Here is a 72089-nt window from a genome sequence, read left to right as displayed (position 1 = left end):
TTTACCACTTTGATCCAGGTATCCTTTACTAGTAACATTAATTTGGAAAGTTGATGTGCAAATGGACTGCTTTGTTGTATTTTGATTTATAAAAACTTTATTCATTTGTATCTAATTCAGTACAAGTTATATGGATCCCTTTGTTAGTGACATCTTGACTCTGGGTTGAAATTATTTGAAAGATCATTTTTCTTTTACTAACTATGAGAAGGTATTAGTGAGTCTACTTCATTCTTACCACACGTATGAGAAGTAAAACCACCTTTCTTCTAAAGTTACAGATCCAAAGATTAATTATCTGTTTTATGGTATTAGAGATTCTCAGAGCAAAACCAGAAAAGTTTGCTTACTGCATGCTTGATAACAGAATTTCAGTAATTCCTTTCTGGTTTAAAACATTTTAACCACCAAATGGGAGGAAAAAAGCAATTAGTATTAATGTTATCTTTTGCATTACTGCAAAAATAATAAATGTTGAATGATATGTCAAGACTTCTGCATATACATGCATATGTGTATATATTTTTAGAAGCACCCTTATTTGTAATAATTTTAATGAAAGGAGTATTTAGCAACAAAATGTTCTATTTGGAGGCATACTTTAATTTTTTTTTTCAAATTTCTTGTCCACAGTTGTCTTTCACCACTACTAAATAGTTTGTATTATTAGAGCAATACATTAAGAAACACAATATATCTTTTTGTTATTGAAAACATTTAATAGTCAAGTTGAAGTTCATAAAATATTTTTGTGATAAACGTTGGGGGAAAAAAGATACAAAGAAACATACACAACTAAAATATAAATTGAATGAATATTCTGTTATCATCTTCCAGAGGGAATAAACCCTTACATATTTATTTTCTTTTTTAAAGTGTACCTAGTAACTGTATATCTTTTCCCTCCTCACTTCTATTTGGTTCTTTGATCAATTAATTCATGGTTTTACCTAAGTAGAGGACCATGCAAACATACTAGTATTTTGCTAAGTTGCAAACAGCAACATTAGAAAGAAATAGTAATTGATCTGCCAGTTGCTGGATATCTGGCTGTTGATCTCAGTCATACACAGGGATTCTCAGTCATACCCAGGAAACAAAAGATCCAGAACAGTAGGGCTTTCTTTTGAAAGTAGCTGTATGCTGGCTATTAAATGTTAAGGCTGGTTCTATGCGTGGAAAGTTTTATTTGCTCCTCCAAGAAAATACCTTATGTTGGTAGGACTCCCACACTGAGAAAAGCATTCTAGTGCTTTTTGAAATAATCATATGTTTCTCAGAGCTTGGTTATGACTTCCTAGTAAACCAAACTATACATAATGTTGGTGGGGATGGTCTGGATGTGATCAACCTTGTGATAATGCACAATAATGTTTAAACCATGTGAATGCCCAGCCATAATAGCAAGGATGGGAGACACCATTTACTAAAGACCTGCATATATGGCTGGCACTGCGTATATAGCAGATACTGCAAATATGCTACATGAATTTCCATACCACAACCACCTCACAAGATAGTTATCATCATCATTATTATATTACATTATTATGCTTCCCATTTTATAGATGAGCAAACTGAGGGGCAGAGGTAGTAACTTGACAAAATTTTTAGAATTAAGAACCTAACATAAATCTGATAAACTTTCCAATCAATATCTAAAAATGAAAGCTGCAGTTAGGTGAAAAACTCCACAGAGCATTTTCATCCAGGACAGTTCAACAAAATACTTTAACCAAAGAATTTTCCAGTTTAAATTAACCACTTGTTGAAAACATGGAATGATTCCTGACTTTGCCTAACGCGTTAATAATAGAGTGATCACCGTGTGTTTTTAGCTGCTACATCAGGTAAATGGAAGGCTACTCACCACTTACCGTGTATGTCAATCTATTATTCTTCCACTGTGGAGTTTTTATTGTGATGCTTCTAAAACTGTATTTCAGAGTGTAAGCAATATAAAAATATAAAAATATGAAAATACAATGGTGTTTTAAGAAACACCCTATTTGTTAAAATGTCTTTTTTTTCCTTCATGAATAACAAATGTGGCATATTTTGCTAAATCTTTAAGAAATATTCAGGTACTGGATTACTTATACATTGAGATTCGTTCTATACAAGCATATATTTCTTATGTGAATCACCAATCAATAAAAAAAAAAAAGACTTTGTCTCCTACATATACAAATCTTCTGGTATACAATTCATGATAATCATTATCTATTCTTCTCAGATTTTATTTTTTTTCCCTCCTGTTAAATCAAAGTGCATAGAAGATTGAGAGAGGATTGCAATAGCCCAAACAAATACATTATATAATTTGGCAATGGGAACAAACTGTATTAAAAATGACATCATAAAAAAAATCAAGATGCCTGGAGGCAGATAAAACTCAGACTGGGTTTAGTCAAGCAAATTACATGTATTATTTTTGTCATAGTTCTTTTTTTTTTAAGGTTTTTCTACCCTTTGTCTGCCCATAAGACTTTCCTGTGCCTTAAAGAGACGTTATTATTACTATTATTATTGAGTCTAATTGACACTGGTTATTTTTTTAAAAAAAAATAATGAGATGGACAAGTTGGTCTCTGACTTTTGGAGAAAAATATTCATAAGTCATTTGAAGCTAATAGACTCGAAATAACTTGTGACCCATATAGATGACAAAATGTCTTGAAGGGAGATATAATTATTGACTCCATTTTACGGATGATGAAACCGGGGATTTGGGAAATTAGGTCACTTGTTCAGTGTTGTAATGGAAAGTTATTAAACTGAGATTTAAGCCCAGATTGGTTTGACTCCAAAATTTGCCAATCTAACCTGTAACACAGTCCTGCCTCCTACATTCAGAATCCAAAAACATTCACACTGAGTGCCAGGTCTGAGATTGTAGACCAGCCCCTTTCTTTTACAGATGAGGAGACTGAAGTTTTGAAAGGAACTATGGCTTGCCCATCATTGTAACAGATTAGTGACTGAGCAGGACTAGAACTCAGGTTTCCTGCCTTCAAGTCGAGACGGCACACTATTCTGTCATTCAATGAAATTTGCATGACCCAGGAGACTGGAAGACTAGCTTTGCAGTTTAACACACCATATAAAAAACCAAAGAGCTAAATTTGGGTTGCTTCTGTGTTTTCTAACTTGCAGCTGCTTCATTGCAGGATCATACAACACATGATGCTACAGGGACTTAGAGCCACACATAAAACATATTAAATGTAGTCGGCAGTGATGAGATTTGGTACCAAATAAGAAGCTTTAATTAATTTTAAATGGTGCTTTTCATAGTGTCAAAAGCTCAGTCCACTGAAGTGGAAAAGGGGGTTGGAATGGTGAGATCCTAGCAACCCGGCTAATCTGGGCCCTTCTGAGCAAGCTCATTTAGAATTCTTACATCAGTGCATCGGCACGCTGAGGTGGGGCTCATGGGGACAAACAAAATAGCAACCCCAACTCCAGCACCACTCAGAATCCCGCATCCCGGGGAGGCCTGAGAGCTCAGCTGTATTAAGGGGCCGTTGGAGTTTCCCTGTTATTTGTCTACTTTTTGAGGATTAGAACTTCCGCTGGGCTGTGTTCATCTGTGCTGAGAATTTAAACTCAGTGCATGCAACAACAGGAACAGTGAGATCTGCTAGAAATGTTCAAAAAGAAGTCTGTTTGGACTTTTCAAAGCTTTAGATGCACAAAGAGAAGTAAATTGAGGGGTTTCCGGTTTCTTCTGGGAGTCTACATTGGGTGGTGTTTTCTTTTTTTTCTATTTCCTTTTCTTCTCTCATGAACTTTTATTTTAAAAACTGTGATTATGCAGATATTCACCATATAGACCCATTTGTGTGGCGTCATGTTAGAAAGGCTGAGATATTCCTGTGGTTCTTTTTTTTTTTTTTTTTTTTTTTTTTTTTATTCCTGTGGTTCTTAAACATACACACAAGCTCATGAACCTTCTTTTCCTCTTTGTGACATATAAATGTGAACTATCATTATGAAAGCCCTTCCTCATAGAGACCACAGAACCACATAGCCAAAGGCAAATATTAAGGACTATTTGAAGTTTTTCTATGATAGTTCCCTGGCTTCCCAGCCAAGGAAACTGAGGCTCAGGTTGCTGTGACAAGGTTAAGGACACATCTCCAGGTTTCTCCATTTCCCTGTTCTTTCCTAATTATACATCTCATCATTTATAGGCATTGTTTATAAGAGTAGTGCACAAATAAGAGGCAGGTGCCACTTGCGAGTGTGACATGTTCACTATTTTTAATGCAACAATGTTATGTGTATATGCTGATGATAATATTAATATGTCATGATTAGTTCTTAACAAACGAAGCACTCATTTGGGTCAGTAATCATAAATCCAAGATATTTTATTTCTCCCTGTTCTTTCATCTTACATAAATGCATACCTTGTCACCATGAAATAACTAACAGTAAAATAATTCTAAGTTTCTAATGGCTATCCATTTATTCACAAGATCCATAAGCCTTTATTTTTCCAAACTCAGACGTGATTTTGTTTTGTCTCTTACAGAGAAAAAGAGTGAGACAACATCCATTCTCTATTCATGATCTCTGTTCCTTTCGTATGTACAAGGGTCTCGAGAATGAGAGGGCAGTTTGCAGCCTAGGTGAGTTGCTAACAGTGGTGGGAATTACAGGCAAAATGATTTAGGCAAGCATCCAAAAATAAATGCCTAGCCAGTGGTCTACTCTCTGAAAAGGAACTAGAAATGATCAGGTTTCCATCACAGGATTTTTAGAAACTTGATATTTGCAAGATTGAAAATATTTTAAGGAAATCCTTTCTTAAGGTGTTCTTGTTTTTTACAATTTATTAGTTCAGATTCAATTAGCATGAGGAAGTAGAGGGAAGAGCAAACAGAATAACAATTGTCCTTTACATTAAATTAAGGAAAGACTATGACACTGATTTTCTAATATTTTAAATATTTTATTGATGGAAAGTCACAGAAGCTCAGGTCAACTCTCTATTGGGGGTTTTAGCTTTTTTTTTTTTTTTTTTTAAGGATATTTGAGATACTCCTCACAGTTATCTAAGCTAGTCCAGTCATCACACTCACCCTTCCTTGAGTATCCAAACATTCCTCCACCCTCAGCAACCAATTAGATTTCTTTTCCACTTGACCCTCTACCTCCTTAAACACAGCCCAAATATGAGATGCTGGCATTAGGGTGGTTATACCGAATTTTTATGTCGAATATATCTTTATATTGAATTTTATCATCATGTTCTGATCTCGCAATCTTTCAATACAGAAGGAAAAAACAAAATTTAAAAGAGCCTGCTTATCTTGTTTTATTAGCTCTTACCATCAAAATATTTTATATGGTATTCATTCAATATCCATATTCCAGCAGCTATTGAATAAACAAAAATCAGAATGTTCTTGGCATATATGAAATATAATACTACCAAATATTAGAATAACTGAATCAATGGAATTTATAAATAGATATCTGTTTTGCCCATCTGCACAGCTAAAATGCAAATAATGTATTAATTACAACTTTGAACAGAAGAGAAATGAAGCTTAGACACTAATCTAAAAACATTCTTTCTTCACGTGTACAAGTATACAGTATGTAGGCATCTGCCTCAATCGCCTAATAGCAGAGTAAGTAATACCATAGCAGGTAGTAGTAGATCCTGTGAGTGTAGGAAATGGAGGGAGGTGTGAGGGTGAGTGCATGGGGAGGAATCCAAAAACTGTCACTGGAAAAAATAGTAACTTTGTACACATTTTTAATCATTGCTGAGGGAAGGGTAAAGAACTTTTGTTAGCTTTATATAAGTTCAACAACAAGAGAGTAAAGGTTAAGAATCCTACTTTCGTTTCTAGTGTGGAATTAGAAGTCCATTCTCCCATCAATACACAGGGGATTTGCACACGAGGATGAGAGTTACATGAGCAAATCCTTCAGGGATCTGTGAGAAAATAAACTCTAACAAGGATATTTGAACTACATTTTACAATAGACTGATCATCAAAAAAGACACACATGTGGAAATTTTAATATTTCAAGAGGAACCTACAAATACATGTCTACGGGTATAGACATGTATTCATATACGTTCATAAACCATATACATAGATACTTGAAATCCTTGTGGGTCGCTATGGTTATGCACTAACTCCTAGCCAGTAAAACGAAGTAACTCATTAAGCACTCCAACTAGTTTTTGTTACTGTGCCCTTTTGAGGAAATGATCGCAACATACACAATTTCACTCAAATAATTGAAATGATATCATGGCAAAACTCCAATGGCACATCATATGAATTTTGCTTTTACAGTCTTCCTTTTTTTAGTCACCTCACCCATAAAACACCCATACATGTGATCATCGCAATTTTTTTCACTTGAGCCTTTTCAGACAATAGATAGAAGCATCTCTATTTTCCTTGGAAAAGACCAGAAGGGACAAATTCCCCATCTTCTTTTGCAGTAACTGCTGTGGATGTTAGCATGCGGATTTTAGCATAAAACATCTCTCCGTCGTGGGAAAAGCAGCGCGCTACAGTAAAATGAAGAGAGACAATTCTTACGCTAACGTGTAACGTTGTAATATCAAAACCTGTGAGGACATGGCTAAGAGGCCCGTGTTTATGCGATTATTTCCGTTCTTCGCAATCTGTTTGCTTCCCCCTATGGCAACTTGTTGATAAGAGGAAGTCTTTTGTGAGAGAAGGCGTGAAAAACAATGAAAAGCATCAGATTTAATAAAGTATCTAAGGAAAGTCTTGAAATGACACCCATACTAGGAAGGGAAAGCCAAATTTGCTTTTTCTGAGGGGGATTTGTGTTCGTCAGGAAGGGTTCCTGGAGGCTTTGTTTGGAGGCCTTGATGTGTGACCAGTGCGCTATAGGCCGCCCCTCACCCTTGCCCTCCTTCTACCACCGCTCTGCCCACCCATACTGACACCGCAGGGGGAAGGGTTTCAGAGGAGAAAGAATCAGAAGCTGAGGGACGGGGGAAAAAAAAGTGCTTTTCAGGGTCTGATGTGTGGGAATCAAATGAGAGGCCTAGCTCAAATCCGGTCGCCAGGCAACCAAAGTGATATGCTGAGGGAATATCATGAAAGTTGGAAAGTAAGCAGTCTCTCTGAATTAGTAAACCAACCGCAGGATGGACGAGGCCCCCGGGCTCTCTCAGGGCTGGAGAGCCATTTCTCCAAGGAGGACAAGCAGGGCCTTTGCTAAGTTAAAGGGGCAACGGAGAGGGAGAGGGAGAGAGAGAACGCAGCTGATTTGTAGAGTTTTTTCATTAAAAAAAAAAGACAATGGCTGTCCAGACATGGAGTTGGTGGTAAAATACGGTGGCTGCCACGGCTGCAGCTGGCTCTCTGACACAAGATTAATAAGTTGCTGTTTCCTAGCCGACCAGAACCTAGTGGGAACTATCCAGCATTTTATCTTGAATTGTGGGTAACAGCCTTACTGCAAGCTGGCCTAGTTTACTGCTCTGTTTTTTCCAGATCTCCCGAAGTGCAGCAAACATCTGTGACTCTAATGAGGTCATCATTGAGGGTGTCCAGAGAGCCGGGCCCTGAGAACTGACCTCACCTCTGCCTGAACATAAAGTACAAGTGCTGTGGGGAAGCAGGACAAATTAAATGGGGGAGCTGGCACTTGGCTGTAAGTTAAGCCCTTAAGAAACTTTTTGCTGTGATTAAAAAAGAGAGAGAGAGAGAGGGGGAGAGAGAGAGAAGAGATTGAGGTTCAGAAATGACAGTACAACAAAGCAGTAGCAAGCCTACAGAATTAGATTTAGGCCTCACTGATGAATATTATCACTGACATGAACAAGCAAAGCTTATCTGGGCCTTCCTTCTTGAAAGGCTGAATAAAATTGAATTGCCAACTTCTGCATTTTACCACACTTTGGTGGAAATGGCTCAGAGACCTACATGATTTAAAATGAAGCCTGAGTGAATTCAACCACAAAGCATTGTGTGTGTGTGTGTGTGTGTGTGTGTGTGTGTGTGTGTGTGTGTTTCTGACAGCAAAATCTCACACATCATGTGACTTGGCATATCATTTATAACTAATTTGATTAAAGACACAGAAAACAATTCAAACTTTTCCAGATAGGTCTTCCTCTCCCCCGACCAGTTATTCCAACAGAATCATAGTTTTTATAAATAATACCACCAAACAAATATGCGAGCACAACCCAAAACTGTATTGAAATCAGTGAAATATGATAATTATTTACTCATCTGAGGCAAGAATATCTACGCAATGTCTCTATCTAATGCTTCCTTTGAAAACTCCATCTTATGGGATGATAAATGTTAGCTTTAGAAAAAAAGGAACATGTCTTAAATTTGGAGGGGAAAAAAAACAGGTTTCTGAAAACTGTCCCTATCATTAAAAGTGCACTGGCCATGTGTTGATTAGTATTGTCTATTTCAGCCACACCTGCCCACAGAGAACAAACAACTCTGGTGTCATCTTTGATGCCTAAGGAAGTGGCCATGTAGATAAAGTCCAGGAGGAGAAAAAAAAAAGATCAAGTTCATCTTCAAAACTCATCTAGGAACCATAATTAATATGTATCAACTCGCTGCATGCAGATATATTTATCCCTGCGATAAAGTCAATGAGATCCAGAGTGTCATGTTCTGGTATTTTTACAGAGTTTGATTTTGGGAAAAAAATGAGAATATTATGATCGGATTGAAAAAGAAAATGAAAATTTTCAAGTTTGTATTTTATTATTCTCACATTCGTACTTTTTAGACTATATCAAACGCAAGGGCTACAGAAGGCAAATAATGGAGCAACCACTTTCTTCAAAACCAGTAAATGTTGCGCGATACTCTCACATGACCACATGTACCTGTGACGTGGGGACGAGAAGGCAGTAGCAGATGGGCTAGCCAGGAGAAACTGTTGACCATTTCTGATTGACACTGAGCCTCCCCACTATGATAGCAAAAAGGATGTTGAGGTGCTGTCCTAGGCTTAATTTACGAATGATGAACATTATGGATTGGGGATATTATGAACGTGTGCTTAAGATGCAGGCCATCCGAGATGAAAAGTTTAAAAATAACTCTGCAGAGAAGTTCTAGTACTACCTACAAGTCCTTCAGTGAAGACAGTTTCACCTTAGAAGAAAAAAGGCTGCAGTTCATTGTTCAAGGTCTTGAGCTAGATTTTAATGGAAAGAGAGACTTATAAAACAAACAAACAAAAAAACCTCTGCTTACAAGCAAACTGGGGAGAGGAACAGTTGGGGAACAGAGAGCTATACCATTACACTCTCAATTTTCAGGAAGGGCTTGGCTAATGCCCATTTCAAGGCTGAGTTTATTTTTTAAATGCAAATGAAGGAAGTGTTGCGTTCAGCTTTGCAAACAGTTTTCAGAAATCCTGTTGGCCTACATTTAGCTTGGAAGCTGCACCCTGTACCAAGTGTAGGGGCTCAAACAATCAAGCAGTTGTTTGCCTCACTCACATTCCTGAGGCAATCTGGTTCCAGCTGAACTCCTTGGGAACAGTCTGGGCTATGTACCTCTGGGGCATCTGCTCCAATTAGCACTGACCCTTGGGGGCCTCCTTGCTGGCCCTAGGTCACTCCCAACCTCTTGGACTCTGGGTAAACCAGATTGTTTTAGGAGTCTCTAAGCTTGCCATGGCCCCAAGACAAACTGGACATCCAGGCTCACCAAGAGAAATTCAGTCACCCTGGAAAACCGACACCAACATGGCCTCCTTTGAGTTCTCGGGGCCAGAGAGGAGACACATACGGTAAGATCTTTGCCATGATTGAGGAACAATAGAAAAGATGAACAAGAGAGTGCTTGGCCAGGCTGAACTCTATTGCCTGAAACAAGTACAAGCTGTAAGGTCTCATAGAACTGAAGTTGGCTCTTGGATCTTCTCTACCTACTGGATGGCCTTGCACAAGTCACTAAATGCTACAATTTCAATTTTCTCATGTGTAAAATGGGGACAAAGATTCCCGCCCTACAGTGTTTTCATGAAAATCCTGTAGCTTAATGTATGTAACATGTTCCCTAAAATGCCTCGCTCATAGAAGGTCCTCAGAAAATGCGAACTTCTTGCAAAAACTGAAACCCATCATAGTTGATGAGGACAGTACCACTTCTGGGAAAATCAGAGGCCACATAATTCTTTAAGCCCCTCTGTTCTGTTGTGGTTCATGACCAGTATATGGCCTAGCCCTTCCTTTCTAAGGAAGCAAACAACTCAACTGCTTTTCGTGCCACTCTCCATCCAGCACTTCTAGGCACTGAGGGGATGACAGAAGGAATGTATGACATGATCTCCAGCCTTGAGAATCTAACTGCAAGAGCAGCACTGAGTATGAAGCAACTTAATAATAATTTAGGCACAAACTGCACAGTCCTGATTAGTACATGCAATGGGAGCTGAACGAAGGGAGGAATTGACACTGGCTGCCATGGTCAGAAAAAGCTCCATGGAATTGTTGGGCTCAGCCAGTATTTACTGAGTGTCTATTATGAGCCAGATACTGAGGCAGAGCCAAATACAGTATGACCTGTGCTCTAAGATGCTTGGGACCTAGACTGGAGAAAGACACATTAATACACCATTTGAAAACAGTGCAGTGAGTGTTAAGAATGAGTATTTGGGGGAGGAGTGTGCTGAAAGAGCATGGAAGAAATATGTTTAAGTTGACTTAGAAGGACAAATTGGGTCTAAGTAAACCCTTGCAGTTAGACCAGCATGAACAAAGATGTAACAATCAAGGTACTAGTGTGTGTGTGTGCGCTCGCGCGCACGTGCACGCCTGTGCAAGGGAGCAGGACAGAGAGAGAAATAGAGTATATAAGTGGAAGAAAAAATAGAACTTCTAAAATTAGATCCAAGATTTAAAGAAGAGCCTATTTTAAATGGCTATCTCTATTTCTTTTTACAGATGAAGCAGATGCTCATGCTAAGAGGCTCTCGTGGTTCATGACTCGTAGGTTATGAAGTCAAAAGATTCTTGGCTATGGCTTTAGTGAGTGACCTGGTGGGATAGAGGGCAGCCATGAGTTTTTTCACAGAGGAATCCAACTCCTATCTCCTATCATAGAAAAATTAAAAAAAAAAAAAGAAAAAAGAAAAATTTTACAGGCTTGTGGGATCAACCAGAGTGGGACTAGAACCAGAGATGGTTTTGTGAGCTGGTTTTCTGATCAAGGCCTTTTCTTGGGAATTAGCCAATTAAGAAGAGATCTGGGCCAAGGCATCCCAGGAGAATCAGCTGGGCAGGGTAGAAGTGAAGGGACTACGAGAATGGTGATGAAGACTGTATTTCTGGAGTTGGCTGACAAAAAGGAACTAGAACTAGACACAACTTTGGGACTCTCTGAAGTCCCCTGTATCACAACCCAATTCCCAAAAAAATCCTCCCTACTTCTTTGTCTTGAGTTACCTATTGTCCTGGCCTATTGTCCTGCTGTGTTGGCTGTCTGCCCTGTATGCTGGTGCCAAGATAGCAAAGGTTTTAGGTACTGAGTCATTTTTAGATGGGTCATTCATGGCTCTATCTCATGGAATTATCCATACTTTTAAAATGATAATCTGAGCCACAGTAACCCAGGAGATCTCTAGTGCTAGAATGAATGTTCGTTTGAGAAGTGTGAGCAATCATAGGATTCAAGCATCCCATGGAGCAGCAAGAGACCTGGAGGTATTTACTTGCCTCCACCATGGGGATTGTACATAACCAAGCAATAGTTCTGTTGTGTGATTATTTAAGCAGCATTGGGAAGATCAAGCTGCTGAAATATAACCACTCCATACAGCCTAAGAGTCATTTGGGGCTTTCCCTTTTCCTTTCATTCAACAAGCATTTATTAAGCACCTGCTATGAGCTAGACACTGTGTTAGGCACAATTTCTGTCCTCAAAAGGTCATGGTCAAGTGGAGGAGACTAAAGGAGTGAGAAGTATACATACACATAAGCACAGGACATTGAGGAAACCCAAAGGAGTGGCCTTTGGGATCAGAAAAGGTTTCAGGGAGAGGAGACAAAACAACATGGAATAGTTGACCTGGTTGTATGCAGAGGCAAGTGGGGATGGAGAGAGCTGAAGCAGGATGGGCAGGCAGGTGTCAGGGTCTTACAGGGCAGGCTAAAAAGTAAGAGTATTACCATAATGTAGATAAAATTCTGTTGAAGGTCATAACCAAGAAAGTGGCACCATCAGTGTTGTTTTTATAGCAATCTTCTAGCAGCTGAGAGATAGAACACCTTCAGAGGTAGAGATGGGGCAGGAGGATACCACCAATCTGAGTGAACATGTGGAAAAAACATGAAATTATTAGTTACCTTTCTACAGGAGAAAGAATTGAGATTCCAGTTAGTTTACTTGATCAAATTTTCATGGCTCCCCATTGGAGTTACTTGAGGACAGGGACCCAGGTTTCTTATGTTGGCATTCTTTCTTTGTCTAGGCAATCCCCAGGTCCATAGGAAGCACTCAAAAACTGTCTGCTGAGTCCATGGAAATGGAGGACAAGCAACCGGATTTCAGTGCTCTGATCTGGAGCTTCTTCTACAACCACAGGCGGCTTCCCTGAAGGAGTTTAATCTTGGAAATGATTAAAGGCTGGGGCAGCAGTTATGTGTAGTACATCCCAGCACTAGCAGGCCCTTTGAGAACCCTGAGCTGAGCAGGCTGGTCTTGGTAGAAGGGAGTTCTGAGGAGGCGAAAGGAAGCATCACATTCAATCTCCAAGGGGATTGTTAGAGTGTGAGGTACTGGGCAAGGGTTGCAGGCATTAGGTTGTCAAAGAGGAGCAATTGAGTCAGAAAGAGGTCACTAAGCTTTGGAGTGGGGGAGGGAGAGACAGGCAGAGAAATTTCTAAGCGGTAGGAGAGACTCAGGAAGGAGATGAGACGAGTCCCACTTTGACACTGGTTTTCGCTCTGCCTCTTCCCCACTCCTCCACCCCAAAGACTAAGTGAGGAACTTTTTATCTCTTTCCTTCATCGGGTCAGTTCAATTTGTTACCAGGCATGTAACACATACTGCCTATTCCGAGAGTAAAAGTGAGTGTGAGTGTTGACTGCACAGCACACTAGAGTCTGAGCTCCGGGAACTTTTGGCCTCAGTTTCCTATCTGTAAAATGGAAATAATAGTACCTACTTCATAAAATCACTTCGAGGATTTAACAGATGATGTTTTATAAAGATATTAGCATAGTGTGTGACCCAAAGTAAGTATGGAAAACAAGATTAGCCTTGATTATTTTCAGGTGCAAGGGAGGTAAGAGGGTCATGGAACCAATAATTGAATTGGTTCAACTACAACAACTACATTAAACGAATTGGCCACTGGATGGCTCTTGAAAAACATCTTTTCTGTCCATCTCTGCTTCTCATGAGCCTGAGGGATCTGGTCCCAGGGTGACTTGTACAGAAACCCAAGGGAAGGCCCTGGCGACCAGCCAGTGTGTGGGGCCACCAAGAGGTGGCTCACGGAGCCCTGAGGTAGCCAACTATGAAAGCAAGAACCAGCAGCTTGAGGACATACTTAGAAATTAGTCTACATAATCATTTTTTGAAAAATACCAGACTAGCTAAGATTGAGAAGAACAAGAAATATAGTCATTTCTTTAAATGCAGCTGATCAAGACCACCAACCCTGATTTGGACCCACGAATATCTGAGGAGTTGAAATACAAAGGGGGGCTATATTTCCACTAATCTTATTTGTTTTCATGGGCATAATGTAAAAAGATAAATAAAGCATTAGGAAAAACAAGCCAACCCTTAATAGCCCAAAGAATCTTATTCAAAAGAAAACAAATATAGCATTTGATTTCACCAGAAAAACTTCTGATTGAAACATCTGCTCTTAGCATTTTCACCGATACATTTTCCCAATTATTATAACCTTGGTATTTCTCATAGACACTAAATCAGCATAGAGACTAGTAGAGAGCATATATAATGAAGTGTGAAATAGTGTTTAAGTCAAACTTAAATTGAAACAGAGCTAAAAATTCCTATCGTCTTCAAAAATAAAAACGTTATTTCCACTTTTAGAAATCTGGCCTACACCAATAGACAAAAATTAAGCCAATGAATTATGCACAAAGATATTTATTACAGAATTTTATAATGGGCAGGAATTGAAAACTAAATGCCTGTTCCATAACAGGGGATCTGTTAAATCCATACACTGGAATATTATGCAGTTATTAGAAATGACACACATTAGGGGCGCCTGGGTGGCCGAGTCAGTTAAGCATCTGTCTTGGGCTCAGGTCATGATCCCAGGTCCTGAGATGGAGCCCCGTGTGGGGCTCCCTGCTCAGTGGGGAGCCTGCTTCTCCTTCTCCCTCTTCTGTTCCCCCTGTTTGCATTGTCTCTCTCAAATAAATATATAAAACTTTTAAAAAAGAAATGGTATACATTAATAATTTTAAAGATGTGAGGAACATGCCCAAGATCTACTATTAAATACAAAAGCATAGAGAACCACAAATGAAGTGTGATATTAAATATATTTAATAAGAATATAAGGAAAGTAATAAAATATTAATAGTGATTATCTTCGGGTGGTAAGATTATGGGTTATTTTCCTTCCCTATTGTAATGTTTTCTAACTTTATAAACCATGTGCATGTAGGATTTTTATAATTGGTTTTAAAAACACAATAAAATTATCTTGCACAGTTATAGTGTTTTAGACCTTTAAAAGGAATGAACTATTTCTTTTTTTAAAATTTTATATATTGTTTTTTGTTTAAGATTTTTATTTATTTATTCATGAGAGACACAGAGAGAGAGGCAGAGACACAGGCAGAGAGAGAAGCCGGCTCCATGCAGGGAGCCCAATACGGGACTCGATCCCAGGACTCCAGGATCACGCCCTGGGCCAAAGGCAGGCACTAAACTGCTGAGCCACCCAGGGATCCCCAGGAATGAATTATTTCTGCCCATAACAAATTCCACTTAAGTCTACGATGGGAAGATTGAAAACCAGTTCTGAATCATGAGTTCCAAACACTTTCCCCTCCTAGTCCCAGACCTCCTACACTCAGACCATTTTTCAGTCAGAGTTTCTGATTTTTTTTTTTCTTAAGATTTTATTTATTTATTTATTTATTTATTTATTTGAGAGAGAGAGCGCGCGAGCAGGGAGAGGAGCAGAGGGAGAGGGACAAGCAGACTCTGCACTGAACTTGGAGTGTGATGTGGGGCTGCACCTTATAACCAAGATCATAACCTGAGCTGAAATCAAGAGTCAGATTCTTTTTTTTAAGAGTCAGATTCTTAACCAACTGGGTCACCCAGGCACCCCCAGAGTTTCTGATTTCTGAGTCTATTCACAGATTGTACTTCCCACTTGTTCCCCTTCTTCATCTTCATGAGATAGCTGAATGCCTATCGCATACCAGTCTCTCCTGTCTCTTACTCTTACTCTGTCTTCTCTCATATTAACTAGTGGAAAAGGTATGAAGATAACAAATAGTTGCACTGGGCAAGAAGGTAGATGTTTGACTTGTTTTGAGAAAAAACAGCATTTAAAAACATAAAAAACAAAGTGACCTTGCATTAGAATAATTCACACTAATAAACTCACCTTTAGGATGTACTGTAGTGCATTTGAAATTCAATTTGATTGTTAAAAGTATGAGTTTTCCTTAACTTCTTAGGATCTGTCTAGTGGTTCTCCATCTCACTTCTGTCTTCAAGTTCTTCTTCAGTCGATTACCTACCCTGAGGTATAGAAGCCCAGGCAAGGTGTCAGGGAAGCAGCATGGATGGCCTTGCTCTTTAGGCTAGGATTAGCTTAAGGCAAGTGAGATACTAGCTCCTGGCACAGAATTTAAGGCAGTATGGAATGTGAACTTGTAATTGAGATAAATACTATCCTAATGCAATATTTTTTGAAATCAAAATTAATGCAAAAAATTCATGATGAAAAAATATCAAAATTTTGAATAAAGGGCAGTACCATGCCAAGCCATATTGGATGGAATCTGAGGTAAAAGGGAAAAAAGGTGCACCCTTTTAAATATGTTCTTATGTATATTTTAATGCTTTGTTTTTCCCAGAACATTAAAATTATTTAAGAATATTGAAATATTGAGGGGCACCTGAGTGGCTCAGTCAGTTGAATGACGACTCTTGGTTTCATCTCTGGTCATGATCTTGGTGTCCTGGGATGAGCCCTGACTTGGGTTCCATGCCAGTGGGGAGTCTGCTTGGGGACTTTCTCTGTCCCTCTCCCTCTGCCCTTCAACCCCCTCTAAAATGAATCAATCTTAACAAAAAAGAAGAATATTGAAACATGGAGGGGCACTTGGGTGATACAGTCAATTAAGCGACTGGCTCTTCATTTTGGCTCAGGTCATTATCTCAGGGTCTTGGGATCCAGCCCTGCGTCCATCCCTGCATGAAGCCCCATGTAGGGCTCCAAGCTCAGCATGCACTTTGCTTAAGACTCTCGCACCCTCTGCCCCTTTCCTGCACTCATTTGCTCTCTCTCTCTTGAAAATAAATAAATAAATATTTAAAAAATTTAAAAAGAATATTGAAACATTGAAAAATTGGTGTATTTTCATTCTTCAGGAATGAAAGAATCACTCTTCAAATTCTGTCATTTCCCCAAAACCATGATGAAAAGACCCAATACTCTGGGTTAAACATTGAACAAGTACGGCATCTGAGATCAACTTAACTGTGAATTAAAATTCCTATCCCTGGATTAGACACTGAGGGCATAGCTTCTGCGACTGGACCTCTTACACCTATACCATTCGGTCACACGTAGGTGTTGAGCACCCACTGCATGCAACTCATTTCCTAGGCACTGACGCTACACTAGTGCATAAGACAGACCAGAGCCTGGTATCTTGGAACTCCAATTTTACTGAGCCCTTGACTAACAGGTTTTGCTGGTTTATTTATTTATTTATTTATTTATTTATTTATTTATTTATTTATTTATTTTGCTTTTAATGGATATTTATTTCTCACTAACCTTTTCTTTTTTGAGCTGCTGTAATTTACTCTCTGTTCATCTATATCATTCTTTGGATTACTGAAATGGACTGTCTTGTTCTAACTCTTGCATTTTGCACCAGACCTTTATAGTTCTGTGGATGTTTTGTTTTCCACATATAAAAGCGTCCCCTTCCACACTGCCTTTGCTTTTTCTCTTTCCTACTTTGCCTTTGCATATAGATGTTCACCAAATATTTGAGGATCACTTGATTGTTGAATGAAAGCATCAGTAGGAGAAACAACAAAAGAAGGAACCAATGAATGAATGTACCGGGTCCCTGGAGAGGTGCGAGGGAGGAAGAGAGGCAGGATTATCATGTATCACCTTGCTGTCTTCATATGTTTGATACATGGATATGTGATCATGGTCTGTGTTGTTTGTACATGTTAAGGAGTATGCACAGATAGGATAGGAGCAACAGGATAAGTCCCTCATGGTTGTGACATTTCAGAAAAAACACTGGCCTGAGAGATGTGTGTTACGTTGAGTAAGTCATTCTTCAGGGAGTAAGTCTCTGCTTTCTCATCTGTAGAATAGAGCTGAATCTAGAAGTGAAATGTGTCTTTCCATCTCTGACACAGGTTAGATTCACAGCCTAATGCTGCAGGGTGCTAATGAGGAATGCCTTGAATTCATTGTGCTTTTGGTGTTCATAAAAATGGAGTGCTTTGTAATTCTACAATATAAACACCAGTCAGGAGAAGGAGAGCAATTGTATTTTTTCTTGATGAGGATTAGAAGAAATAACTGTATGATTCCAAGGTGCCCCTTTGGTATTCAGTTAATGTTAAAATGAAGAAAGCACAAAACAAATGAGCAAACAGACAAACCTTGGGTCCCTTCCGGGACAAAATATCTCTGGTGTAGCCTGCTCTGCTTTGAGAAATTTTGTACTAATGTATGGTGTGTATGTGTATGTTGGGGGGAGGAGGACGTTATTTTGTATTAATTTAACCCTTGAGAGAATTGGTAAATCAAATGCTAGCTCCTGGATACTATTAACAGTATCTAATATTTGTAGAATGTTTTACAGATTACAAGGAAATTTTCACATTTGTACTCCCATTTAATCTTCATGACAGTCCTGTGGTATGGGAATTTCTTATTATAATCCTTTTTCATATGTGAGAAAATGAGCTGAGCCTGTGATGCCCATCTTTGGACACCAAACCTCTAGGTCTTTTCAGACACAGATTTTTTGAATCTTTTTCAAGGAGGAAGGGCCCCAAGTGGAACAGGCATCCAGCAGAGGCTGTGCCATTGTCTCTCAGAGATTAAGGGAAAGCTTCCTGCTTTGGAGGACAGAGTGGAATAAATCAGTAGTCCCCCCAAACCTGGTTTCAACATAGACTTGTGGAATCAGAATCTCCAGAGAGTAATTTAAATTTCAGTCATGGAGAAACTTTAGAATTTTATAATTTTTTTTTGTATTAAAAATCTTTTATATGAAATTTTAGTAAGCATTCAGTAACTATCATGTAGAAAACTTGCATTATATTTGGTCCCTCCCATCTTGTTTGTGCGTATGTGTGTGCACATCTGGGGATCTATGGATTCTCAGAACTTTTTTCTACTATGAAATTCAAATATCTAAAACACAATGGTGTACACTCATCATATTTATCATATTCTTTCCTCCATAGAAATCTCAATGGTCCTTCATTACTAATTCAATATGTGAATTCCTCTAAGTTTAACTTTGATTACAAACTGTCTGTTTGATCTCAGCCGCTTTAGGTTTTCATTTTTAAGCTGTAAAATTAGGTTGTTTGATGAAATAGTCTCTAAAACACTTCACTTAAATTCTATGGATTTATAAGTTAAAGGAGTACTGTGTCATTCAAACAGCAATAGGCCAACTGTTCCCGGGAAATCTCCGGAAGACAGAGCAATCTGGTTGGGGAAACCCCCACCTTTCCTGAGTGGTGTTGGCCCAGTGAGGGTGGTCTGGGTGTCAACTCTCAGAAGCAAGAGCTTCACTCATTTCCAGGAAGGTAGCTAAAGCAGGCATTCTTCCACTGAATTAAACCCTAATACATGTTTATCAAAATATCATAATTAAGTAGAAAGTAATGAAGTAAAAGGTAATCACTCAATATGAACTGTCCAGATGACAATTCAATGTTAACTTTCCCTAGTATATTCCATTTAGGTCTTTTAAGATTTTTGTTTTATCTAGTGTTAAGAACCCATCTCACTTTTTGAGTGAACTAATTGATTTCTCTTTCTTCTCTCCTTCCTTCCTTCTTTCTTCTTTCCTTTTTTTTTTCCTTCTTATTCCATTGGCACTTTAACAGAAAATGAACATCTTCATGACTCATTTTAATCCAGATCTCATCACATGCATGGAAAGAGGTAAATCAGAACAATGAATGTGTGCTGTGAAAATGGAAAATACAGTGGTGATAGATAACTATTATTGTGGTTGTTATGATATTGTCAAATTAAATTCATGTACAATATGTCCATTCAGAAATCCAGCAAAACACAAAAACATTTTTTTCTTGCCTTTTTTTAAAAGCTTTGTTTTAAAAAGACACCTTCCTGTCACTGGTGCTTGTAAGTGAATAAAATGAAATTGATGCCTAGCAGGGGGAAAAAAAGGAAAATACTTCTTTACTTTGTGTTAAGAATACGTGACATCTTTGCTGTCAGTGATAGCAAAGTGAAATACATACCAAATATGTCTTGACATAACTTGACAGGAATGTATGTCTTCTTTTCTCTCATTTATTTTTGTGATAAGAATATGTGATTTTGCTGCCAAGGAAGCTTGTAATGTTGTAGAGAAATGGAAATGAAATTGTGTTGGGTATGTCCAATTTCCCCTGACAGAGTGGCATAAGCTATAGCATGCATGCAGTCTTGGGAAGTTAACAACAGGCCTCAGCCAGCAAGACCCAGGCGTTGACATTTGTCAAAACAACTTTCCTCAACACATCAAAATGTTCCTTTCTCTTTTGTGTTATTCAGATGTGTTCGGGTGACTACATTTTAGAAAACGGTGTCTGTCAGAGAATCATTGCCATCCACATGTGAGCGATATCAAGAGAAATATCTTATCTTTCTGACTCAAGCTTACGCCTATTCTGTTTTGATTGTTCTTAATCTACAAGTGTCCTTGAAAACCAATCAAAATCTCATATAACTAAAAAGCGTTGTCTTTTTGTTTTGTGTTTTTTTCCCTCCATAACCTGACAAAAGTAAATGACACAAATCGGCTCTTTCTTTCTTCTTTTCAAACTATCACATGGGTGGATGTTGTGTGTTGGTGTGAGTTTGGTCTATTGTTCTTGAGTTCATTGCTTTTTACAATTGTTACCTTTCTGAGAAGAACCCAAATCTTTTGGTTTCCACTGCCTCTTTAGAAAGTATCCCACTCTTAATATCTTACTCTATTGCTTTGAGCAGTGGATATTAGGCAAGGTGGATATTAAACAAAACAAAATAGTATTTTAGGTGAACCTCTAATTCTATCTTTTGGGGACTCTTTTAAGGACACACGCACAATTTCTAGAACCCTCACAACAATTTCTACAATAAATGGTGTTTGAAGCAAGAATCTCTTACCTAGGGCAGACAGAAAGAGAATCAGCCCAGCAGTGTAATCATTGCTCTGCTGTTTGAAGGAATATTGAGCTTAGATGCCTCCAGAAAGCCCACCAGGCCCAGAGGCACTGGACAATAAAAGGAGAAAAATAATAGACGCCAATGCTTTATTAAGTATATTCTTTTCTCACTTAGGTGCCCATTCCCTGGCCAGACAATTAGTTAAGGTTCTTTCCAGAGAAAGTGTTACCCACCAAGAAAAACTCTTTTAACCTTTCAAAATAACAAATATCTTTAATGACTTTTATCCCCTTTCCATTGACATCACAGATACAATGTGGCCTGTCTTGAAGTCAAGCCCAAATTGAAATCACTGCTGGCAGGGACAGGAAAAATAGAACATTTGACAATAAGAGTGACAGATGAAGCTTTGGGGACCTTGAAAGGGAGAATACTCAAGCTATGACCTGGGATAGAAATACCGCACCTTAGTAAAATACCTGCCCAATCTGGAAGTTAATAGGCAGGTACATTTGCACATGATAACGGGCTAAATCCAATGCTTGATAGAAGTTGGTATTATTTTCCATGTACATGTTTAAAAGGAAAGCTGGACATGCTTTCTAGCAAGAACCTTTTGATTATAGACCAACTGTTCATCACCACACTCCCAGGGGAAAACATTTTTATTTGGTTGTGTCAAAGGATAACATTTACTAGAAATACTTTTGAAGACAAGACTTCCTAAATTTGCTTGATCCAGCTATGCATGGTTATTAAGCATTTAATCATGGAAAAAATATGTTTCTATATTAAAATGTGCTGTCATTATATATATTTCTTCCAAAGATAAAGGCAAATTTTTCTAATATCCCTTGATTTATCTGTAGGAAAGGAAAATTTTTGTATCTCCTGACTTAGGAAATCTGTTAGTTGCATCTCAACTTTCGTTTTATTCTATTTTTTATTGTATTCATTTCTAAAGGATTACTTGAACTAGAGGGAATAAAATCAGGAGGATCTACTAATTTCTAGTGATTTCTCTTATCGATTCCTAATTACCTATGCTTTCTTTTCTCTTCAACTTATATTCCTTTAAAGCACAATTTGCTTAAGGCTTACTCACTGTTGGTTGGTTTGGTAATTAGTAGTAAAGTTGTTCTGGTATCACTCACTGCAGTGAGAAATCTCCTCAATGATGGTCATTGTAGGTCTTTTACGTCATGTGTATTTTACTTGTAGAGCTGTTAGAGAAGAATTTAATTCTTATAATTAGCTATTTCAGATAAATTTACCAAGGAATCCCCAGCTTAGACTTTAGAAGCACTGCCTTCTATTTAAACAATATGAAACCTTTTAGGACATAAGAATAATTAAGTTTGCATCATTGTGAAATAAACACATAAGCCTACATTTCCATTGAAATTTGTAAGTCCATGGTTGAGAAGCAAATATGTGTTTCTCTCTGTGGACAATAATGGCAGAAAGTTACAACGTTTATTTTGCCTTTAAATTTAAATCAAATAAGGATGGTTCAGGTTGACACAGGGAAAATCTGGTTACTTCCCTGGGTCCATCAGCACGTTTAGTCACTTTTCAAATGTTTGGGGGCATTGCAAAGCCTGAAACATATTTTACCATTCCTCTCTTTTTTTTCCCCTTATTTTATAAACCAAAATAATTTTAAAGAAAAACTTAATCCATATGTTTCTGATTAATCTTTACTAAACTCATCAAAATGGTGTTTTGTAATAGTGATTTGGTGTCCAAGAAGTCTTTTGAATCTCTATGTAATAGGCCTTCTTAATGCCATTTCTCTTTGAAGCAGGAAGTTATGTTTTGCCAACAGTAAAGAAATTCAAACCCCCAAAGGGTTGAGATCAGTTTAAAACTTCAAGCCTGAGGGCTCTGTGGGGTTCTACACTTGGCAATAGGCTACTTTCCTTCTGACTTTGAAATACCTTATTTTCCTCCCACAAGAAAAGCTCTATTTATTGTTTTGCTAACATATATGATTTAAAATATCTTCAGATCTTTGATACATAAAAGTGTGGAAACTACAGAGCAGAACCTAATGTTTCATTTACTCTAAAGAAATTTCATTTGATTGTCCATTTGGATCTTTCTTTAATTCCCCCATTTCCTGACCTTTCCACATACCTTTGTAATTTGGGTTTACCCAAAGATTTGCCAGAAAAGGGAACAATGAAGATCTTACAAGTTGGAAATAAGTTCTTAGCAACAATCCCCCCCTCCAAGTTGCCCAATAAAGACATATTCTTGATATACTAAACTAACATCTCATGCTATATCTTGTAGTCTTATATAGGTTGACAACCAAAACTTCAGTGCAGATTTCCAAGATGTGCTCTATGTCACAAGATGAACCATAATTCACAGTTGCAGACGTTAGCTAGCTTTTCAATATAGTTCATTTCTATTTATATGTTTAAAGGAAGACCTGTATAATTTCACTATATTCTTTACACAATGGGTGAGAAAGAGGAGAGAGAGTGAGAAAGAAAACAAAATAGTAGGTACAGGAGTTAAGCATCCAGACCACTATGGTCCTTTGTCCTTACTGCCTCCTGGCCATGAAGTGGGAGTGCCCTCTAGTGAAACTTTAAAATCATTGGAAGATATTGGGGATACTGCGGTTAAGATTTCCTCCTAAACTCTTGTTTTGGAAATCTGTGGACATTAACAATTTGCATAAGTTTTGAATGAGATTTAGAGAAAAACTCAAAATATTATCAAGTAAAACTATTTCTTTAGGAAACAAGAAGGAATGAATATGTTACTGTCAATACCAGAAGGTCTATTATCTATATATCTCTTTTTGACATCTGTGTATCTATGTATCTATCTGTAGAGAAATCCCAAGGGCACAAAAGTAACAGATAACTAAAAGCTATAGTTGTCTAAGTTAAAACATATAAAACATAATTACGTGCCTCCCAAGAAGATGGATAATAAATATAGCACTTTGAAATGTAAAGTGAAGCAGCAGTAACAACATACACAAACAAACAAGAACTGAAAACTACATTTTGTCATCTATTCTATTCCAAAGCTCTAAGTGGAAAGTAGCGTATGCTTCCTGTGATGAAATCTGATGTGTTCTGGAAAAAGTACAAGATTGGGAGTCCGTGTTCTTGTCCTGGACTTCATTTTCCAGCTGTGTGAACTTGGGCAAAGCACTTAACCTTTCTGAGCCTCAGGGTCTTTATCTGCAAAATGGGCTTAGGAACACTTGCTCTGTCACCTGGTAGTGTAGTATTGGATGAGATTAAGTATGGGAAGGAGCTTCGAAGGTAAAGAACTATATTGTGACTATATTATTACTTTTCTAACTTTTCCCTTCTTCCTTCCTACTTCCAAAGTCACCTTTTAGGATGAAGAAGGAAAGAAAGGAGACCCTCCTAAAATCCCATGGTATTCAGAGTCATTGACAAAGTGGGTTTTCTTCCCAAAAAAGAAAGGTCACAGAGAAAGAAATAGGTAGCACTGAGGAAGGATCAGAGTCAGACTTTGTAACCGTGGATGCACTGGCTGTCCTGGGCTAGGCTGAGCTTGTGTAGGCAGCTGGTGCAGGAGCAGGCTGGGCAGTAGCTGTGGAGTATCATGAAATGGGTCTTCCTGTGTTTGCATCAGCAAGTGTCAGCAAGTCTACTCTCCACCTTGCACAGTGAGGATCCCAACAGCAGACGCTCTGTGCTTCTGTGTTTTTAATCCCCATGTTGATTACCATCCACACAACACAGTTCCCAGCTTTTGTTGTCTCTTTAAAATTGAAAATATTTTAGCTTTATTTATACCAACAGTAATAAACTCTTCATTGGAGCAAACAATCTGGTTCTTCCTCCTTTTAGTTGTAGCTGGTTTAATTTTAGGTTCATGCTTTTAAAATTCTTTGCTCTTCTCTACATAAGGCTTGTTTTTAGTGGAACATGGTTTCTCACTAGTTATATTTGCTTTAAGGAAAGCTATATTTTTTTCTAAGTGAACTTTGTCTAGGCACTTTCAATCCATTTATTTCAAATTCCAGATCTCTCAGTGCTTCCTTTCCTTCTTACCAGCACAGGTATCTTCTATGTACTTACGGATTGAATTTTCACCATTTGTCTTCTGGATATATGTCCTCTTTCTTTTGTCCAGAGTGAGAAACTGTTTCTAGTTTCTTTACTCAGAGGTACTTCACGTTGTCAGATATGCACGATCAATCTTGTACTTAAACCTTTGTGAGGAAACACAACAGATGGATAATGGGAACATGGTTGCCATTTGGGCTCCGGTTGATTCACGAGCTGCCTCCACAGCCATGACTCTGGTAGTAAAGGAGGAAAACCATAAAGTTAATCTGTAAGGCTATCCGACGGGCTCCATGCCTGCTGTTTATGTCTTCCCTCCCCATTGGGCCTAAGCAGTTGGCATGGGGATGGAAGGGTGTTACTTCACCCTTAGAATAAAATTAAACGAGACTCTCAGTGGGTCTTCAACTGCTCAGGGATTTATCCAAATTAAGTGACCAGTTCCAGCTGAATAACTGGAGCTTCCATGTCACAAAACAACTCTTGGCTAAACCTAGAGTTCACTTTGTCTAGTCTACATGCTCATGTATTAATAGAATACCACAACTCCTCATTGAAACTTTGGGTTCCTTCTGTTTTAGAACCTTTTCTGACCTTTGCTGAACACCACAAAGAAACCAAACGCTAACCTCTGTTTGTCTCAAATTTTCCTCTATTAATGCTTGGTCCAAGTCTACATTTCCAGCCAGTCTTTCATTTAAAAACACAATCTCATTCAAAACCTGCCTTGTAACTTTATCACTGGGGTAACTGTTACCTATGATGCAGGGCTGACCTGGGTCCTTGTAGCACTTGACATCATCTTTTGGACGGGTTACAGAGCCTTTTGAGGGAGTTGTTAGAAGCAGGCTCACCCTGCAATGCAGAACCGGTCACAGAAGAAAATTAGTGCATTTATCTGTCAGCATTAGACTAGATTTTCAATCCAGTTCACTAGTCACAGGGTCTGGTTTTCTCTTCCTCTGGGAGATGAAACTGATATGCTGGTAGGTAGTAAAGGTGTCAGTTATAAATTGGACCGTTGGAGCACGCACACACGAAAAATAGACGAGAAGACTTTAAGGCCATAAATTTAGTTCAAGGCAAAGAATTTCCCTAAAAATAGTCCAGCTTGTTAGAACACTATAGGAAGAATGTGTGTCAGGTAGCCGTTGGCGTTATTAGAACCAGTTCACATATTCTTTTATAGGAAACAGTGTTGGCAATTCTCTCTCCAATGTGTTATTCATTTTAACTGCTTAAGGGAAAAAGGATCTTGCTGCCTCTAGTAGTAAATAAATAAACAAATAACCTGATTGGTTCCCTCTCCACTGTCTCACACACGTGTGAAGTTGCAACAAATCTGAGTTGCAAACAGAAGGGGCAGGTTTGGCAGATACCATCAAGCTTTTTCTTATGTTCCACTTATTGTTTATCTACCACTTAACTAAATGGGGCTCCAATCTTGACTCAAAAGAAGCATGTGACCTTCTCAATTCAGTGAGTGATCCTGTTCTAACCCGGCTGTTTCTTAACCTCAACTCTAATAAAATATTCCTAGTGGAAATCCTAATGACCAACCGAATGATAATGACTCTTTACTGAAACATAACACAAACTGGAAGTTAAAGTAAAAATATGCATCGTGTCCCAAAGCTCCCATCTATACTGGTACTTTCTACCAATAAGGCCCATGTGTCCACTCTGTTCTGTAACTCTGGAGTATCTACTGACCCTGAAGCACTGCGCTGAACTGTGAGAGTCTACAGATCCAATCCCTGACTCAGCTTACAATTTGGTTTGAGAGATGTTATCCAACAACCTACTATAAAATAAACCAAAGCCAAATAATTAGATGGGAACTAGCATCAGTACCATAATATGCCATATGAGTAGTATTTTAATTCACTTACTACCTAAACCTTTATATATGCCATCTACTATGTGCCATATACAGTGCCAGACATTGGAAACTTTTTAAAATCCTGCCTTTAAGAAACTATATTCCCTCTAGGGTAGCAGAATATAGTCCATTTTATATCCAACCTCTCCTCTTATCATGTAATAGGGTCTTCTCAGAGAATGACCTCATTTTATTCAACTTTGAATCTTTCTGTCCCTAAAAGTGCACCTGGAACAGAGCAGGTGCTCAATACATGTATTTTATGGAGAAGGATGAATGTTAAAATGTGATTAAATGTGTGATACCTTTTCAAAAAGGGCTTCATTTTTCATAGGTGATGGGGAAAGAGTGTTAAAACTTGAGATGTGGAAAATGACTCCTAAGTTTTTAACTGGCCACATGTAAAGAGGGATCCCATAAACAGAGAGAACACAGAGAACTGTGCTGGGGAAAGCGAAAGCTGCTGGTGCTAAGCTGGATTTGATACAAGTTGCATTGGAGGCACCCGTTGCAGGACATGCAATTGGAAATGAACTAGTGGGCAAGTTAAAGAATTGGTTAGTAGCTCAAAAGAGAACTTAGAGCTAATTGATCAGAATCTTGAGAACATGTGGATTATGAAGAGTATTATAAGGAATGAATTTGATTTAATATGAATTTATTGAGCGCCTACTATATTTGAAGTACTATGAGGATTACACATTGAATTAAGGATATTCTCCTTAGACTTAAAATATTTAAAATCTTGTAGAAGGCCTGGATCTATAAACACTTAAGTACGTTGGAGATGAGTATTTAATGACTGGTTGGAGAATAAAAAACCAACATGAAGCAGTGGCATAGCAAAGCAGCTCTGGACTGACTATCTGGGCTTGAATCCTGGATCTGTCACTTATGATCTGTGTGGCCTTGGATAAATTGTTTAATTTCTATAGATTATCTGTTAAATACAGAATAATAATATGCCCTCTTAGTATTCCTATGAGGATTAAATAAAATAATGTAACATATAAAAAGGAGTTACTTAGTAGAGATTAAGTGCTCAACTATTAGTTATGAGGGAAGAAACATTATGAAGTAGAGAATAAGTTTTTCGATTTTTCAGTTTTACATCTACTTGGCTAAGATTAAGACTTGCTGTCCATATTATTCAGAGAGAAAAGGGTTAGTGATGTCATAACTGAAGAAATAAGGAATACCAAGACAGGTCAGAGAAATTTATGCTACAGTCTAATTTCTCTAAATTGGTTCTGAGTTCTGATTAAATTTAGTAACTAAAACATTCAGTGCAATTCAAAAGTTGGTATAAAAGCACTGTTTCCCAAACCATTGGCAATTGGATAAAAGGAGAAGAAAAACATAAGGCCTCCCTATAACTGCAGTACTATTGCCACTTTGTGTTTTGTATCACTCTCTGCTGGAATTATTGTCTATCTCTTCTGAACCTCATCCCCCTATTATGTATAAACTCAATATTTATTAAAGCAAACCAGACAACAAGAGGGGAGTCAATAGCAAAATTTCCTTGGGAACTATTTTCCCTGCTTGGTTGTGGGCAGGCAGGGGAGAATTGAAAGGTCTTCAGCACAGAAGACAATGATGGGAATGTTTGTAGGTGCATGTGCATGTGCAAAATGATGAGCTTGGCCAAAGCATCTTCATTTCAGTGGGTGTATACATATTTGTTCACAAGTACATTCTCTCTTGTTACAGAGAGTTTTTAAAACAATATCAAGATCTAGTAGAAGACCATCTAGTTCTGATGGGTTCTTTCTGCGAAATCTAGTTCCACGCCAAATGATGCTTCAACAATCCCACCTCTCCCTAGGAGCTACCAAGGCCCCTGTAGCCATCTCCCTGTGGTGTATGAGCTGGTATGTAGGCTAATGGAGCTCCTCTGCCCAGTAAACACATCAGTCAGCTAGGCCAAACTGATTTCAAGTGTACATATAGTTAAGATATGGCATCCAAAGAGAAGGCATGAAATACAGACATTAATTTTAGGAGAGGGAATATTGCTTCTTAGGAGTGAATCAAAACTCTTTCTAGGGCAGATTAAAAAAACATCATGGAATTCTGGAACATTGAGGAATCCTCAGACTCAAGATTATAGGGACTTTTGGGGACACAGTTTGTCTTTCACTTATTTCCATTAAAGTTTTCATTTGAATGGCCTTCTGAACCAGAAGGTAAAGAGTTAAATGAGTTGAACAATTCATGCAAGAAAAATTCTTTCTGGTTTTCTTCTCCAGGAATCAGTTGTGGCACCCTCCTTCCCCCCATATATAACTGATTAACGGAGGCCAAAGAAATAGTTTGATGGTAAATTAATCTATAAACTGAAAATTCTCCAACAAAATAAAGTGTGATCTTCTATATATAATTTCATTAGGTAATAATCCCATTAAAAATAAAATTTGATTAATTTTTATTATAAATTTTTAAAATCTCCATTCCTCCTTCAAGAATGAGTATTAGTGGTATTCTTACTTTTCCTTTGTCCAGCAATTCAGAGTTTAGATTGTGTGGCTAGACTGCCATGGAGGCTCACCAGGGGACATAATGGTCAAGGTCCCTTGTTTAATGTAGTCGCTTCTTTACTGAAATCTTTCAGGGTATTTTAGAAATTTTCCTACTGCCTATATAGCTCCAGTTAATTGTGTACCTATCCTGTCATCTCCCTTGATTCGCCCAATTTCATTTACCTACCATCTAGTATGTGTCAACTCTATGACAAGTGCTTGAGGTACGAGGCAAGGTAAGAGTTCAGTCCTCAAGAGGCTGAAAAAATAAGTAGTCTTCACACCATTTGCTGCTTTTCCTTCCAGTTCAGAAAGTCATTTGACTCAAACTTGGCATATAAAAGGGATCCAGAGGCTCTCAATTATATAATGTAACTAGCTTATTGTTGACCCATTTTCTTAATGTTATTTTGTTTGTATATGTTTCTACTTTTATGGAATTGCATTAGATTATTAACTTGCAGAGACAAAGATGAATTGTAGGATATTTTCAAGGTCTATTTGGACAGTTTTTTAGTGTGCCCCTACAGGCAATTTGTTTCTTAATAAATAATTCATGATGATGATAAAAATGCAGATGAGATGCTACTTCTTGGGAAGGCGTTGGTACAATATTCTTGCTTATATCTTTCTGGTAGAACTTGAGATCATTTAAGAGTGAAATTACCCTTAGGGGAACAAGTGGCTACTGCATAATGAGAATTGTGTTTTTCCAAATTATTTCCAATTAAACATCCACAGGTCCAAGATCATTGGCTTTACAAGGGTATCAGAATGATGCTGTTTGGCTTCTTCTGATAGTGAATTACATCATCTTTCCCAGATTTTTTTTATCCATTTCCTTTGCTCAGAAAATCTTATTTTTTTTCCTTTCCATTTTGCATTTTCCCTGTAATTATAAAATACACTGCATTTAGAGAAAGAAAAATTAAGTGTCAGCTACATCACATACTAGCTATGTGCATTTCGGAAGCTATTTGCTGTCTTGTGACTCAGTTTCCTAACCTGTGAAATGAGGACTGTATATCATTTTTGTCCATCACCCATGGTTGCTTAGAGTAAACCATGGAATGTTATATACATACACAATGCTCTCTTGTCTTTCTCCTTTTTCTTCTCCTTCTATTTTTCTTCTCCATCGTTTTCTCTCCTCTCCTCCTAACTCTTCAGGCTAACCTTTACAGACTTTTTTAAAAGAACACCTTATGTAAGGATGAAGACTAAGAATGAAAAGTAGCATACTCAAAAGCCCCTTTGTTTCTTCTTATACATGTAAAATACCCACAGCGTTATGTGGAGTTGCAGAAGAAATGATAATTAATAATAATGATCACTTCTTGGGCTCTTATTATGAGGGAAACAAAGTACTAAGTTCTTTGCATGGATTATCTCATTGAACTGCACCCACTTCATGGCATTATTATTCCCGATCTTTGACACAGGTGAAAAACATGACTTGGAGATGTTGAATAATTTGTTCATGGGCACACGGTGGATGTCAGCCCCAGCAGTTTGACTCCAGAGTCCGTAGCCTTATTCACATTTTCACATGAGGAGGCTATAAGGTAGAGTTCTATACTGAATTTGAAGTCAAGTCTCCCAAGTCTTGGTTAAAGGTACAGCATTGACTCCAAGGGAAGGGTTGGTGTTTTAAGTCTCATTAATTGAGACTCAGTATATAAGAGCACGTGGAAGGGGCATAGAGACAAAGGGTGCTCAAATCAGCATGAACACCAGAAAGGCCACATGGGCCAAGGATAGAAGCAACTTGTCAGCTGAGTCCTGGTGTCAGCCCTGCCAACCATGTTCCAACATCATGAAGAGAAAAATCCAATAATCAGCATGTCATGGTACCTAAGTGATCAACAGCAAATCAAGCCATTCTGAAATAAAATATTAAATTAAAGAAGTTATATATTTTAGAGAAGGATGCATAACAGCTCAAGACATTCAGCAATAATCTTTGCTACCCTCAGAAGTCCATATTTGTCACACAGTATGAGAAGGGTAATCACTCTTTTGAGCCATATGTTGGAATGAGATCATTTTTTTCTCTTCACTGGGCTCTCTCCATTCATGGGCACCTGACCAGGCTGTGTCTTCTTAGGATTAGGCTCCACTGTGTCCTGAATCCCCAGGTGCATATCTTCAGTGTCTCCCCAGTCGTATTGGGGATTTGGTTTCTCTTTCTCACCCCTGTACTGAGCACAACAAAATTCACCTTTGAATATGAGCATATTTCTGTTTTGAGAGCAACATCCAGGGGATCTTTGGCTTTCCTAGAACCTATATAGCTTCAAATAAAACCACAGTGAAACCCAGCCAGGTATGCCCTTTCCTTCAGCAGTAAAGATGCCTCTGAATCTCCCCATTTCTACATGGGATTACGACTCAGTGCTGAGTGCAGGCCGGCACTAACGAGCCCACAAACATCCTCAGAGGGGACCAGAGGAAGACACAGGTGAAACAAATCAAACAGAACAATCAGGGGTGAATTTTCAGTGTGGCCTGGCATGGAGATTTCCTGGCGGGATTTCCATTAACGTGAATGGGAGTTGTACCACTAAATCCCTACACACTGTGCAGAAAATGTGCCTCTAAGTGCTCAGCAGCATTATGCCTGATGGAACAAAAACACAAACTACCCAAACCAGGGGAAGTGTTCCTGGGGCCAAGGTGCCAAGATTTACAGCAGAAGGTGTCTCAAGTCCTAACTGTCCTGGGTGAGACAAAATGGACCCCTGCTCAGTTTGCACAGTGTATTGGAACAAGGAGGGCTCTCCACAACCTGCCTGGTGATGCTTCTTGCTCTCTTTGACACAGACTTTGATTGTGAGTTGATCTGGTGTTCCACACAAATGGCCTGTGTTTGCTAAGATGATTTCCCTCCTGCTCTGATTATCTGAAATTTCAGTAAACCTTAGCATTGCATCAGGCCCACTGGAACCAGAAACTTAGAGGATGATAGTGCATGATTCAGTTTGATGTGGTTTTATGGCCTCTGCAAAGTAAATGTTGCAAAGAACTCTTATGCTGGGATCAAAGAAAATAGTCAAGAAATCACTTAGCCTGCCTGCTTTCACAGAGCAATTTCCTTTCCATATTATCTATAGGGTGGCTGGAAAATACAAGCCTGATCACATTGCTTTCCTCCTCAAAAGTCTTCAATGGTTCCCTTCTTCCTCTAAAATAAGATTTAAGGCTCTCCAGAAATTATTTTCCTCTCTCATCTGCCACTACATCTCCCATATATTCTATCCTCTACTGTATTTTTTTTTTTATTTGCTGTTCCTTTAAACGAAGTGACCTCCAATTGACCTTATTTATACAGCCAGAACAGCTCCTTTCCAGTGATTCTGGTCCTCTGTCTACTTATCCTTCAAGGTCAAAGTTATATATGTCATCTTCTCTATTAAACATTTTTCATACTGACTTGACCAGTTACTCTGCCAAGCTGTCTCTGAACCCACACTGTATTCATTGAATTCTACTCTTAAATACCTTAATTTATGTTATATGCTATTCTTTATTTTTCTCTTTCCTCGACTACAATGTGCCACCAAAGAGCTTTCCAGATCTTTCTATTTCCCACAATACCTTGTTCTTAAGAAATATTATTAAATGAATAAAAAGATAAGGTCCCGCCCTCCTTCTTGCTTGAACATCACATTTTTCATTTTCTCTAGGCCATTCGGATGAAGCTCACAAGTAAAATGAGTTGTTATCAACACTTTCTTGATTGTTCTTTCATACAAACATTTATGGAATAACTCATATGGGTCAGGACATTGCAGTAGTGGCTCACGAGTGAGTGGGACATAGTTCTTGCCCTGGAGCAGCTCATAGTCTAGATGGCAATGGAATGATGGCCAGGTGTTAAGGAGATCACTCTGTGTGATAAAGTTTGTTGCAATCACATCCATCTTTATGCGAAGGCTTGTTGAAGGGGCTGCCTAGGAGGGCCTCTCCTGAATGGGCAGATGCCTACGAAGCTGAATTGCAGCAACGTGCTCACCCAGAGGTAAACCTGGGAGGCACCAGCCATGACTGATTATGAATGAGGCAAAGTATATCTTTGACATTAGCCCCTTCCCCTCTTCTCCTCCACCCAATTCCCTAGAACCCTCTGCCTGCCTCTCTCCCCACCTGCTCTCTCAATCTCACTCCAGCTGACAAGATGACTGGTCTGTTCATCTTTGGTAAACTTATCAAGGACAAGTGTGGCTGGCTTAAGTTCCCCTGGAAGAGGTTAAAAGAGGAAGCATGGCCCCATCGAAGAGTACAAGCTTTGGAACCTGACATCCCTCAATTTGGGGCTTAAGTATTTCTTGTATCTTGTTGACCTAGAACAAATTATTTAAATTCTCTGAGCTTCATTTTCTTCCCCAATGGCCCTCAGTTGCTTCTTTTGTAAAATTAAGATATTAATACTCACCTGGCAGGGCTCTTTGAAGGATCAGAAATATTGTATAAAAAGCACTTAGAGAACACGTAGTAGACACTGAAAACATGGTAGTTATTAATAGAATCTTTAAAGGGGGTTCTTGTAGGGATACAATAACTTATTCAAACACTTGTCTTACTAGTGGTAGAAATTGAAGGCGTGCTAACAGCAAATAGTGGAAATATTTGAGGGCTGAGAGCCATGAGCTTTCAGAGTGTCCCACAAGCACCTGTGGGGTGTCCATCCATCCGGCCCACAGGTCAGGGGATAAATGAGGCGTTGCGAGTCCCTAGCTCTGCCCATTAGCATGGGAATCTGGATAAATTGCTACTCTTCTTGCCTTAATTTCCTCCTGCTTAATATGTATCCTGAGATCGCCTCCCCTGACAGGTGATTTTGACTAATGTACAGTTGTGCTTGTAACTCCTCGGTTTTAGGGGAGCTGAAAAGCCAGAAGTAATATTGTTCATTTCAAGGCTCCTGTATCTGCTGTGAGTCTCAAAGAAGGGAAGTTCTTTCCCCCACATTCCTTGTAATATTTAGTTTCTTTGAGTTGCCTCATCAGAAGAAATACTGAGTTCTCCATTTCCCTGGCTCACTTTCCCACTGACGAGGGTGATGTTAACATTGAATCCTGAATCACGGCGAGATCAATATTATAGCGGCTGTTAGAGGAGGGCACTAGCCCTAGAACACAAACACACTTTCTTTTCCAAGAAAGACTGGAGTTCCCCTAGTGTTAACTTCCCCTTGTTCCCCTCGGTGCCTCCCCCACTCCCTCCCCTCCTGCCACCAGCACGACCCAGATCACATTAGAGTCCCAGAGCACAGGGAACAGTTCTCGTCTATCCGTCACCAAGGAGGCAGACGGGACGGGGGGAACAACAAGTCATTTGTACCTGATGAGGAGGACACTCCTGGGAAACAAACAGATGAGCCACCCCATGAATCTGAGCCATTCTCTGCGGTAAACAGAACTGCATGAGAAGCCACCAGTTATCTCCAGCATCGCCCTCACCTCTCTCACTGCCCTGCTGGCAGCCGGGTGGGGGACATGAAACCGTAGCTTGGACCAATATCTGATTCTGAGAAAGTTAACCCTCGCAAAGGTGACTTGCTTTTCCCTCGGTCTCCTGGAGTTGAATAAGCATCCCTTTCTATGATCTTTCTGTCAATTATATTTTTATTCGAGAAGTGTATTTCCACAGCAAAGTGGCAAAACTAACTGGCAGAGTTTGACCTCGTGTTTGGGCAGGGAGTGCCAGCTTTTAAATAACCGAATTAGTGCATAGTGAAATGGAAGTAGAATATATACTTCAAAACCTGTTTAGGACGCTTTTCTTAAGACAAGACAACACAGCCACTTTCATGAAGTCCTGCAAGGCAGTTGGAGTATTGACTGGGTACTCCAAAAGCCTTCTGGGACACCCAGCGGGCAACAGAATATGTTACCACAAACCACTGTAGTTTGTTGTGAATACTATTATTATCTCCTAATTCCACAGATTGTAATAATGGTGAATATTAAGTAATTCTGACGATAGCTGAAGAATTGGGTTTGCGGGTCAGGCAGCCTGCCCCAGTGGTTAGAAAATACACACTGGGGTGTTGTTTTATAGAAAAAATGATATCTGTGATATCAGCAAAACAAAAAGCCAGAAGGTAAGTAAAATGGTAAGGGATGATTCACAGACAGACTTTAAAAAAAAAAAAAAAGAACAGCTTGGCATATCAAAGTAGTCTAAAATCCAATTTCTACAGTTTTAAAATTTACATTCTTTTAAAAAAAACGTGAAACCCTGGGCAACTGGGTGGCTCAGTCAGTTAAGTGCCTGCCTTTGGCTTGGGTCATGATCCCAGGGTCCTGGATAGAGTCTCACATCGGGCTCCCTGCTCTGCAGGGCGTCTGCTTCTCTCTCTCCCTCTGCCTGCTGCTCCCCCTGCTTATGCTGTCTCTCTCTCTCTCTGTGTCAAATAAATAAATAAAGTCTTTTTAAAAAATCCATACTTGAACTTTGTAGACAAACATAACACAATTCAAGTTACTATTTTTATCCTGTATTTTTCTCATGCTTAGCCAAAATATGCCATTGGATGATCATATGGGATAAAATTTCTTTAATTCAACATGGGCCTGAATTATTAGGCTAAAAATTACCAATGTACCCCAAGATCATAGGATATAATTAGTCCCGTTGTGTCTATTCTCTTGAAGCCAATCAGATGATCTGATCTTCTGTGGGAGGGTTTATCATCTGTTTTTCCCCGTCCCAGGAAGGAAGATGATGAAGGAAAGTTTAAGACATATGCATCCAATTAATATAAAACAAGGAAATCCCTTAGGACAACCACAGGGAAAAATGAAAAAGAAACATCAGTCACCAATTTCTTCTGGAACAAGATGAATTGCTCCTATGTTAGTTTTTGAAAAGTCATTAATAAATGCACTATACTTCTAATCAGCTATCAGATAGTAATACCAACAGGATCAGGAAAAAAGGAGGAAAAATGAACTAACCATTCTCAACATCTACCTTATTCAAAAGACTGTTTTGCATATATAATTTTACTTAATTTGCATAGCATTCTTTACATAAATCATTATTTTAGACAAGGAAGCTGAGGCACAGGCAAGTTAACTAACTCATCTTTTTTTTTTTTTAAGATTTTATTTATTTATTCATGAGAAACAGAGAGAAGAAAGAGAGAGAGAGAGAGAGAGGCAGAGACACAGGCAGAGGGAGAAGCAAGCTCCATGCAGGGAGCCCGACGTGGGACTCGATCCCGGGTCTCCAGGATCACGCCCTGGGCCAAAGGCAGCGCTAAACCACTGAGCCACCCAGGCTTCCCAACTAACTCATCTTTTTATGTTTCTATTATGTTTAAAAGTTTTGGCAAAATTCAGAAAGCTAGAAACTCTACCTAAAAGGCATCATTTAGGGGGCAGCTGGGTGGCATAGTTGGTTGAGCATCTGACTCTTGGTTTCTACTCAGGTCATGATCTCAGGGTCATTAGATTGAGGCCCAGATCACAGATCAAGCCCAAATGGAGCCCCAGATGGAGCCCTAGTTCGGGCCTCTAGTTGGACTCTGCCCAGTGAGGGGTCTGCCTAAGACTCTCCCTCTCCTTCTGCCCCTCCCCCTGAGCGTGCTCTCTCTCAAATAAATAAATGAGTCTTTAAAAAAAATAAATAAAAGTCATCATTTAGGATTTTTGTATTCCCTTATAACTAATGGTTTGAAAGTTCATCCTATAGTTCTTTAGAGAATGGATTGTCGGTTCTTTTACAAGCTCTCAAAACATTGAGAGTCAGGAATTCTAAAGAGTGTTCACTGCAGTACAAGATCACATGAGAGAGTGAATTTCCCATGGCAGTACCTGCTCATTCACCTTCTCAAGTGGATCCTCTGTCAGGAGGAGAAGGATTCGTGGAAACAAATTCAGCAACCATTTTAATGAGTTTCTGCCCATGGAGAGACTGTAGACACAGGTGAGAGGAAACTTGTCACTGAAGAAATTGAACCATCAGAAGACAAATAAGCACTAGAGGAAAAGCCTCAGAACTGGAGTCAGGAAAATTGGGTTCAAGTCCATTTCATCTATTAACTTGCTGTGTGGTCTCAGGCAAATCACTCCACTTCCCTGAGCCTCCATTTACTCATCTACGAAAAAGGGAATCATGCCCTGAGAGGTCACTGCCAAGATCCCTTCCAATTCCAACTATTACCTCTTGAGAGATTGCTAAGTCCTGCCTCAGCTCTTTAGGACACAGTGGTTTAGAGCAGCAGTTGTCAAACTTTAGGATATATCAGAATCACCCTGGGGCCTTGTGCAAACTCAGATTGCCTGGCCCTACTCCTAGAACTTCTGAAACGGTAGGTGTAGCTGGGGGTGGTGGTGTGGGGTGAGGCCCCTGATTTTACATTTCTAATGAGTTTTTAGGTAATGTTGATGATATAGTTTGAGAACCATTGATTTAGGATTTTAAAGCTTTTTGGTGAGCTAAAAATAAATATAAATATTTATCAAGTTTAGTTCATTTATTAGGCTACTAACTGCACTTTTAAGTTAACCTAAAATGCAATAAAACATATCAGACTGGATGACAGATCTGGGGACACTTTCTAATTAGGGAGGAAATATTTTCCTATACCCTAAAGAGCTGTAAAATGTGGGTGACTATCTTTTTCTTATGCATATTTATCTGGACCTGTTCTATTTTTGAGACTGTTAAAAAATGGACAAAGTCATCTTCTTGCAGTGATGGGGTAGGCACATTCAGGCACTTGAACTGATCAAACTTCTGAATTTGGGGAGATACAAGCCAAATCTTTCTTTCTCTAGACTCTAACCTAGACCAGTGACTTACCAGAGTGAGAGTCCCGAAACCAGTATAATACAATGGAATCAGACTGCCTAGTTTTCATTCCCTAATACTTAGCAGCTGTTTGACCTTTAGCGCCCAGGCCTCTTTATCTCATCTGTAAGAATGAGAATGAATGCCTCGTACCATTGTCCTGAGAATTAAATGCTACATTTCAAGTGCTTAGAATGTCTGGCACCTAGTAAGTGCTCAATAAAAGCTGAGCTGTTATTTCACTTCTTGTCAGAAATATTGTATTATATAAAATATATATAACATAAAAATATATATTGATTCCATCTCTTGACAAATTCACAAGTATAAAATACAATATTCAAGGAGGACAATTTGAAGGCTGTATTGCCCATACCTTTCTCTAAATAAAGCCATTTCATAAAGCTACATGCTTAGATCACACTTTGCTTTTTGGGGTGAGGAGTTCTTTGGACAATCGATTTCATTAAATTTAACTTTGGCCTTAGCCATGTACTGAGGGTCATCATGAGAAATAATTAAATAAAACTCACTGTCTTTGGTAGAGATGAAAAATGTCTTTTTTATCGCACCTTGCCTTCTTTACAAGGATGCACTGGAGGAATTTCTTCTGAGTAGAGTTTGCTATTCCTGAGCCCAGTAAGCTCAGGGCTAAATCTGTGCCTGCCTCTAGTACTGAACAGGACACAATAGCAAGTGATTTTATTTCCATATCCATATCTGCCTTCTATCTTGATTTGTCTCCCTATTTTATACTTTGGAATCACATGTATAAGCCACTTCAGAGACATTAGGGATAGAGTCCAGGTATAAATGAATAAATAAATAGATTCAATGATTCAAATCATGGGAGGCTACAGAGAATTATCATATATTCCAGTAATATAGTTTCTGGTGAGACAATATCCTTTCAACTTGATTTATAGTTTAACATTAGGATAGAACATGTTTCCATTCAATAAATGTTTTAATAATCACTCTTCTATGTCTTTCCTGAAAGAGAACTTTTGGAAGATTGCAGCTTTAAGGAACTGGAATATTTAATAAAAAGAAAACTTCATAAAATAGTGGACATATCACAAAGAAAACTTAAATCCCACTCAGTCCCTGGAAATGTGGGATGCCTTGGTACTGCAGGGCCCGCGTTCTTGCTGGCTGGGAGAGAAAGGAAGGATTGATTGTCAGTCCTGTAGCCTAACCCCCGCCCCCCGGGAGGGGGGATCACTTAAAGAAATCTGTGGGGAACCATTTTTATAAAGTAAAACATGCTTTGGAAACAGTTTTTACAGTCTAGGATTCTATGCCTCAAGTGTTTTCAAAATGAGACCCACCATTCTAAATAAGGCAAATGCAAAAACCTCAGTGCTCAAGGTGATGTGAAAAGTTCTTTTTGCAGGATGTTGTTTCATTGCATGGCATGATTAAATCGCTGTCAATGAAGCAATGATCCCTCTGGGAATTAATGCGAACAGAGTCCATTAGTGGGCTTTCAGATTCTCACATCCAACCAGAAGACTTGCAGGTGCCTCTTCTGAATACATGCAACTGCCAGTACTGGACAGTGCTCCCCCCTCCTCAGGCTCGGTTCCCTGCCCACAAATCCTGGTGTGACAGGTGTGGTTGGGCACCGTGTAGGGGGGGCTGCACTGCAAAAGCTCCCTGCTGGGGCCAAACAGGGAAGTGCTGTTTCTCACAATAGATTTGCATCCACTTGGCTCCCCGTCCTTCTTTGGCCTAAAAGGGCGCTTGACTTTCATGATTTTGTGGGTGGGAAGGTCCCTGGGAAATTTTTTCTCATTCTTTCCAAAATTGCTCGTTTTTGGAGATCAACATCTCCTCACTCCTCACTTTTATTTAGGATTTTCTTTCCAATTTGTCTCCTGCTACCACACTGCCCTTCTTTCTCACGAGAGCAAATCAACTTTTTATCCTCAGAGGCCTTGGTTTAACTTTGAGGAGAAAGATCATACTGTCTACAAAAGATGTCTATGATCTGGGAATTTTTACCATGCTCTCAGGTTTTTTTTCTAAATTAACAAGTGTAGCCTCAAAATGTTTATGTTTTCTAGTGATCCGTCTTAGTGTCATTAATAAGAGGATAACAATGTGCCTTCTGAGAAATGTAATAGGAAGAACATAGAGTTCCCTATTTCCTCTCTTTATTGGGGTATTATTTATATATCATAAAACTCAAGATAGCTGCATGAGTTTTGAAAAATATGTACACCAAGTTACTATTCCCAAATCAAGATATAGAACTTTTCCATCATCCCAGAAAGTTACCTCATGCTCTTTAGTAGTTAATCAATTTTCCCTGTGCCTAAAATCAAACATTTTTTTGATTCCTAGCATCATAGATTAGTTTTGCTGGTCCTTGAACTTCAAATAAATAGGATCATATAATGTGTACCCTCTTGTGGATTGCTTCTTTCTCTCAATACAACACTTTAAAAATCTATCCCTATTGATGTATGCAACACTAGTTAGTTCCTTTTTAACACTAAGTAGTATTCCACTGTATGAATATTTTGCATTTTGTTTATCCACTCTTCTGTTGACAGATACTTCAGTTGTTTCCAATATGACGTCATTGTAAGTAAAGCCATTATGCACATTCTTATAACAAGACTTTTTGTATGTGTGGCCATGTGCTTTTATTTTTCTTGCATATGGACGCATGAGTGGAAATGTTTGGTTTCTATGAAATAGTCTTGCCAAAAAAGTGTAACTTGAGTCTAATCAGAACTTTAGGCAAAACTTCTAGTTGGGCACCTAGGTGGCTCAGTTGGTTAAGTGTCTCACTCTTGATTTCACCTTAGGTCATGATCTCAGGGTCACAAGTGAGCCCTGCCTCAGGCTCTGTCCTCAGCGGGGAATCTGCTTGAGATTCTTTCCCTCTGTCCCTCCCACTGCAAGCTCTCTCTCAATTTCTTTCATTCTAAAATAAATAAATACATCTTGAAAAAAAAAGAAACAAACTTCCAGTTTACAGTAAACAAGGAATAGAAGAAAAAGTTAAACCATCATCAAAAAACAATATGACATACTACTACAGGACAACCGGCCTTTAGTTATGTAAAAAATGTGCCATGTAAAAAAGCTGTATGTTGGTGCGGGGAGTGGACGGGTGGTATTGGTTTGGGTCATAATAAATTTAAGAGTCACAACAGCCAAGTGTAATACGTGGTCTTAATTGGATCCTGGTTTAAACAAATCCAGCTATAAATTATACATTGGGTATATTGAATATGAATTTGGTTTTAGTCAATATTAGTAAATATTTAATTGTATTAGTTGTGATACTGGTATTGTAGTTATATCAAAAATATTTTTATATTTTTATAATAAATTTATTTTTTATTGGTGTTCAATTTGCCAACATACAGAATAACACCCAGTGCTCATCCCATCAAGAGCCCCCCTCAGTATTCTTATTTTTACAGAGGCATATTACAGAAGCATTTAGAGGTAAAATGTCATATCTGTAAGTTACTTTGAAAGACTTCAGCAGAAACAAGGTGTATGAAGCAAATATGGCAAAAAATGTTAAAAAGTAGTAAATCTAAGTGATGGCTGAACAGATGTATATTACACAGTTCTCTCCTAGTTTGCTATATGTTTTATAATCTTCATAATAAAAAGACAAAAGTTATTTTTTATGAGTAATAGCAATTCAGTTTTTTTTATTTCCATTTTGTTTGAATTCATGGAAAATAGACCCTTTTATTTCTTCACTATATTCCTCCAAGATTAAGTCAGCATATGGCAAAGTAGAGAGCCAGTGGGGCTACAGTAATGTCTGAAAATAAGTTTATATTATCAATTTATATTATATTTAAATTTATATAAAAAATTTATATTATCAACATAGTCAATATTCCTTAGCTTAGATCATTCTCTGCTGCACAGTAACAAGTCATGAACAGAGATAGGGTGATAGATTTAGATTTCAATCCACAGAGCTCTCTGCAAATGCTGCAGGGATTTCAACCATTAAGAATTTTCAAGCCATCTCTACTTGCCTTTTCAACATGTTGCGACACAACAAAAAGTTTATTTTACACAAGCAATTTCGGTTCATAATTTTCTAATTATGAGTATCAAACGGAGTTTCACCTTCCACCACCCCAGTGACTCATAGCGTTCTTGTCGGTTAAATTCAACTCTGTATTGTCTGGTTACATGATTTGAAGTTTTGCACAAACATCACAACTTTTCTCTTCTCCATTTTTAAAGGAAGTCTCCCTTGCTTCCCTCAGAGTGGGACCAATGCAGGTTAGCCTTCTGTTCTCTTCATCAGCTCATTTGCTCTCATTCCTAAATATATTATCACTGTTTCACTGCATTCTGCTATTTTAAATTCAGAAAACCCCATGGTCAAAGACAGTATGACTCTTTTCCATATAGTGCCTTCCTAGTGTTTGTTGAAGAAAGGCACTTAATGGGGATTAAAACAAAGGGATATGGAGGAAGAGCATGGTTTTAAGTTAAGCATTTATTAAGAAAAACATTGTGCTTCAGTCTCTGGTACAGACGGCAGGACATAGAACAGAAAGTGTAGCAAAAAAGATGAAGCAGGAATTCGAAGGACATGAACTATATATGAGCTTTTTCATTAGTTGCTGTGTGACTTGGGCAACCCCTTTAACATTCCTGAGCCTCAGTTTCTCCAAATGCTTACTGCAGAGCAAATGATCTCCAAGATCATATAGGTTCCAATATTTAATATTTAATAACTCAGAATGAATAGGTCTGTTGAATTTCTTTGAAGAGCAAAAGGTCCATCAACAAACTGAGGAATTTAATCAGGTAATAAAATCATGAGTCAAATGCCTTTTTGCTGAAGCACAGTGATATAAATGAGATAGACCAATTCACATTCAGATGTATCATCAGAGCTGCAGTGGCATTCCCTCCAAAGGGCTGCTTTCATCGCTCATCTATTTGTGTTCACTAATACTCTCTCATTGTCCTTAATTTCCCCCCACTTATTATCTTTTTTTTTTTTTTTACTTGAAACAGACACAACAGATTAAGGATGTAAGGTTGAATAGCACAGAGCATTAGTCAAAACAGACTTTTGAAATGGCACACAATAGTCCCCCAAGGTGGTTTGTTTTGTCCCCTTTCAGAGCTGGGCTTCTCCCTCACTCCACCTTTCCTGTCTTAGTCAGGTTTTGTACCAACCAACTCCCCTCTGCTTTGACCAGGTAAGGTCAGTTTGAGGTGAAGCCCTAGTGAGGTGATGGGAAAGGGTGGGTGCCACCTGGCTACATGATGGGGGCTCTTGTGCTATCATTTAGAGGTCATGGTTTTCACCCCAGCAGATTTTCATAGGTTCCCTCATTAAAAATTAAGATTCAACTACATTACAAAACAGATTGGCAGGCTGCTGGAAATTGCTATAAATAATTTATCAACTAGTCCATTCTTATTTCTTCCAAATACTATCGTTGTTATTTTTAGCACAAAAGAAATCATATCTAACTATTGAGCTCAGTGGAGATGGAATAAAAATGCCACTGAGTATAGCACTTAACCAAATTAAGGGAAAACATGTCAATTATTTTCATATCTTATTATATTGAAGAGTGATAGACAATATATGAGAGAATTTAGTGGTGTGAACCATGTACTTAACAGGAAATGCCACTTGAATTAGGAAAAAGCAAAAAAATCAAAACACTAAGGCTGAGAAAAAGCCTCATGGCTATATGGGCAAAAATCAATGATCCCTAAATCATATGGGTTAATTCAACCAACATGAAGTGAGCACCTCTTGGGAAGTGTAAAATAAGTGAGTCAAGTTCTTCGCCACAAAAATCTCTCAGTCTGGCAGATATTGCTGAAGAAATTGGTTAGTTGGAATACAAATGGCATGGTCTCATGACAATGATAAAATCAGTATTAAAGGTTAGATGACAACAAAATTGCTTAGAGTAGACTGTGGCTTGTCTACAATTCTCAGAGTTCTTTGGAAGCCGCACTATGAACAACTTTGTTTCTACAGGAAAAGGGAATTCCTCAACTTAGGTCAGGACAAACAGATACTTCTTCTCAGACCTCCTTTCCTGCCACAACCATGAGGATAGAACAGTAATCAAAACTACAGATAAAGGAAAGGGAGTAAAATGTGATGGGTTTGGGCCAGCAGGAATTCATGACGATTGTAATGCAAGGGTGCTCGGTTGAAGTTGGATCATGAAAAGAAGTTAGCCAGTGAGATCGGTTATGTAGGAATAACCCATGGTTCCTTAAGCACCAGGGAAGGGTTTCAAAGTGGTATATTAATAAAAACACAAAGCACTTGTCAGGCTTGGGTTCTTCCCACAGAATAGTGGTAACTCCACTCTTTCTCAAATTCAGGGTGTCTTTGTCATGTGTCTCCTGTGGGCTCTAGAATACAGATCCCTTAGTCACCACAGGCTGTCCACCCCATGTGGTTTCAGAGGTGACTGGCCATGTCCCAGGGCACCAGGTCAACTCCTCTGCACTGTAGTTCTCTTCTGTTTCTAACATTGGCCACAGGGGTCCCAGGTCACACAGGGAAACCATCAGTTCCTTCTGATGTATAGCAAAACTCCTAATGCTTTACTTTTGCTTTTAGTAGTCTCTGAACTATAGAGGAAAATACACCAACCTTCCTCACCCCTTCTTTACAGTCTGTTAGTGGGCTCACAAAGCAGTTCTGACGTGTATTTCTTAGCATTATTTCTATGGTAATTTAGCTATTTTGAAGTGTCAGTATGAGGCCACGGCCAGATAACTATCTGAATCAGACATGGAATGATATGCCATGGCTGTTGGGTCTAGTCTGTAAAGTCTACTCCCTTGGCTGGTGAAGTTTCTCCTCATGAAGTCCCTCACTCTCTCTTAATAAGAGACCTCCAAAGGCCTGTCCTGCCAACCTTCTAGACCATGTCTGCATTTGCAGTGGTATACAGCTGAAGTTTTTATTTTAGGACCCTGATTTAAAATAGACTGTTTATGAATTGGTGTTTCTAAGTCAGAGACTTTTTTTTTTTTTCAGAGACTTTCTTCACACAAACATTTCATACAAGAATCATAATGTTCAGAACATAAACTGATTAGAATTTTTTTTTTGCTTATGAACATATGGGCATGTTATGAATACTGCAAAGCACGGCTTTATAAGGTGTTCCAAGTTTTCTATTGTTCTAACTATTTCTCCCTAAGTCTTACTTACAAGAATAGAATAGATCACTTGGAGGACAGTTGGAAAGGATGGAAAAATAAAGAGGCTTCCAGAATATCATATGGTAGAACAAGGAGATAAATGGGGTGCCAAGCTAAAACTGTCTATGATCAACTAGCACACAGAGTGACACTGGTGGTTGTGTATGTACAGTTGCTTCAACACCAATCATAATAACTAATGCTGCCACAGTGCTAATGAAATACTAGCACATTCATCATCTCATTTGATCCTCACAATAACCCAGTGAAGTGAGTTATTATCATTCCCAGTTGACAGATAAAAAAATTGAGGCTTAGAAAGATGAAGCCATTTGTCTCAGATTTTCCCAAGTAGGAAGGTAAGATAAGAGCCAAACCCAGTTTTTCTAAGTTTAGATCCCATGCACATGTACTGTTTCAAAGTTCACTCATGGGAATTTCCTCCACAGTCTTCGCCAAGGGCCCATCACTTAGCTTCAGTCATTGTTCTAGATAGACCTTTAGGAGAAGGCTGTGTAAAGATGAATATCCTCTGGGAATTCTTTTTATGAACTTAACTTTTTATTTTGAAAGAATTACAGACCCATAGATAAAAATAATAGCTCAGGGAACTTTTAGCTTGAGAAAATAAAGCTTATCCATAGTCATCTACAACAACATAATGCAGAACATGTCCTTTATGTTAATTGAGGGACTCTGAGAGATTTGAGCAGGAGTGACCACATTTGAGCAAGTGGGCAAGACATCATGGAAGAAGAGGCATTTGGACTGACCTAGAAAAAAGATAGTATGATTTCTCTAAGCAGACAAGACACAGAGGTGGGAAAGGAAAAGCATTCTAGAGTCAGCACTAATTCAGGCAAAGATGCAGAGGGCAGGTTGGAGAAAATAGCAGATGTCTAAAGGGAAGGGGAAAATATATTTTTTAATAAACTCAAGTGCCATGCTATTCTCTATGGTGTGTTCTGTTTAAAGGTCAACATGAATGGAGAGAGATGGACTTAGCTTCTTTTTTTGAACATCCACAGGGTGGGCCCAAAACTCTCGGGGTTAAGAAAGCCAGAGCTTTTTATTTCTCTGCTACAGTAATCCAAAAGGACTTTTATTTGTAGAGTGAAGAAGGTGTTCTCAAAGTTTTTCTTGGAAAAGTAATACAGTGATACCGAACAGACACTTAGGAAACTAAGAATTGGCCTCTAAAAGGCCATGTTGTCCATGTTCGAAATCAAACCAAAAGGTTGTCCATATTCTAAATCAAACAGGTATCTCTCCATGTATCCCAACCTGTTCTGAAAAGATTTAAGTTCTTATAATAGTGCATACCATTCAGCAAGATAGCTTAAATTAAAAATAAAGAAATGAGGCAAAATATATTTGTCATAAGGACATTGTGCAGAGATATTTTTTCTCCTCTTGCTCAAAATCCTTTCAAAGAGCAGCTACTGCAGACATTTCTCTCAAGTCTCAATATTCATATTTCTGTTCTTTAAGAAGTTGGTTTGCTTTGCTTTCATGTATATACTGGTTCTTGTAACTATCAGGGTTTCCTTCTGCTAGCAATCGCAGAGCCAAATTTGCACCTTACCTTTTGGAAATACGTAAGATTACACAGCCTAAGTATGTGGCATTAACCTCTCTTCTGTCTCGATAGCCATTGAGAACTATTTCTTTCCCTAATCAATCTAAAGTTAACAGATACTAAAAACAATTCTAACTTACTTTCAAAGATTTTTCCCTCAGAAAATTTGCAAGAAGGTTTTCAAGCAGGACAAATATAATTTCACTAAGAAAATAGAATTTGGCTATTTACACTATGAAATGAGTTAGAAATGGCAAATCCATTGTGTACCTTTTTTAAAAGAATCAATCTTTCTGAATATTCTCCAACAATTCCCCACCCACACCTCTACTCCACCCCAAATAGTCTTCAAGTGAGCATTTGGGTGATAATAATACTATCAGACTTCTTGGGCACCTTTATACGTGCAGCACCACCATCAGGTGGACTGTCCTTCATAAAATATATTTAATATGTACACTATAGAGTATGGGTCAGAACAATACCTTGTCAGAGTAAATGTTTAATAAATAATTGTTAGTTGTATTTTAATAAGTGTGTGTCCACTTATATTGGAGGTCCCCAAAGAAAAGATTTTTGTGTTGCAAATCTCAAGTACTTATTTATAATCATTCTGAATGTCACCCTCACCTCTAATATGACTATGGTTGAACCTCGTTACACATCCAGCAGAAGCTTTCTTGTAATTCAGGTGCACGGTAGCTCTGACATGTTTTCATCCATTCAGTCCAATTGCTTACTGTAGCTACTGCCCTGTCATTGGTTCTTCATAATAAAGTATGAGTCTTCCACCAGGGAAAAGAGCACAGAGCCACAAATGCAGCTCTCCTGGTTGCTCCACCACCCTTCCTCTTTCAGGGTGTGGAGGAGAGGGAGCTGGGCCTCACAAAAGGTTTCGGCCCCAGCCATTTCCCTTCACCTGTTCAGCAGGTGGGCCCCAGGTGAGCACTAGACTCCTAGGTCCGCAGAGTCACTCTGCTCCTTTGTTTGATCACCAGTTGCTTTCTCCACCTGTTTGTTTTTCTGGATTGGTTTCCTGTCCTGTTCATTAGTCAGTTAGTTCTTCCTTGTTTGTTCTGTGTCTCTTGTGTGTTTCTGCAGGTTACCTTGCTCCTCAGCCCCGGAAGGCTGATGTCCTTTGTTCCTCGTAATTTGCTTTACAGGGGTGCAGGGAGCTGTTAGACACATGTACACATGCTTGGTGAAAAAGGGAGAAGGTTAAAAGACTCACCTGTGAATGTGATCACTTTGTGGGAATGGTCAATGGAAGGGGACCATTCTCGCCTTTCTCCTTGACCCCAAAGTCCTCAAAGTGATTTCTAAAGAGAAATCTTGGAGATGGGAGATTGACACGCAAGTGCTAGCTTGGTTATGTTATGCTTTGTTTTCGTTTTAATTTGTTAACATAACACCAACCAGATAAATATATGCCTGTGGAGTTCAGAAAGTCACACATGACAGCAAAGTGGTGTATAAAACCGTTCTCTGCTCTCTACAGCTGACTGCAAAAGGAGTGAGAGAGATTTTTGTGGTCCCAGGTGACACAAATAGAATCATTTGTCACTGGGAAGGACCATCATTTAATTTGTGATCATTTATAAAGGGTTGGGACTAAAAGTAGGAGGAGATGCTTTTTAAATTGCACTGTATCTTTTTGAGCTCATGCTTAATATAATTTGAACCCAGGCTTCTGGGTTCAAATCAGAAAATTTGGCTCAGAAAAGAATCCTGATTATTATGGACCTTTATTAATTTAGAATTTTTCAGTATTTAGAATCATTCCAATGCAGTAAACTAGAATGTACTTTGTAATCTGAGGAAGAAGCGAATTCATAATTTTGAACATAAAATGTGGCTATCAAAGTGCTTAGGTAAAACTCCTCTCAAGTGCCATGACTTGTATGTCACACCTCCCCCAAATCATAAAAAAAGTCACCTGACAAAAATGTAAAATCCCCGCTCCTAGAGATTCTAATGCTACAGTATGTCTGGAATGGGAACAGGAGAGCTAGATTTTTAGGGAATGTCCCTCAGATGATTCTCACTATCAGATAAGTTTTGAAAACCTTGCTCTAGAAATTATTGACTAATAATTTCTAGAAAAATTATAGACCAATATCTTCTCTTGAGAAAAGTTAACTTCCCTCTACCCTAACTTTCACTAATAAGGACATTCAGGGACCTTATTATAGTTATTAATTATACCTGAAAGTAACAATTCAATTTCTGGGGCAAGTATTTCCTTCAACACCTCAATATGCAAAAGATTGACACAGGCATTGAAGATACATAAATTAGATAGTTCTGACCCTTGAAGAGTTAATAATCTGATGATAAAAGTGCATTTATTTATTCAGTAGTTTTTAAGAACCTTGAATAAAGTTTTATTGACTTGCTTTTTCATTAAACCAATACCCAGAGAGTTTCTACTCGTTGCCACACACCCTGGCCTAGGTGCTGGCATTGAATATAAATTAAAATACTTCCTTGTCCTCAAGTTGCAAATTGGAGAAAATCAGTAAAGTGACTGCAGGCTTCCCCTGCTATGACAGAGCAAGTCCACAGTGCTGTGAGAACACTGAGGGACAAAGGATCCCTGACCTAACCAAATGAGGGTGTGTGCTGGGGTGCATGGGGCTAATCAGGCCTAACGGACAAATAGAAGTTACCAAGATGAGAGAAGCAGGGAAAAGTGTTTCTAGCAATAAGGCATAATGTGCAAAGGCATGGAAGGGAAGTAAGAGACCTGTACATTGGGTGGCATCAAGTAGTTGAGTAAGACCAGAGCCGTAATGTTCCTTCTACTTGGGAATACTGATCTCTTATTCTAGTATTCAGCTATTAGCCTACTGGAGCGGGGGCCCAAACAACAAACTTTATTTCATTTAAAAAAAGGTATCTGTGCACTGGTATGCCAGAAGTTAATTCCGTATTAGAATTCTGTTGTAAAGCTGTTGTTTTGAATAAGGACATAGAACTATCACGATCAGAGGAATTCAGGAACGGTGAGGAAACAGGACAGGACAGAGAGTAAGAGAGAGAAAGTCAGGCATATACTTTCACATCTCCAGAATTCAGATCGTTTCACTACTTCTGTGACTTAAATGTAGCAGTAAGAGTACATTTTCCCCACAATCGTCAAGAATATTATAAAATTATATGTCCACACCTGCCTATTGTTGCTAAACACAGTTGTTTTCTTTTATATTTAACAGTTCCTGTAGAAACTTGTTTTGCTAAGAAAACCAGTATTACTTTATCACTTTAGTTTCATCCGTAGTCTACCTCTCTCAGTTTTTCTCCTTTAAGTCATTCGTAATTTTTGTTGGAACAAAAGACAATAATAATTAAGCATCTGGGTTGTAAATGACTCTAATATAATTTTAATCCATAGTTGAAAAGCTTGTAGAAGAATCTAGGGGTTTTTTTTTGTTTGTTTGTTTTGTTTTGTTTTTTGTTTTTTGTTTTTTTCAGCCTGGGTGGCTCAGCGGTTTAGTGCTGCCGTCAGCCCAGGGGTGTGATCCTGGAGACCCGGAATCAAGTCCCACTTCGGGCTCCTTCCTTGCTTCTCCCTCTGCCTATGTTGTGTCTCTGCCCCTATCTCTCTCTCTCTCTCTCTCTCTCTCTTTCTCTGTGTCTTTCATGAATAAATAAATAAAATCGTTAAAAAAAAAGAATTTAGTTTCTTAATAATAGTTTTATTATTTTGCAAAGTTTTGAGGTAATATGACTTTTGTATTAGGGAAAAAGTGTTTATGAATCAAATCTCTTAACATATTAAGGATTTGGAATTTTACATTTGTGATTTTTAATCATAATTTATAGCTATAAAACATATCCAGAGATAATCCACCTAGAGTTGCCCTGTTCTTACTAGCTACACATAATATACCATAAATCACCCTTCAGAAATTAGAGTCAGATAGTCGGGTCTCTCTCAGAAAGCCGCCTCAGGGAAGCTATTAGAAGAATGATGTATTTTTATCTCAATGTCAATCAAACCCTGTTGTAGACAACATCATGTTACTTCCTTTATACACATCAGATAGAATTCCCACTGCAATGAATTTCTAAACAGAAAATAATAGTAATACATTATTTGATTTCTCCTTTCAATCAGAGAACCAATCAAACACTTATTGAAATACTGTAATTGAGAAATAAGATCAACAAATATTTATTGAGGCCCATAATTGTTAAGAATGCCCCATCCTTATGGATCTTACTATTTAGTCTACTTTGTGCTGTAGTCAATGCACTGAGAAGTTTAGGAGACATGTAAGATGAAGCTTTATTTCTTAAATGCAACTAATCTGGTCGGGAAGATTAAACCAACCCATATGGAACTATTATCAAGAAATATAAACTGGGCACTATGTGATTTTGGGATGCTCTGAAATAACTATTGTTGACGAGTTGCAAAATTAAAGCCTAGAAACATAGGATGTGGGGCTTGATTACAGAACATCTTGAAAGTGGAGCACCTGAGTGGCCCAGTGGTTGGGTGTCTGCCTTTGGCTCAGGTCGTTACCCGGGGGTCCTAGGATCGAGTTCCACAGTAGGCTTTCCAGAGGGGGCCTACTTTTCCCTCTGCCTATGTCTCTGCCTCTCTCTGAGTCTCAAATAAATAAATAAATAAATAAATAAATAAATAAATATCTTTAAAAGAAAAAAAAGAATATATTGAAAGTTAAAAAGAGCTGCTTATTTGCAGTAGGAAGCCACCGTGGGCTCCTGAATAGGGAATGACACAGTGAAACTGCATTTTGGGAAGATTTTTATACTTTTATTTCCTCCTACCTTACCTCATTTGGGAGCAAAGTAATAGTACAAATTGTGCGTCTCAAAAGTTGTCATCTGATCTAACTAATGGACTGTGAAATGTAAAACACAGTCTCCCTGCCTTCCAAGTCGTGCAGGATTTCGTTCCTTGGACTCATTTACAGCTGGTGAAGCCAATAGCTCATGGGATTTAAGTCTAAATAAAATAGGCCTGAGGTGATTTTAGACCTCAGACAGATAAACTTTAATCTAGTGAAGACAGCTGCACTTAGCAATAGTAGCCCAAAACAAGAAACCTGCTTATTTCTGTAATCAACCTGTCCTTTTAAAAAGGTTGATAAATAGATAAATGTATGCCAATCCCCCCTAAACCCCATGTCCTTGGCAGGCATCACTAATTGATCACAGAGTTCTTTCTTGCTGTGTTCTGATAGGCCTTGCAATACTTCTCAAAAGCTCCGCAGGAAATTGCTACCAATCGGTGCATTTGGCCTTGGAGATAAAAACTGTTTGCTATTCGGCAAAACCTAAGATAATGTTAATAAATTTACCCAAATAGCGGTGCCTACTTACTACAGTATCATTTTTTTAAAAAAGCCACAGTATCTTTATGCCCCTTGGTTTCCGATTTAACAATAGAAAGAAAGAGGTGGATGATTCTTAAAATTCTCTCATATTTAAAAGCAGTCTACTATATCTCGAGTGATTTGTGACACCCACATTGTTCATAGACCAAGCAAACGACTGCAAGAGATGTAAAAGCACCTCCCTGGAAAATTCTAGAATGGAATCTGAAAGACAAGGCGATCACAGCCAAGACCCATCTTCTCCTGTCCTTCTCTGGAATCAGAGAATCTCTTCTGTCTGCTGAATGAAAATTAGAGAAGAATAAAATGCTCCCATGGTCAAGAAAATGTTTAATGCTAAAGATGATGATGATAGTCTAGAATTATGGAGTGTTTATCATGTGCTTAATACTCACCTAACAGTCTTCCTAACACTATTTCATGTAATCTTCAATAACTCTGTGCATTGCTATCATATCCCTATCTTATAATTAGAAAATTTATAAGTTGGGAAGTTTACGAATCAGGTTCAGAGAGATTCAGTAATTTTTCCAAGATCATACAACTATTAGGTGTTGGAACCATGATTTGAAATAGTCTGTTCTTTGCTTTTTTAAAAAAATTGAGGTAATATTGGCATATGACATATTAGTTTCAAGTGTACCACGTAATAATTCAATATTTGCATGTGCTACAAAGTGAGCATCACAATGGGGCTGATTGACATTTGTTGCCATAAAATTGACCCTCATTCACCCTTTTTGCACCTCCCAACACCCTTCCCCTCTGAAAAACCACCAATCCCTTCTCCATATCAACGAGTTTTATTTTGTTTGCTCATTTGTTTTGTTTTTAGAGTTCACATTAAGTGAAATCATACAGTATTTGTCTTTCATTCTGACTTATTTCACTTAGAATAGTACCCTTAAGATCTATCCATGTTGTCACCAAAGGCAAGATTTTTTTCTTTATGGCTGAGTAATCTCCTATTGTGTATATATACTTTATCTTTTCCGTTTATCCACTAATGGGCATAAGGGTTATTTCCATATCTTGACTATTGTAAATAATACTGAAATGAACATAGAAGTGCATATATCTTTTTAAAATACTGTTTTTGTTTTCTTCAGATAAATACCCAGAAGTGAAATACCTGGATCACATAGTATTTCTCGTTTTAGTTATTTGAGAAACCTTAATACTATTTTACATAGTAGCTGCATCAATTCACATTCCCATTAACAATATATGAAGGTTCCCTTTTTTCCACAACCTCTCCAACTTAGTTCTTATCTTTTTAATAATAGGCATTCTGACAGATGTGAGGTGATACCTCATTGTGGTATTGATTTGCATTTCCCTGATGATTAATGATATGAAATACCTTTCCTATGCCTGTTGGCCATCTGTATGTCTTCTTTGGGAAAATGTCTATTCAGATCCTCTGCCCATTTTTTAGTCATTTTTATTTGTTTGCCATTGAGTTGTATGAGTTCTTTATATAGCTGGGAGGTCTCAGCATCTCCTTAGGCTGACCTGGGACCAAATAGCTGTCTTAGGTATTTATATATTATCATGGCGAGTACTTAAGTGAAATTTGTACATTTTTGGTAACATAAGCATACATTGTGCCCATGCAGCCACTAATTCTATTTGGCAGTTTGTGTCTCTCAAATTCCCACTGTTATGTACGTTAATTTATGAATATTAATTTTGGGGGACCTTTAAAAAAGAGTGATTTAGTTCTATTCTTTTACATGTGGCTGCCCAGTTTTCCCAACACCATTTATGGAAGAGATTGTACTTTCCTCATTGTATATTCATCTCTCCTTCATCATAAATTAATTGATCATATATGCATGGGTTTATATCTGGGCTCTTTGTTCTGTTGGTCTATGTGTCTATGCGTATTTCAAATCAGGGAGCATGAGACCTCCAGCTTTGTTTTTTCTCAAGATTATTTTGGCTCTTTGGGCTTTTTTGGTGGTTCCATACATATTTTAAAATTATTTGTTCTAATTCTCCAAAATATACCATTGGAATTTTTATAGGGGTTAGATTGAATCTATGAATTACTTTGGGGAATATGGACATTTTAACAATATTAATTCTTCCAATCCAGGAACATGAAATATCTTTCCATTTATTTGTGCCTTCTTCCATTCCTTTCACCAATGTTCTACAGTTTTCGGTGTACAGACCTTTTACTTCTTGACTTAATTTATTTCTAGATATTTTACTCTTTTTGATGCCATTGCAAATGGGATTGTTTTCTTAATTTCTCTTTCTACTAGTTCATCATTATTGTATAGAAATGCAAACAATTTCCCTATATTGGTTTTATAGCCTATAAATTTAGTGAATTCATATATTATATCTAGGAGTTTTTTGGAAGAGTCCTTAGAGTTTTTTTTTCTATGTAGAATCATGTCATCTAAAAATAGTGATAATTTTATTTAGATGGCATTTTATTTAGATGCCATTTAGATGGCATATATTTCTTTTTCTTGCTTAATTGCCATGGCTAAGACTGCCAATACTATGTTGAATGAAAGCAGTAAGAGTGGGCATCCTTGTCTTGTTCCTAATCTTATGGAAAATAGTTTAGCTTTTCACCATTGAGCATTATGTTTGTTGTGAGTTTATCATATGTGGCCTTTATTTTATTTTTTAAAAGTTTTTATTTTAATTCTAGTTAACATACAATGTTTTATTAGTTTCAGTTGTACAATATAATGATTATCCATACCTCACTTGGTGCTTATCATCTAGTGTACTCCTGAATCCCCATCACCTACTTAACTGACCCCTTCCCCAAACCCCTCCCCTCTGGTAACCATAAGTTTGTTCTCTATAATTTAGAGTCTATTTCTTGGTTTCTCTCTCTCTCTCTCTCTCTCTCTTTTTGCCCTTTGCTCATTTGTTTTGTTTCTTAAATTCCACATATAAGTGAAATCATATGGTATTTATCTTTCTCTTATTTCACTTAGCATTATACTCTAGCCCCATTCATGTTGTTGCAAATGGCAAGATTTCAAATTTTTTTTAGGAATGAATAATATGTATACATCACATCTTCTGTATCCATTCATCAATGATGGACACTTGGGTTGCTTCCAAAATTTAGCTATTGTAAACAATTCTGTTTAACATAGGGGTGCATGTATCCGTTTGAATTGGTGTGTTTATATTCTTTGGGTAAATACCCAGTGGTGGGATTGCTGGATTTTATGATAGTTCTATTTTTACCTTTTTGAGGAAACTCCACATTATTTTCCATATTGGCTGCACCAGTTTGCATTCCCACCAACAGTGCACAAATATTCCTTTTCCTCCACACCCTTGCCAACACCTGTTTTTCTTGTGTCTTTATTTTAGGTATTCTGAGAGGTATAAGGTGCTATCTCATTATGGTTTTGATTGGCATCTGTCTGATGATGCTTGATGTTGAGCATCTTTTCATGTGTCTGTTGGTAATATAGATTTTTTTTTAGAGAAATGTCTATTTATGTCTTCTGCCCATTTTTAATTGGGTGTTTTGTGGGGGTTGAGTTTTATAAATTCCTTATATATTTTGGATACTAACCCTTTATGTGACATGTCATTGGTAAAAGCATCTCCCATTCAGTATCTTTGCTTGGTAGAATTCAGCAGTGAAGCCATCTGATCCTGGACTTTAGGTTTGGGGGAAGCTTCTGATTACTGATTCGATCTCCTTACTTGTAATAGGTCTGTTCAGATTTTCTACTTCTTCATGATTCAGTCTTGGATGATTGTTTAGGAATTTATCCATTTCTTCTATGTCTCCAGTTTGTTGATCATAGTAGTCTCTTATGATCTTTTGTATTTCTGTGGTTTCAGTTGTAACTTCTTTTTCATTTCTGATTTTATTTATTGAACCATCTCTCTTTTTTTTTCTTAGAGAATTTAGCGAATGGCTTATTAATTTGTTTTTCCTTTCAAAGAATCAGGTTTAGTTTCAGTTTTCTTTCTATTGTTTTTTTCAGTCTACTTCCACTCTGATCCACTCTATTTCCTTCCTTCTACTAACTTTAGACTTCATGTGTTTTTCTTTTCCTAGTTCCTTTAGGTATAAAGTTAGATTACTTTATTTGAGGTTTTTCTTCTTTGTTAAGATAGGCCTGTATGGCTATGTACTTCCCTCTTAAGAATGCTTTTCCTGCATCCCACAGATTTGGAGTTGTATTGCCATTTAATTTATCTTAAATATTTTTAAAATTTCCCCTTTGATTTCTGTATTGTCCCATTGGTTGTTCAGTAGCATGTTGTTTAATCTATACTTAATCTTCCACTTATTTGTGGTTTTTCTAGTTTTCATCTTATATATATATTTTTTTAGTTTCATACCATTGTGGTCAGAAAAGTGCCTAATATGATTTCAATCTTCTTAAATTTATTGAGATTTCTTTTGTGGTCTAACATGTGATTTGTCCTTGGAATGTTCTATGAGAACTTGAGAAGAATGTGTATTCTGTGTTTTGGAATGGAATGAATGTTCTGTATATACCTATTAAGCACATCTACTCTAATGTGTTATTTAAGACTAATGTTTCCTTGTTGATTTTCTGTCTAGACTTTCTTCCATTCATATAAGTGGGGTATTAAAGTCCCCTACTATGATTGTATTGGTTTCAATTTCTCCCTTAGGTCAGCTAATATTTTCTGTATATATTTACGTGTTCCTATATTGGATATGTAAATACTTACAATTATTAATATTCTCTTGTTGGGTTAGCCCATTTGTCATTATGTAATGTCCTTCTGTGTCATTTATTACAGTCTTTGTTATAAAATCTATTTTGTCTGATATAAATGAAGTTACCTCAGCTTCTTTTTTGTTCCCTTTTGCATGGCAAAGGCAGGAGAAGAGTTTTAGGGGTGGGACACATGTGTGGCTTTAGCAAAGCCAGGAAACAGCACTGGCGGTAGGGCACACCCACAGTTTGGTGATGCTGGAGAAGAGCATCAGGTGTGTGGCAAATCCTCATGTCTGTACTAGCAAAGCAGAGGGAGAGAAAAAAATGATGCTCTCCAGAACCTCCATCCCCTAGGAAAATCCCACCTAACCCCTGCCTTTCTGGCAACTATTTTAAGATTAGCAACTGAATCACCTTCATATATAATCTAGTCACCTCTCAAACTACTGCCTTTGCACTGTTTGCCAGGACAAGTGAGTCCATGTGCAAGTCCCTTGAAAGTAGTACTTAGATCTTCACAATCCCCTGGATGTAAGCTCCATTGGTTTCCAAAGCCAGATGCTTTGGGGGCCTCATCTTTCTGATGCAAGTCCCAATGGTTGAGGTGTTCAGGATGGGTCACAAACTCCCTTGATTCTCAGTGAGATGCTTCAGCCCATGAGATCACTCTCTATTGTATGTCACTATGCCAGGGGAGGGATGGGATTTCCGGCAAGACCTAATCTCAGCCTCTTACCCATCTCGTGATGTGGTCCTTTTATTCCTTGTTGTAGAGGAAATTGTTCAGCTAGTTTTTGGTTCTTTCTCAGCAGGAATTATTTCATATGTGGTTGTAGATCTGGTATGTCTGTTGGAGGAGGCGAGTTCAGGATCTTCCTATGCTACCATCTTGGACCACCCCCTCCCCCACCCCCAGGGAAGTTTATTTGATTCTACTACCATTGTTGTTCAATGGAATCTTCTGTAATGATGGAACTACTCTGTATCTGCACTGTCCCAATACTACAGCCACTGGCCACATGTGGTTGTTTAGCACTTGACATGTTGCTAATACAACTGAAAACATTTTAATTGCATTTATTTCAAATTTAAATATAAATAGCCATAGTGGCTAGTGGCTACCATATTGAACGGTATAGTACTAGATGATGAATTCTATGAGAGCAGGTACCACGAATGTTTTACTGATGACTGTATCCTCAACATTTAGCAAAGCAGCATAGTATATATTAGACACACAATAACATATTTGAATGAAAAAATATGTTCAAAATCTATGCACATAATTCATGTAGAAATCTTGTTCCTAAAATTGTTCTCAACCCATCGGAAAACTCACTGGATTCTTCATGCTTTGAGACTCATCATCATCACCAGGATAATAAAAAATAATAAAGATAATGCTATTGATCTATCTCAGTATATGAGGAAATTTTACTCAAACTAATTTTGTGAAGAAAAGTTTTATCAATAAATCATTGTTTGGCCAGAAGACAAAAATCTCATTCTTCTTTTCTTTTCATCTTTCTTAAGAGAAAAATGAATTTTTACTTGATATAGAAAAGCCACATAAAATTAGAAGTACTTGCCCTTTTTCCAAATGTAGTAGAAATGCATGTCTCTCAGTCAATGTTTGTTAAGTGTGGCAATACCCATCGCTAGTTCCAAAAGGAAGTTAAGATGAAGTTTAAGTACATGTGGATAATTTTAAAAGCATCCCTTAAAAAGAGAAAAATGCAGCGCATAATTTTTTTTGCCTATAAGATGCCAAAAAGCTAGACTTATTCCCTGAACAAAAATATATAAATCATTTTATAGATACCTTTAATAAAAGAGTTTTACATTTTACTAAGATAAAACAAGGTCCATATTAATGTGAGATGTTATTAGGGTGGCAACTATTGGTAGCTATTTTTGTTCAAGACTGTTTATGAAGGTACTATAAGAAACTATCAAATTCTAAAGCAAGATGAGAGTCCTGTGTTACTTTTACCTCTGAGTAAGTTTCTATGAAATTTCCATATGCAGGGTGGCATAAAAATGACCCAGAAAGCTTGCCCTAAGTGCAAATTCCCAGCTGTCACTCACGCGGATTATGACTCAGAAGGTCAACTTGGGAAGAACCCAGGAATCTGCATTTAAGCAACCTTTATCATTTTAGTCCATGAACAACACTTTGAGAAATACTGTAAATTCTTCTTAAATAACTCTATTAAGGAAGCAGGGAAAACATTGCCTTGATGGGATGTCTCCTTTCTTGAGAACCATGCGGAATTGCTATGCTAGGATCATGGCATACATTATGAACTGCCTTGCCACATCTATTTCATTGCTCTTCTCCTCACCACCACCATTTTGCAGTTTGAGGGGCATTGACCCCTCATCCCCAGTTCTAGATGTGAGCAGTACATTGCTATTCAGTTTGAGCCCATTTGCAAAACAAACATGACCTAACTCTATTAAGGAAGCAGGGAAAACATTGCCTTGATGGGATGTGTCTCCTTTCTTGAGAACCATGCGGAATTGCTACACTGGTCCTATCAGACTAAAATCCAGGACTTTTGTTCGGTTAGGAGAAAGACACTCTACCTCTCTCTGTCTCTCTCTGGGCACATGTGAGAAAGAATGCAGTCCCCGGAGCTGCTGGCAGCCATCTTGCAACCATGTGTGAAATCAGGCTCAGGATAAAACTGACACCATGAACAAAAGGCAGAGCAAAGAGACAGAGTCCTTAGGGACATTGTTGAGCTAGATCAAACCAATCTTGGAGTCCGCCCTACTTCTAGACTTCCCAGTTATATAAGTCAATAAATCCTCCTATTGTTTTAAACAGTTCAAGTTTTCTGTTATTTGGAACATAAAAAGCCTAATTGATACAGGCTGCCGTTTTAGATTTTATACACTCATTTTTCTTTCTTAGCTCTGATCTCGGTGTCTTCAAGATGGTTGTCGTTCCTTCTCCAGTGCCCCTTTAAGCACTGGGTAAGGACATGGATAAATGTCCAAGTTCTCACTACTCATGCACCTCCCACTGCACAATTGCTACCAATGCCCTTGCTCTTCCTCTTCTTCACCTACCACTTTTTCTTCCCACTAGAACTGAGCCATCAGATATACGGGTACTTCTACCTCCTGGTAAAAGAGAGCTGATTTAATGAAGTCCATACCTTTATAAGAAACTGCCTTTCCAAAGGCTTGATGAATGCATTAGCTCCCTCTCAGAACCCTCTGTGCACTTTTATTCCAGCAGCTCTAGGATTTTAGGTGTATTTCAAAAGCATTTAGATATCCTTCACCTTTTGGTTCTTTCATGCAATATCTTTTCATATTTTGTCTTGTCACAGTAGAGAAAGATGAAGATGCAGAGGAAACCTCGGTGGACAGCCAACAGAAGTCAGCCAGCCCCTTGCAGGAGCCTCAGGGGCAGCTGAATAGATGAGCCCACCAAAGAAAAACCCCAGGCTGTCAATCCATCTGTGCGAGAAGGAGCAACTGTGGGGTTCTGTGCGGTAAGGACGGAAAGCAGAATAATCCACACTTTTTTCCCCCTTCACTTAAGGAGATGAGAGCATATGCATTAAATTAAATAGCCAATGGCAGAAACTGAATCTTGGAAGTTTGCAAGGTAGAAAGAAAAAAAAAAAATTCAAATAGAATTTCAAACAATTCTTTCCACAGCTTTGAGAATACAGATGGAAGACCTTTACGAAAAACCTCCTTCTAATTACTTCGTGGACCAAAGTGGGATTGAAACAACTGAGGGCTACGGAATATTTTCATTCATCTCTCATTTCCAAAGGAAAGAAACCAAGTGTTCATCTAGAGAAATGTTATCGCCAAACTTATTTGTTTGTCTATTTATTTAGTTGTTGCTGTCTGCTTTATCACTTATATAATGTTAACATTCTTTTAAAATGGGCAGATGGACTTCATTCAAGTTCTGACAGTAACTCTTTGTTATCGGTACAAATGGCTTCAGAGGTATTTAATTACCATTAGTAGTCATCCGTTTGCTCCTAGCTGGTGACATTTGGAATAGTAAACAGGCAGCATTCTTTGTGGCCAGTGAGTTCATAGAAAGTTAAACCTACTTTTGACAACAGACTCAAGCTTAGCTACCATTAGCCCCTCTTCAGTTACTGGATGATGTGTTTGAACACTATGAATGATTAATGAAGGCTAAATAGTCCACTTTCTATCTTAAAACCTTTTTGTTAACTGCCAGAGAGCTGAGTGACTGGCAAGGTGAGTTCAACTCAAGGAAGTATTCATGTAGTCCATTGTTTGCACTCTAAAACACACACACACACACACACACACACACATTAATTTGTCAACTATTTATTTTCAATTTATTTAATAAATAGAAACTCTCATCCTCATGCCTTTTCCCTTTCACAGACCAATACCAGGGACCATGATTTGTGCCAGGTAAGCATTGCAAAACAAAGTTTGCTTGTATGTGAAAGGGCATGCTTGTTTCCTCTCAAGGAAAGCAAGATAAAATGTTGTCAGCTGGTAGCAACCCATTACAAAGTTCGTAAAAGTAGCCTGAGAATTTTTCTGCAGCAAATTCTAGGATTGTTCTTAGGGAAAGGATATATCATCCATGAAATTGCAAAAACCATGTAAGTTCATGGATGTAAGAGGCATGCTACAATTCACAAAAGAGATTACGCAAGAGACCAGGCAAAGCTGGAAGCTAGAAAGAGGCAGAGATTAAGGATGTAGTGCAGGGCCACCTGGGTGGCACAGTGGGTCAAGCTCTGACTCTTGGTTTCAAGCATGGGTCATGATTTCGGGGTCAAATGATAGAGCCCTACCCCACTGCAGGCTGAGCTTGGAGTCTGCTGCAGATTCTCTCCCTCTGCCCCTTCCCCTGCACACTCTCGTGCTCACTCTTTCTCACTTTAAAATAATAAATAAGTAAATCTTTTAAAAAAATACAAGAATGCAGTACAGAGCACTGAAAAAGTGGAGATACCAGCTGACTCCAAGGAACAAAGAAGCAGGGTTGTAAGTCAACAACACAGTCTGTAAACATAGTTTAAACATGCATACCTTTAAGCGTAGTTTTACATGCATTTTCGGGTTTCTGTGGCTATGCCTTAAATTTCCTCTCTTCATCTTTATAACTTTGTAGCATTTAGGGTATCACTTATACTTGATATGTACCTAATCACTAAAATAACCCAGAACTTGAGATGCATAGCAAGTAACACGGATACGTCTTTCTAACAGTCTTTTCTGAAAACAAACAGAAAAAAACCTCTGTTATTTCTTATTTGATGTTCTATTGGGCATATATCCCTTTAATAGTTTCCAAATAAAGTGCCTTGGGATAATTTAAATTAATTCTAAAAACTAATTAAAATTAAATTTAAACTAATTAATATCACTTATTTTTATTATGTGCTATATCCATCACTTTTTCAATTATGTATTGATAGAGCCTGGGCATTTCTTCGCAAAGAGAAAAAAATGAAGTGAGATCTTTTTTTAAAAAAAAAGATTTATTCATGACAGACACAGAGAGAGAGAGAGAGAGCGGGAGAGAGGGAGAGACACAGGCAGAGGGAGAAGCAGGCTCCATGCAGGGAGCTCAATGTGGGACTCCATCCCAGGTCTCCAGGATCACACCCTGGGCAGAAGGCGGCGCTAAACCACTGAGCCACCCAGGCTGCCCTGAAGTGAGATCTAACTCATGTTTTCCAGAGAGAATTCACAGGTCCACCTCATTAATTTATTGAATCAACAAACATTTTATTGGCACTCATTATTTGGCAGATAATGTACTAGGCTCTAGGGATACAGAGATATTGAACATCTAGCCTTTGCTGACAAGGATCTCACTTGTCTATTTGGAAAGATAGGCAAGAAGGGTAAGAACAATACAAAGGATGCCATGGGAGGGCAGAGGAGTCAGGCTAGAGTAGGTTTAGAGAAGCCTTTCCTGTGAAGGCAATATTAGGCTGGTCATGCAGTGTGACCCACCCCCAGCTGTGTGTCACAATTTCTGGGACTCCCTGGGTTATACCCGCTTACCTAAGCATCAGCCTTACCTGCGGGACATGGAGGCCCCCATTCTGTAGCTGACTTGGGAATGGACTGTCAGAGGACACCAGGGCTCACAGTCATGCCATCACACCCAGGACACAAAGAAACCATATTCTACTGTCAGGTTATCTTTAAAGACCAAGGATGACAGTAGTAGAAACTAAACAATAGCTACATGAGTAGGCTAAGGCAAATGCTGCAGAAGAAAGGAGGAAGGGAGGCAGAGAGAAAGAGAGAAAAAGGCAAGTAAAAATTTCATTCCCAGAGGAGTGAAAGGAAAAGGAAAACCATGCCACCCAGATGATTGGAAACATCCACCTTGAGCAAAGCTCCTAGATGTTAACAGTGCTTGACACAGCTCAGGGCGTGCAGGCAGTGCGCAGGAACGAGACATTGTAAATGTGCGGTCGGTTAGAGAAAGGGTTTTGCAGAACCAGCAAATCATATAAATTCAAATGAAGGCATGATTAGCCTTCAGCGTGGGAATCTTCACCCCAAGTGGATTTGTGGCCGACTAGGACAGCTCATCAGGTAAGCCAGCGGGAAGGAATTTCCTGGGGCCAATCCTCCTAAAACTGACCCCACACAATTGCTAGAAGGAATGTCCACACACTACTCAGACCTCTCATCCTGGTCTCCGGGCAGGCTCTCCCCAGGTCCTCTCAGCCAGGAAGTCCTGCTCTGTTCACAACCACCAAGGCCACATGAAGCAGCACTGTTCTGGCTTCCTACGACATCCCTGAGCTGAGAGGAAAAGGTCACTTTACTTCTGGCTTTTCCCAGGATCACTCAGCCCAAGGGACCAGTCACAAAGCTGCTGGTTGAAGTTTATCAAGTTTTGGGGTGGGTTGGGGTTGGCGAGGGGGAAGAGCAAACAGCTCTAGGCTTTTCCCTGACAGCCACTAATTGGAGATGAAGGCAGGAGAGGCACATGGTGGGCTGAGTCTGTGAAGTGGTGGGGAGGGTGTGTGGCCACCCAGAAAGCAAAAGAGGCACCCCTGTCCCAGCACACTGATGGCCTCTAATTGGATAATTTTGCTTGGGGCAGAGGCCTTTGTCTCAATGGCTTCTCCTATTAGCAGCTTCAGCGTTAGCTTTTAAAATAACCGATGATCTCACTGGAAAGAAGAAATCCCTTCAAAATCAAAGAAGGCTTAAATTTGGATACAAAAGTTTGCCCAACACTATTAACTTTACTTTGGGGCCAGATTATGAAGAGGAAAACATTCTGGCAGGAGCCAGTGAGTAGGTTATGACTAGAATGGGTCAGCACGCAGAAATCAGGAAAAGAAAGCTCCCTCCTCGGGTAGATCCCCCAAGGGAGAGCTTGAGCCAGGTGGGACATTCAGCTCTGTGCACAGCACCTGGTCAGTGCTTATGTGAATGGGGTCAGTGAACCTCATTCAATCCTTCTTTCCATCTCAGTAGCTGTCTGACTTCTGGAAAATTATTTGTCCTTTCCTAGGCCTCAATTTCCACAAGTGCAAAACGGCCCAAGGAAGAAAATATCTGCCTCCTAGCATTGTTTAAATTAGCTGATACAATCCAGTGCCTGTGTTAGGGCAGGAGGTATGGTGTGAGTGCTTAGGGAGTATGGTAATCATGTCTCCAAACCTTAGATCCCTCCCATGACACTGGTTACTGTTACCTCCAACAAACAGATGAGGAAACTTAAAGGAAGAAGGTCTAGATAAGTTACCTAAGGTCACAGAGCTCAGCAAGGATTTGCACTCGTGTCTAAGTGGCTATGTCATCTTGAGTTTTTCCATTAATTCTACGCAGCACTCCCTGTTCATTTGTTTGGTTTTTTTTTTTTTTTTTTTTTTTTTTTTGTCAGTCCTTTTGCTTTGTTTGTATGTCAGTGTAATTATATCTATATATACTCTTATTTTGCAGAAATTCAGCCTTGGTCCAGAACTGAAAGGACCTACAACATGAGGCGACTATAATATTTCTCATTTGTTTCCTGTGAACATGCCCAGAGCACCTTCACAGCAGCTCCAGAGAGTACCCATTCTACTTAAAAGAGCTGCAAGAACCTGGGCCAGTCTTGCCAAGTATCAGGGACCCACAAGACTGGTTTTTAAGGAACCAATTCCACATGATGGCAAGTTTTATTTACTCTGTGAACTGGGCAATGCACACAGACCATGGAATATGCAGGCAGGAGGAAGGGATGGCAAGATATGTTTGTAGCTTGGCCAATTTTTACTCCTTTCACAAGATTGGACCCATTCCACAAGGCTGCTACCTTCTGTAAGGAGAAATAAAGGACTAAAGAGAATACATTCAATCAGAACCTCCCTAAAACAAAGGGCTCCCTCTGCCCTAAGTGCCTCAAGCTTCTTGGAGGAAGGTGTCATTGGAAGTGAAACATGGAGTTGGCATCCAGACTTTGGCCCAGGGCAGTCACTATAAACATGCTCATCATTTTCTATCTGACTGTCCTTTGCTGCTTTCTTTGAGACACTTGTTTCCTCACATGCCTTGGACAATTTCAGCTTGCCTACGAACTCTGTCAGGCAGCAGTGCTTTGTTTTGTTTCTAATTCAATCTCAGCATTGTTGAAGGGACATGACATTTATATCTGGGAACATGTTTGGGCTGCAAAGCTGAAAGTAGCCTAAGCAAAAAGGAGAATGCATTATTTCACCTAACAGGAAGGATAGGAATAGAGCAGCCAGTGAATCTGGCAATTTTTTAAAAAAGATTTTATTTATTTATTCATGAGAGGCAGAGACACAGGCAGAGGGAGGAGCAGGCTCCTTACAGGGAGGGAGCCCAATGCGGGACTCGATTGCAGGATCCCGGCATCATGACCCCAGCCGAAGGCAGACGCTCAACCACTGAGCCACCCAGGTGCCCCGTGAATTCAGTAATTTAAATGCATGCATGATCATCGACCCAGGTACTCTCTGCCATTTCTCCCTCTTAATGTCAGTAGGTCAGTTATATCCCTCTTGACTACAGGTGACAACAGTATCTAAAGGCCAAAAAGTATCCCTTTTCTGTGGGTCTATTTTTAAGAGCAAGAGGAATCTTCCCAGAAGCCCCCAGAGCAGACCACCCCTTCTGTTTCATTGGCCAGGTTTGGGTCATTGTCAACTGATAAGTCGAACACTGGCAAGAGGTTGCTAGACTAATCAAGACCGACTGCCTAGGGCTGGTAGGAAGGCCAGGTGCCACTGAAACACAAAGCTGTTTGATCCCTTTGTCCTGAGAACAAAGAATTGTGGTGATGCATGTCCCAGGAAACCAGCAGTATCCACTGTGATATTTGCAGTCATACAGATCTGGGTTTGAATCCAGGCTCACCATTTACAAATGTAGACAATTTCACCTCTTGAAATTTTAGTATCCTCACTTGAAAAGAGAGAAAAATATCTACTGCATGAGTGGCTGGTGAAGACGATACAAAGTCACACATGTGAAAGGGACAAAACATGGCATGTAATAGTTTCTTAATGCCTGTTGCCTTCTTGGTCTCCTTTTGCAATCCACTTTGGAAATATTTTAGAATATGTGTTTCCATGAGAACTAAAGGACATTCTCTTGTCTCCTCATGTCCCTGTGGTCTGGTGCTCATTCTCTTGCCTCTTCTTGTGATTTCTGCTTTCACAATACTATTGGTAATGCTTTAAAAGTATGATTACTGCTTGTTATTAATGTTGCTATTGGGATAATTGATAAATGTGGAGTATAGAATGGTATCTGCCCAAAGTTCCTATCTGTTGTCGTATGTGACCCTGATGATGTGGTCAATTGGGGATGCTCCAATTAAAGGTAATGAACCAATTTATTTCCTTGTGATTTGTTATGTTTAATAAGTAAGAGCCATCCATGCCCTTTGTCCGGTGAATATACCCACACATTAATCTTGATCAATTGCCAGCAAGGGTTTAATGAGGCCTTTGGTGGCATGGTTTAAGATGTTCCTCTGCTCTATTTACCATTTGTGGAGAAATTTAAGAAAGGAAAATTCATATATTTTGTCACCAGATAGGTTTCCTGCTGTCCTGAGAAAGAGACAAGTATTCTGTTTGCATAACAGAACACAAAAAGGGCTAATGAGGATGCATTGATTTGAATTATTATTAAGACACATTTATTTTTAAAAATTGAAGATAATCTCTTATATGTATGAGTTATAACTGCTTTTAGGGAAATGCCACAGAAAATATTTATTCTGCGCAGAACTCATGGTCTCTTTTTAACTTTACTTATTATTTCTGAAGTTTTCTTACATACAAAGAGAAAGTTCATTAGCACTTAGTCAATCATTTGTGGAGCACCTACTATGTGCAACACTGTGCTACATGAAGCAGATGACACTCAAGTCAAGGAAGACCTGGCCCCGGTTCATGAATGTGACAGACCAGTTAAAGAGAGAAGTAGCAACAATCAGCTTGAACAATGCGAGGCAGCCATGTGGTGTGAAGGAGAACCGAATGGCTTCTGGCACTGTCACATGTAGCTGGTGGCCTTGGGCGAACTACTTCTCTTCCATGGGCCCCAGTTTCCCTCGTTTGTAAAATGAACAATTTGAACTGGAGAATGACTAAAGATGGTCAAATTCTAAAAATCTAGGTTTTTAAAGTGGTTCAAAAATCACCAAAAGTTGAAGTAGTCCACAGAGATTTGTCAGGATGGGCTAGACTTGATGTGGCTTTTGAAGACAAAGAAGATGGGTGTGTATGGAGGAAATCGGAGAGAGGGAAAGGAAACACACTCAGGGCAGCAGGAACTCGAAGAACCAGCGGTGATTCTGGGGTCACGGGTGTCATCCCAACCAGAGGGAGGAGTATGTAGGACAATAGGAAATCCAACCGGACAATATGCACAGTGCCAGACACGTGGCTGGATGAGCCAGTCTGGATGCTGCCAGTACATTGAGGTGTCAACCTTTTACTTCCTTTTATTGACCAATTTTCCTCTTTCTCTTCTACCTCTCCCTTGTCTACTTCCTTCTTTAATCTTAATGCTTTTCCTCCTCCTCTCCTTGTCTTCTTTTCCATGTTTCCTTCCTTCTGTTGTAATAGTGTTTATAGTTTACAAGGCACTTTTCCCTGCATGAAACTCTTCAATCAGAGAATAATGCATACCATTCTCAGACTTCTTGGGATTCAGACTCTGGCTCAAAAACCTGGGTTTGAACCCCTGGTTATGCCACTTACTGGCTATATGTATGGCATCAGACAAATTCCTTAACTCCCTGCACTTTCACATCCCCATCTGCAAAATGAGGGTAATAATGATTCCCAGCTCACAGAGTTGTTGAAAGAATTAAGTGAACAACTAAAGCACCTGGAGCAGTACAGTGTATCTGGTAGGTTCGATGCATGTGTTAGCTATTATTTCAGAAAGACCTATCAAGTCATTTTCTGACCCACCTATCTTTTTCTAAGTTTTTATGCCCAATATCCATGGTTTGTGACCTACTGACAACTTTTACTTGAACAAGTTGGAGCACCATCTGAGTTAATCATTTAAATGTGCCAACTAAAATTTCAAGAATATTTAAGGTCTTCTGAGCAAGGCCACGGCCTGCAGTTGCAGCCATTTTAATTAGCTTCACCTTCTATACCCCATGATCCAGAAATCTCTAATTGCAGCATGGCAGCCTCCTGCTCCCTGTCACAGATCTGACTTTACCTGCTACTATTTAAATTTCATGAATCATGCTCCCTCTGTTTGATCTCCTGAAACCCTGAAACTAAATGAATAATTACCCAGATGCAATTGTCACCGTTTATAAAAGATGCTGTAAAAAGATTTTTTTTTCCTTTTTCTATAAACCTTTTATCCCCCAGTTGTCTCCAATTTGTAGCATGAAGAAAATGTCAGCTATTCCTCCAATGAACAGAGAAGGACATTCTTAAAATCAAGAAGCCTGACATCCAGTAAGCAAACACTTTCTTTTTGCAAAGGTGGTGGAGTGTGCCATGGCAACCCCATCTGAGTACTAACTTTAAGGCTTGTGCTCTGCTCCAGATATTGACTCAGTGGGAACCTTTGGCATGAATGTCGATGACAAAACAGCTAGTGCGACAAGTTCCCTGGAACACAGTAAGGCTGTTCTTCAACGCAGAAGCATCATGATCTTAGTAATGAGCTCTTTCTTGAATACCTGGAGCATGTTCTGATTCTTCCCACCCAGGCAAATGTTAGATCTAATTCTACAAACTATAGAGTTATCAGATGTAATTGATTAAAAAAATATTGGGGAAATATTGAAATAGGAGATCAGTTTTAATCATTTGTAATTTTCTCTCCCATTTTATTTACCATTTCATGTTTAAATATCAGGGAGGGACAGTTCATTACTTACTTTCAAAATTCTTTTCTCTCCTACTGTCTTATCATGCATTCATTCATTTATTCAAAAATATAAGAGGAGCCCTACTATGTGTTGGGTGTTGATTCTCATTTCCTTTCTGTATAATATTGGCTCCTCCCCTTCCTATTCCTCAAATATTAATGTTCCCCTTGGAGGTCTCATTTTTTTTTTTCAAGTTTAAAATAACCCAAGTTTCCTTTTTCTTTTATCCTGATTTTTTAAATTTTAATTCCAATATGGTTTACATACAGTGTCGTATTAGTTTCAGGTGTACAGCATAGTGATTCAAGGAAGTCTCATTCTGGAGGCACTCTCTTCCCAGTCTTAATGCTCTGCTGTGGATAATCTCATCCAGCCTACCGGACTTTAATTACCCTCTACATTTTCAAAACTTCCTGAAACCCTATCTCTGGTTGCTAAGGCACTCCAAGTTCTATGCCCACGTTAACAGCTGCCTAATAAACATCACCTCTTCCACAGCCCACAAACTAGTATGTCCAAAAAATGATTCATTATCTTCTCCCCTAGACCTGTTCTTCCCCCTACGAATCTGATCTTGACTGACACCTCCAATATCCTCCTGGAAATACAAGTTACAAATCTTGGGGTCAGTTCTTGCTCTACCCACCTCTGTATTTAATACCAAATCCCATCAATCTCCTAAATGTCTCTTGAAGACTGCACAGCTTCTGAACCTCACACCCTTGAGCTTGGACTATTGTCTCTCTAGCCCACTCTCCTGAGCTCTGATGAAGGATGAACCTCCATACAGACACCACAGTTAGGTTCCTAAAAAAAAGCTAATCATGCTTTTCCCAAAAGAAGATAAAACAATGTGTAAAGTTAAAAAAAAAAAAAAAAAAGAAAAAAAAAACCTCTATCCGTTTTGTGCTACCTTTAGGATTATCCAAAGTTCACTCCCTGTGCTATATCTTTCTACCACACTGATAGTGTCTTCACCGATCTCCAGAAGTACCAGACATTTTCAAAGCATTACACATCTGTTCAAATATTCCAGCTTCTTCTTCAAGCCACCTTTGCCTATACAGCTCTGCTTATTACTTTAATGCCCAGTTCTCTGACTTCTAGGCAGATGCATTGATCCTGCATATCTACAGGTGTGTACACATCCATATTTTTTAAATCTCTCATTTCATTGTGAATGATCCATTCACATATCTATCTGCTCCTCTAAGGGTTGAAAACTTCTTGAGGGTTGGGATCATGTCTTAGTCATCTTAGCACATCATCCAAAGTGCTCTGCACAGAGCCTGGAATATAGCAAGTTTTCATTAGATGTTCACTGTATACATGGATGAATGAATGGATGGATGGATGGATGGATGGATGGATGGTTGGATGATTTTTATTGCCTCTTTAGTAGGGATGAGATTAACAATATGAAGTTTTAACCTTATGTATGAGGCTGGATTCTTTCTGCTATAAATGAAAAGTGACCCAACTCAAGCCAGCTTAAACAAATAAATGGTTCATCTGGTTGAGAAATTCAAGGATGAATTTGGGCTCAGAGACTGCAAGAGATTCAAAATGTGACATGAATTTTTTTTTTTTTTTTTTTTACGTATCAGGTATACAGCATAGCGATTCAAGGAAGTCTCATTCTTGTTGCACTCTCTTCCCAGGCTTAATGCTCTGCTGTGGATAATTTTATACATCCTCAGGGCTTTAATTACCTTCTACATGCATACAGGCTCACACTCTCTTTCTTCTTCATCTCTTGTCTCTGCTTTTCTCTCTTTCTCTTGATTATTTGCTTCATTCTCTCCTACAGCTAATGAGCATCCTTTTGCAACTAGAGCCTGAGAGGCCAGAATTACATCATTGCACCTTAATCACCCTAGGAGAAAATAGTTTCTCTATAAAATCCTGGTGAAGGATTCTAACTGACCATTCAGTGTGACCAGCACAATGGCATACTCTGATGGGCTTGGCCTGAACACTCTCTCCCCATTTTTATCGTGGAGGAGAAGGGTAGTGCCCTTTGATTAGTAGTCTAGCAGAAGCACATACAATGAGGGCAAGACCACTCCTTAAAGAGAAATAATATCATTTTATAAATGGGGAAAACAATGCTAAGAGAGCAAAAGGAGCAGATTTCCACCATACTCAGAACTTTCTTTATGCATGTAAGCTACAACTTAGCACATTTCAAAAATGTGGCAAGGGTATTTAATTTTTAAAAGATATACATTTAAATATTTTCTAAATAAGTTATATAAATGAAAGGAAGAAGACTGAAGTGTTAGAAAATCTTTTCATTTTTGTTTTTTGTGTTTAGAGATTGTACATTTGAATTCATGCTGTGTTTTAGAATACCTCAAATAGAAGTGTCAAAATGAAGAGAATTTCTCCTGAATTTTCTCTGCCTCAACAGAAATTAAGTAGACCTAGGAATTTCACCAGGGTCTTGATCCCTCTGAATTTCAGGCTTGTTTTCATATGTGGCATGTTATCAGAAATATTTGAAATCAGGGCAGTTTCATAGTTCTCTCCCAAGCTTGGGAACTTAAAAATCTCACCTTCGGATGCATTTTTCTCAACTTAATTCTCCCATACTACATGCTCGATGGCCCTTCCATTTGTTTATTTTTGGCAGAGGAGTCCACGGTCTATTTACCAGGGAAATTTTTCTGAAGACTCAGGTTTTCGCTGTTCCAAGGCAAGAGGTCCTTGAATCAAAATGGAATCACAAGTTCCATTTGGCATCAACTCTGTCCATTTTATCAGCACAGGCCAGGGATGTTTTTCTCTGAAATCAGGGCTTTCATCAAGACCGTGGAGTACAAATGAATCCTGCAACCTGCATTTGCAACATTTATGACCTGGAAGCCAGCTCTATGTAGGCAGGAAGACTGACCCTTTTCACCACTCCAAAACCCCCTATTTGGTACCTCCTAATCTCCTCCAACATTTCTTGAAAATGGATTGCATTTGCTGTTTGGTAAT

The 72089-nt window shown here is 38.6% G+C and overlaps 1 long non-coding RNA gene across 1 annotated transcript; it reads left to right on the top strand.

Annotated features, from left to right (window-relative positions):
• Window positions 1-19335: 19335 nt before the first annotated feature.
• Window positions 19336-61480, top strand: LOC140596573 (uncharacterized). The gene is made up of 3 exons (XR_011998492.1): window positions 19336-19395; window positions 60073-60237; window positions 60407-61480. It is a non-coding gene; the product is annotated as an uncharacterized lncRNA (long non-coding RNA).
• The last annotated feature ends 10609 nt before the right edge of the window (window positions 61481-72089 follow it).

This window comes from Vulpes vulpes, unplaced genomic scaffold (assembly GCF_048418805.1).
Source record: "Vulpes vulpes isolate BD-2025 unplaced genomic scaffold, VulVul3 Bu000000646, whole genome shotgun sequence".
NCBI classification, from domain to species: domain Eukaryota; kingdom Metazoa; phylum Chordata; class Mammalia; order Carnivora; family Canidae; genus Vulpes; species Vulpes vulpes.
The sequence above is the reverse complement of the archived record's forward strand: the minus strand, read 5'-3'. Positions and strand labels throughout refer to the sequence as shown.